Source organism: Lytechinus variegatus, chromosome 1, assembly GCF_018143015.1.
Source record: "Lytechinus variegatus isolate NC3 chromosome 1, Lvar_3.0, whole genome shotgun sequence".
Lineage (NCBI taxonomy): Eukaryota > Metazoa > Echinodermata > Echinoidea > Temnopleuroida > Toxopneustidae > Lytechinus > Lytechinus variegatus.
The window spans coordinates 48,028,515-48,098,335 of NC_054740.1; the positions used below are offsets into that span (position 1 = coordinate 48,028,515).

The window sequence follows — 69,821 nt, forward strand, 5'->3', positions numbered from 1 at the left end:
AAGAAAAAAAATTAAACAAGCATAACAATGAAAATTTCATCAAAATCGGATGTAAAATAAGAAAGTTATGACATTTCAAAATTTCGCTTCATTTCACAAAAACAGTTACATGAACGAGCCAGCTACATCCAAATGAGAGAGTCGATGATGTCATTCACTCACTATTTCTTTTGTTTTTTATTGTTTGAAATATGAAATATTTTGATTTTCTCGCCATTGTCATGTGAAATGAAGTTTCATTCCTCCCTGAACACGTGGAATTCCATTATTTTAATATTTTGTGATTTAGGCAAGGAGGTCCTTATCGTCAAATTCGTAAAAATTGAAATATTGTATAATTCAAACAATAAAAAAGAAAAGAAATAGTGATTGAGTAACATCATCAACTCTCTCATTTGGATGTAACAGGCTGGTTCATATAACTATTTTGTTAAAAATAAGCGAAACTTTGAAATGTCATAACTTTCTTATTTTGCATCCGATTTGATGAAATCTTCAGCATTGTGCTTGTCTGATTTTTCTCTATTGATTCAAATCAACATTTTTCTTAGGTAGACTTGACCTTTAATGTACAGCGAACTGAAATGCCTAAAGAGCTGTTCTACACAATGATCACCTTCATCTTCTAAATATTATTGATATAAAATGTTGCTTTAAGTCTTTAAACATCTTATGCCTATTAAACAGATTCGATCACATTTTGTTGAACGTTTGTGTAGAATAGCTTTACATTCTTTCATGGGATTGGAGCTGGTGCACAATAGGTTTCTACAGGGCCTTTTTAATGGCTGAACGTCGAGTGAACAGCCTGCCGTGATGATGGAAAACAATTTTAATGTACAGCAAAATGAAATGCCTAATGAGCTGTTCACAATGGTCATCTTCTAAATATTATTGATCATAAAAATGCTGCTCTAAGGAGAGATGAGATGGGCTTCTCTCTCGTCTTGATTTTTCTTTTCGCAAACTTGAGTTCCTTCATTGTTTCAGCAAGCCTTTTCCGAGTCTCTTGCAGCTTTTTTTTTTCATCAACTCCTCATTCAAATTAATGATTGGTCATTGTGAATCCTTTTGGGTGAAGGCCCAGATAGCTTGATGGGAGGCTTCCTCTTTTGGATGACAGGCTGCTTGAGGGGTGGATGACACAGAAACAAAGACGGGACTGCCTGTGCTGTCAGGGTATGCCTGTATTTTTCTCTGTCATTCCATGGATGAACACCTGCAGTGAAAAATAACATCAGAGGAAACATATCATATGAAACAAAGTAAGGAATATTTTCTTTTCAGCTGTCTATTTCTTAGCTTCAATTTGCAAGAAGATTAACTAATTTTTCTCAAAACACAGAGGATGGTAATCTCATACATACATGCTAAACATAGGTTTAAGTCAAGAATAAAAAAGACTTCATCCACACTTCTATGGAATGTGCGGTTTCATTTTCCTTATTAAATGGGGAATCCAACCTTGGTCATAACATGTTATGTGGGAAAGGAGAAAATAAATAAAACAGATTGGTGAAAGTTTGAAAGAAATCCGACAAGCAATAAAAAAGTTATGGTTGCTTTAAAATTAAGATCTTGCCAATTTATGCAAATTTCAAATTGGCAACTGTGTAAGTAAATTATGACAAGGCGCAAGGATAACTTCCTCATAGGCCATGCACTAATTATCAGGGATTTGTGGTTTTCTCTTAAGTAGCTATTCCCTTGGGGCAGTAATCAAAATATATCCCAGGTGGCATATTGTTTTATGTCCACATGAAAGAAAAACATAATTTGAAATAAAACTTGAAAAAGAAATAGATTTTAGTCATTTTAAGTATTGGGGCACATGGAAGAGTAGTAGTCTATGCCTGACATGACTATAACATCACATGTGCGGCCAATTTGAAGTCTCCATAGGTATAGTGATTACCGATTTTCACAAGTTCGTTTGACCGATATTGTTCAAACTATCACCTATCAACTTGTCTGATTCTTCTTTTTCCTCTAAAAACAACTTTTCATTTGGGTTGGATTCCACTTTGATATTCATGAAAAAGTTAAGTTTACACCCCCCCCCCAAAAAAAGAATCTTACACTCATATACATGTAGTCTCTTTGACATTTCACTGCTAAAATATATTTGGGACACTTACTATTGCAGGATTATTGCAGGCTTAAAAGAATATGTACTTGGTAAATTAGTTGCAAATGCACTTCATAAAAGTGTGTTCAAGTTCTATAAGGGTCACCCTCCACTGCACTACATGTACTCTACCCTAAGGGAGTGGACCGAACACACACCCTCACCTGAGGTAATGAGTAGAGTACTTCTGTATGTTTTGCAGCTCATTATGGTCTAAACTAAATCATGATCAAAATTCAACTAATTCAGGCTAATTTCTATGTTTGATAAATGTCAAAACCATTTGCGCCAAGTCAGGTGATTACCTGCTGAAACAGGCAAACAAATATTCAAACAAACAATGAGCGTTAAGTTTATTGCGTAGATCTAGACCTCACGTTAGGATCTATGTTTATTATCAAAGTTTGTGTGAATGCTTTTTGTCTCTGATTCAGCAGGTAATCACCTGACTTGGCGCAAATGGGTTTCGACACTTTTACAAACAATCATGACAATGGTTGTCATGGGCATGGCTGTTATGCACGTCTCAACCACAACAATGTCATTGTCAACAACACACACAGAAACAAATTTTACCAAGTGACACTGACAGGAATATTTACTCTTGACTCTAGATCTATCTATCCCTATATGCTAGAAATTCTCTATGAATCCTACATTTTCTTTAAAAAAAAAGAATACTTAAGTGCAACATTTTTTCTGACTCGCAATGTAGTGCACAGCTTCGTCTTCAGAAGTTCAGGCCCACAAAACACGGCAATTGGAATTGTTCAGTCCCACATACAGAAATTGTAGCAGTTGAGTAAGAGTAGGCCTACGTCAACTTCCCAACCCAGCCAAGGGAGTTTTTACATTCATAAAAACAACGGGAGTTTTGTTACTGGTGGAAACAAATAGACGTTCCACTCTTCCAACGATTGGAGCAACCATAGCAGGCACAAGAGCTTGGCATTGTCGCCGTCTTCTCGTCGTCGTCGCGTCGATCAGCTGACTGCAGCAGTTCTATTTTCCACTGCACTACTGTACGTACGTGTGTGCATGTAGCGTGCTCCGTTGCCCTGATGTAAAATGGCCGCCGTAAATCAAACGGAACATGATTTTTTCTCAAGTGAGCCCTCTAGTGTTTAGGTTTATATAACTCTATGGTACTGGCCGCGCGCGTATTTTTTTTTACACCACTGCTCCGCCAAAATATTGAAAAACCCCACAGAAACGGCTCGCGCTAGAGTCTAACACGTTGACCACACACGTTTCGTCGTGCACATCTTGATTTCGTTCAATAGTCATACAAAACAAACCTTATGATTTCAATATAGATATATATAGCTTTTTAAAAGCGTTTAGTTTGTAGGGACCTAATCGCAGTTATGGCACCTCCAGACATTCAGAAGCATGAAACAAAGAACTAGCGAGGGTTCTCAGCTGCAGATAGACTAGATTTCTTTTCTTCGTCGACTAAAATTTTCACCTCTCTGATCTTCAGCACTCACCCTCTCTCTCTCCAGTATTCTCCGTTCTGTATTTGGGCGACAGTGGTCTCTGCATTGCCCTCTTGCTTTTTGCCCAAAAAACCTTTATTTTGTTGTCATTGAATATAGGCAATCGGACAATCATTTTGTCGATGAATTTGGTCTGTATTTATTGATAAGTACACCTTGATACCTTTGCTTTTCTCTAGTTAATTACAAAGCACATAGGGACTGCTTCTGCAGTGATATGCGCTCTAGAAATATGATTTTATATTATTCATATTAATCATTATCATTATTATTATTGTTTGGCAGATAAGATCTTCTCTCTACCTCTATATTAATTATTTCTTTCTTTCTCAATTTTTTTTAAAGGAAAGAGACCTACGCCAAAATAACCTTTTTTTTCAATCGGACAATTAAGAAAAATCAGATTGACAGAAGAGGCTAAAAAGTCGGAGGGAAATCGGACAACTAATAAGAATGTTATGAATTTTTAATGAAATGAATATCACTAGGCGCTTACCAACTTGCTGACATCATAGGTGCACGACTAACCATAGTTCATTATTTAATTTTTTTCCGAAGTTTGATTTCCTCAAAACTTTTTCCAGGATATTTGCTTTTCATGTTTCCATTATTACAAACTTTATAGTTCTATTTAACAACCTTGAAAATATGATTTTATGATTCAATATTTATAATAATAAGTGATTAAAGGTATAAAAATATATAGTCAAGCTCAATATTTTGAGTATTTTAAGAAGGCCTACATAACAATTTATGAAAGGCTTGATTCGAGTTCTGAAAAAAAAAATCATGTGATTGGTCAAATAATGATTTTTTGCAGTATCAATACATTTGTAAACAAAATGAATGGTTAGTGGTGCATCCATGACTTCATGAAATCGGCAATTTGTCATGTGATTTCCCCATATTTTCATAAAATTTCATAAATTATTTAATGAACGTTTTTGTTCATCTGATTTTTCTGCTTGGGTAGTTGCTTAAGGCCCATTTCCGTTTTGATTTTTTTTCACAATATGTTTTTTCCAAATCAATCTCCTTGTATCTCCTAGCTCTCACCCTTTTTCCTTCGCTCCCCCACCCCTATAGTTTCTCTTCTCTTTTCGGGCTCTTTTCATCTTTCTCAGATCACAGTTACTACTGAACTTTGTCCAACAGGTACACTACGTACAATTGCTGCAAATGTATACTCTGTACGTGATTCTGAAAAGTATTTAAGGTTGGGAAAACCTTAGAACAAGTCAATACTAGAAGGCCTATATCAGTTGCGTACCTAGGATTTTTCACGGGGGGGGGGCAAATTCGTCCGCCCTAAAATTTGACAAGCAAAAAAAAAAAATAAAAAGGTCTTCAACCACAAATATAGAATTTCGTACCAGAAAAAAAAATGACAAGCAAAAAAAGGGCTTAAAGCTCGTCGGGGGGGGGGGGGGGGGGGCACGGATACGTCCCTTGCATGGGTTGTGATTCGTCAGGGGGGCAGATTGCCCCCCTGCCCCCCCCCCGTAGGGACGCTAGTGAGGCCTATACTGTAGGAAAAATACTATAAAGTGCCCTCAAGCACACTTTCTTTCAGCAAATTCAATTCGCCACTAGACTTTAAATAGACAATATCTTTTTATACATCTTCATTTTCAATACAAAATCAGCTCAGTTACAAACTAAAATCGTTTTTAGAACCCTTTTCCGTAATATCAACAATAACCCTAAGAAAATAATGTGGCATCGGGATGATTTCAGGTGGTTATGGATAATTCATTCAACTTAATACACCGGGTTCACATCTCACGCCCAGCTTGCTTTCAAGAGCGCACAGATTAGACTTGCCCGCGAGTCGTTTCTGTCGTATTTCTGGGAATTTTGGCGGAGCAGTGGTGTAAAAAAAAAATACGCTGGCCGCGCGCGCACGTACAGACGTCGAGTCATGAAAATCTCACGCATAACATTTTTTTGAACTTGGCATCTCTTCTAATGTTTTTACTAAAGACTCTATTACCGTACTCTAGTTCGATCCTTCCGATGAATATTTTATTTTGCCTTTGATTCTTGATATAATTGAGCTGTAATTCCATCATATTTGGAGTTGAAGATATTTTTCATTTGATCTAGGGCAAATTCGTTTGCCCACCTTTTCCAAAATCAGAACTTGAACTTGAAGTTCAGTGAAAACAATTTTTTGTGAAGTTGTGACAGTGACATTGCATGGTGTATGAGATTCATATTTTCCAAACAAAGTGTGGAGTATGAGTGAATAACTTTTTCTTGTCAAATCTTTCAAACCAGCACCCCCTATAAAAAAAAATTGTTGCTACTTGCTAGTTATTGCCTAGGCCATATATCTAGGCCTATTATGATATTATAAATCGGTAACATTCTCAATTCCATTCCTGTCATTTTAAAATTCTGATTGCCAGTTTGTTTGTTTTTTTTTTTACTTTTGACTTTGGAGGAAACTTGACCTGAGTCTGAGATTAGGCCTTTGTTTGACCTTGATCCATGATCAGGCACGATGAAAGGGGGTTTTTCAGCTGAATTTTTTTAAAAATATCCTGCCTGGCATAGGCAGCGGGGGGGGGGGACATGTCCCCCCTAAATTTGAGTAGTGGGGGACGTACCCCCTAATTTTTGTGTTTACAACCTTTTTTATGCTCAGCAAAAAAGAATACAAAAAAACTTTTCATCTTTTTTTCAACATTTCAAAATGGAAATGTTAACACCTATACCAAAAAAAAAAATACTTCCCAATATTTTTTTTCTATTATTTTATGTTTGATAATACAGTGCGTATCAAAAAAAAGTTTACACTTTGAAAAAATCGTGTAAAAATTTACATTTGTAATATCCTTAACATTTTTCCACATTTTGACATTGGTACAGATCCATTTAAGCAAATGACGATATAACTGTCGAAAAATATTTCCGCTTGAGTGAGCACCACTTACTTTTGAAAAGTTAGTGAAAAATGATTTGCGCAAAACTTTTAAATAGTTAAGCAAATAAAAGTAGACCTTAATCATGAAAAACACGTTGGATTTAGCTTGTAAAATTCATTTGAAGACATCTTTTACCTTTTTAAACTTGTTAACTTGCCCAAAACACTTCGAAGAGTGCATTGCGCCCCACCCCACTCTCCCACACATCGAGGCCATCGTAACGATATTTGCTTTACATTACATGAAATGGCTTAGGCTTCGCTTTCATTTTGGTAATCATTGTAAAGCTTGGGAAAGGTGTGGTGAAAGTATTAATGAAAGATGAAATGTAAACCCACTTTGAATGATAAGAACTTAGTGAAAAAAAATGCTGGAGATGTCTGATATAAACTGAAATAAACTTATGTCCTCAGATCCAGCTGGCACAAAAAGGGTAAATGTTGTGCTTACTAAGTGTTGAAATTTCAATTTGGGTGGCAAAATTGTAACAATATGCTTGAATGTATCTGTTTTATTTCAATTGACCAAAAGTGCAAGGGAAATGTATGAGAAATATTTCGCAGGTTCAGTTTAATTTCGCCCTTTCCCCTTGACACAGTGTGAAAATGAAAATTTCTCCGCAAACAGATTTCTGCGAGCTTTACAAAATGGACAGTGCTCACTCAAGTGTAACATTCTGTCAAAAATTTTACTTTCATTGGATGGATGAGACCCAAACCAAAGATCATATGTGAAAAAATTACCGTGTTGTACATGTATATTTTTGAATTCACAGGGCTTTTTCAAAGTGTAAACTTTTTTTGATACGCACTCTAGAGTAATGTTCATAGTGCAAGAGCATCCACACCAAATTAGAGTGACTTTAAAAACAATAAAACTAGAGGGAATTTAATTTGAGTAGAAATGTCCGTCCGTGATGAGAGGTAGCAGCACCCCCATGAATATAACGGACTATTCCGGTACTTTCGGAATCATCAATCTTCATGAAACTAAGTTTTTTTAAACCTGAGATATCAAAGATTATTTTAAAAGCAAATTTGATAGAAGTTCCTTAAAAATAATTTCACCTCAATGCTAACCCTTAACCGATCATGCTCAAATTGAAATTGAAGAAGAAAAAACATTTTTTTGTGATTTATCAGTAAATTTTGCATAAATTAGCATTAATAATTTTCTAGACAAAATTTTCAATTTTTTAAAAACAAGTTGGGTGAACCTCATGCAGCTCTACCAGATGGAAGAAAAGCAATTCAAAATCGGTCAACAAAAAAAGAAGAGGAATTGTCTGTGATTTCTGAATAAATTTTGCATAAATTAGCATGAATAATTCTCTACTAAAAATTTCTAAATTTTGTGTAGAATTTGGGTGAACCTCATGAAGCTCTACCAGATGGAAGCAAAAAATTCAAAATCGGTCAACAAATAAAGCATTTTTTGTTGTGAATTTTGAAAAATGCGCATTAAATTAGCATATCTAATGAGTTTCAAAATTCTGTGTAGATGTTTTGAGTCGCCCACCTAGTGCTATCATATAAAGCAAACAGAATTGAAATCGGACTTGAAATGGCGAAGAAGCATTTTGAAATAAGCCATTTCGTAGTTCCTTTCTGCGCATGATCAAAAGATTCTACGCATGATCAGAAGAAGGTAATTTGTACTAAAGTGACATGGTGCTTTAAAATCTAATGAGATAAGCACCAACTTTGATGTTTTGATTATTCATATATTCTTTTGAATTGTTGTTTTCATTTACATCCACTAAAAACAACAATGCTTCCACGAACGACTGGTATTTCATAGTTTGTCAAGTACATTGTGCAACATGCTAAGATATGCATTCAAAGTAGGAATGCAACAAATACCTTCATTAAGCGTTCATTGGTGTGCTATTCTAGTCACCTGGTCTATTCAATTTCTTCATCCTGCTATGTAAGGCAAGCTTACGTAATATCTTGCTTTGAAATCTGCCTATCATGATGAAAGAAATGAAAGGTCATTTGACCAAAATTGCCCATGAAGTAACTACGAACTGGTCTATTGTGAACGGACGACAGACGCCACGCAACAGCATTTCATCTGGCTCTTCGGGCCGGATGCATACCTGCCAACCTTTGGTAATAAAAAATCAGTATCAAAGCCACGAGGGCGCCGAGCGGGTCGCGCGCGAGCGGGTTTTCCCCTCCAACGGTAGGGACTCAGCATTTTCTTCATGTAAAAGTAGCATTTCCCTACACTTTTTAAAGCAAATTTACCCTCTTTACTTACATGTAACGTTAGTCTACTTTAGTTTCATGTAATTTAATATCATTTATCAATTAAAAATTAAAACAAAGGTCTTTAAGATGTCACGTTTGTGACAAAAAACACCCAGTTTCATTCAGGTGTGATTTGTTTTCATTTAAATCTATATAGACTTAGGAATAATAAAGTTTTGAGCATATTTTTGTGAGGCCATCTATTGTTGGAAAGTGAGATTGATCTTTATCTCAACAGGTTCTCTTTTTAATTAGAAAAAAAAAACGAATTTCAAGAATTCAATTGAGTTTTGGGCCAAGGTAGATATTTTGTATCATTAATTTAGATCTAAGTTGGCCTACTGTATAATTAAAAAAAAGACGTGCAAAAAATCAAACATTATTTATCAAGTCTATCTTCTTCTTCTGGAAACAGTACAATCCACCGTCTGGTGTATTGTCGTACTTGTTAAGTGCAGCGTGCAAATGTATGTACATTATCCGATAAAAAAAATTGCTTACAGCGTGCAAGTAAAAACAACCACCGTTATTAACGGAGCTGGGTCTTTTGTACCTCTTGTTTAAAGATGTGTAGAGAGGTACAATAAAAACTGTGCTTTGGGGGAGGGAGTTCCAAAGTCTTATCAAATCTGGGAAAAAGCTCCTCTGGTAGACAAGTGTTCTGGCAAAGGGAACAAGGATCTTCTGAGAATGACCTCTATGCAGAGATGTGGATGGAGTGAGGAAAGTAGGTGGGATGTCAATGAGTGAGTTGGTAATACAGTAGATCATCACCACCTTGGCTTGTGCCCTACGCTCTTGTAAAGTTGGCCATTTGAGCTGGTTCAACATGGCTGCAACACTGCTTGTCCTACGGTGATCATTACAGACAAAGCGTGCATAGCGTCGCTGCACCATTTCAAGCATTTTTTTTTATTTGCTTGCGTGTGAGGGTCCCTGGCATACTCCATGATTGGTTGCAGGAGAGCTTTGTAGAAGAATTCTTTGACCTTTCTTGGACATGGCCGGATTTTCCTCTGGAGGAAGGCGGGATAAGCCAGTCAGTCATAAGGACCATAAGTCATAATACTGACTGGTCATAAGGACCGCTAGTCATAACGTGTAAAATCCTATACCCAAAAGCTCGCTAGTCATAATAGGCAAAAGGGGTCGCTAGTCATAAGGACCATGGGTCATAAGGTCCGATTTTCATATTGCAAGATAAGGGTCGCTATTCATAATGGACCATAAAGGTAATTGATCATAAGGATCGCTAGTCATAATCAACAATGAGGGTCGGTATTCATAATACTAAATAAGGGTCGCTAGTCATAAAAAGGAAGAGGCTACAGTACATTAATCATAAGGGTCGCCAGTCATAATAGGGGATGAGGGTCGCCAGTCATAATAGTAGAAGGGGTTCGTCAGTCATAATAATACATGAGGGTCGCCAGTCATAATACTAAAAGGGGTTCGCCAGTCATAATAGTAGAAGGGGTTCGCAAGTCATAATGGTAGATGAGGGTCGCTATTCATAAAAGTAGAAAGGGTTCGCCAGTCATAATAATGGATAAGGGTCGCCAGTCATAATAATGGATGAGGGTCACCGGTCATAATAGTAGAAGGGGTTCGCCAGTCATAATGGTCGATGAGGGTCGCTATTCATAATAGTAGAAAGGGTTCGCCAGTCATAATAATGAATGAGGGTCGCCAGTCATAATAGAAGAAAGGGTTCGCCAGTCATAATAATGGATGAGGGTCGCCGGTCATAATACTAAAAGGGGTTCGCCAGTCATAAAAGTAGAAGGGGTTCGCCAGTCATAATGGTAGATGAGGATCGCTATTCATAAAAGTAGAAGGGGTTCGCCAGTCATAATGGTAGATGAGGGTCGCTATTCATAATAGTAGAAAGGGTTCGCCAGTCATAATAATAGATGAAGGTCGCCAGCCATAATAGAAGGGGTTCGCCAGTCATAATGGTAGATGAGGGTCGCTATTCATAATAGGAGAAAGGGTTCGCCAGTCATAATAATTGATGAGGGTCGCCAGTCATAATAGGAGAAAGGGGTTCGCCAGTCATAAAAGTAGAAGGGGTTCGCCAGTCATAATGGTAGATGAGAGTCGCTATTCATAATAGTAGAATGGGTTCGCCAGTCATAATGGTAGATGAGGGTCGCTATTCATAATAGTAGAAAGGGTTCGCCGGCTGATTCATAATAGTAGAGGTTCGCCAGTCATAATGGCAGATGAGGGTCGCCGCCAGTCATAATAATGGATGAGGGTCGCCAGTCATAATAATGGATGAGGGTCGCCAGTCACAATAGGAGAAAGGGTTCGCCAGTCATAATAATGGATGAGGGTCGCTATTCATAATAGTAGAAAGGGTTCGCCAGTCATAATAATTGATGAGGGTCGCGAGTCATAATAGGAGAAAGGGTTTGCCAGTCATAATAACGGATGAGGGTCGCCATGCAGTCATAATACTTAAAGGAGTTCGCCAGTCATAAAAGTAGAAGGGGTTCGCCAGTCATAATGGTAGATGAGAGTCGCTATTCATAATAGTAGAAAGGGTTCGCCAGTCATAATAATGGATGAGGGTCGCCAGTCATAATAGAAGAAAGGGTTCGCCAGTCATAATAGTAGATGGGTCGATAGTCATAATAGTAGAAGGGGTTCGCAAGTCATAATGGTAGCTGAGGTAGATGGTAGATTTTGCGTATTGACCTTCAACCCACTACATTTAGCAAATGAATCCAAAATATTTTGTAGATTACAGAAACTGGCAGCTGTACCATCGAGAAATAAAACTGTCATCCGCATATTAAAGAACTTTGTATTCTTTTAAGCCAACATTAATTCATTTGACAGAGTGTGAATTTCGAATTAACAACCCAAGAATTTTAGAGCATAGCAAAAACGAATCTTAATGTCATTTTCCAATTGATTATAACACTAGAAAATGCATTCTGATAAAGTATTTTTATTCATGTCATGAAAGATTTGCCAAATTTAAAAATGGAAAGCGTTTTAAACAAAAAATCGTGAAAAATGTTTCTTCTCCGTATACACAATTAAATCATACAAAATTTTCCTATTTTCACCAATAAATCGTCCAGACAAGAATCCTGATTGATTAACATGAATAATTATATGGTAATACTTTTTAAAGTCTGTGAGCAATACAACTTTACAACAATTTATAAACAACATTTACCAATGAAATTGATCTCCAATTTTTGATGAAATGTCTTACTTTGTCACCTTAACCCTAAAAAGACTGGGCTATTTTGGAGGCTAGAAAAACTGGGGGGGGGGGCCTTTTGGGCCCCCCCCCTAAGATCTCGGCCGTTGGTCGTCCGATCGCAACCAAATTTGGCACACACATCCTTTGTCATGTCCTCTAAAAGAAAACATAGTCAAAATACTGATATTCATTGTATTTTTTAATATATGCATAATTAATTATGCGAATATGCAAATTTTTATCAAAAAATTGAATTTTTCATACTTTGGTACCTATTGCGGTCCATAAATTCCTGTTTCAAGGTTTTCAGCTGTAAGAAGAGGTTGTTTATCATGGAATTGTGTTGTTTCATGCTTGAATTATTAGATATGCTTATGCAAATTAGTAATTACTAAATATGCAAATAAGTACTTATTACTTTTCTTATGTTTTTCTTTGATTTTCATTTCTTACGTATTTCTTTATTTTGCATTTCTTATGTATTTCTTTATTTTTTTATGCAATGTTTTTCATTATTTTCATTTCCTAGAACTGCTACTTGAATTCACAAGTGACATAATATAGAAAGAAACATATAAAAATGTAGTTAGAAAACAATGTGTATAACTTTCATTCAAATACCATACACTTTACACACAAACGAATACAAATTTCAATTTCTTATGTGACATGTGATACGAAAATGTTACGTAACTCCGCAACCGCGGCATGGGGGTATACAAATTTGGTATCAAAAGTTGCGCAAAACTCAAGAGAAAAAAGTCATAAAATGGCGGCGCGAACGCTTCATGCGCAAAAAAGTTATCGCGATTTATGTACAGGGGGGGGCCTAAAAGGCCCCCCCCCAGTCTTTTTAGGGTTAAGGAATTAATGTTATTAAGCCATTATTGTTTGTGAGATGGATAATTTTCCAGAAATATAAGCAAAATTCATACTTCGTACCAAGAATATACCCAAGTCCTGATAGAATGCTTTAAAAAAAAACAGTTGTAAATCCATCTCGTCCAGGAGGCTTATTATTTTTCATATTTTTTAATGCAAAATCAACTTCACTGTAAGATATTTCTCCTTCTTAAGAAGAATCGTCTTCCTCTGTAAGACTATGGAAACTCTCTTCTCTAATAAGATTTAAAAAAAAAAGTTCTTTAGCATCACTATTTGCATGATATTTATATAACTGTTCATTATATGAGCCAATTTCTCTTAAAATGTCTGTTTGTTCTTGCAATACTGTACCATTATCATGAATCAATTCAACAAATGTTTATTTCTGCTATTCTCTGCTTTTCAAGAAAAAAAAAATATTTAGACTGTTTTTCTCCATATTGCATTATTTGAAGTCTTATCTAAATTGTTCTAATTATTTCCTAAGTAGCCTAATTTTTTGTAAATTTTCTGTAATATTTATATTTTGGTCTAGAAGTTTTTCTAAGTTAAGTATTTCAATTTCGAGGTTTTTTCTACACTTCCTTCTTTTCTCTTCTCTCTTATTACATACAATATAGTCGCTGCTCTCAACTCCATCAACAGCAGGGGCGGATCTAGCCTTCGCCAATAGGGGGGGGGGGCAGATTTTTTTTCAGACATATTTTCCCCGACCGGCCACTCGAAGATGATTTTTGGTTTCTTTGAAGGGTAATCCTAATACTCACTTCTTAGCTTTATTCCTATGAATAAACATTTATAGACAATATCATATCTTTTTTATATAATATGAGCGCAAAGCGCGAGCTAATTTTTTGGGAAATCTTTTGTATTTTTTTCTGAAAAAGATGTGCATGCAAATGAATAACTACTACAAACGTGAAGCGCGAGCAGAAATGACTGAATGGCTGATTTTGTGGACAACTCTCCATTTGTTTTGTACACATATTTTCAGATTTTCCCCTTTATTTTACATATTTCACATTATCACCTCCTGACCTTGACATATATGGTGTGGATTATATTTTCCCATGACATATGTTGTGCTCAGAAGGAGGCAAGATGCAACTTGAAAGATAATGAGGAAAATCTGAAAATTTGTGTACAAAACAAATGGAGAGTTGTCCACAAAATCAGCCATATTGAAGCACGTTTGCCAATTTGAGGATGCCCATAGAAAGTACAAGAGTTTTCAAACTCCCATAACTTGCTTATTTCATAACCAATTTTGATGAAACTTTTTTTAAATTGATCCTTTCATTTACTCTTTCAAGTAAAATTGCCTCTTTTCTTGGGTTTTGGTTTCCTTTAATATAGCGAGCGCAAAGCTCGAGCAGAAATTTATAATATATTCGTTTTTATGTAATAAAAAATGATCTGTTAACGGCTGCTTGCAGTTAGCCTAAGAACGTTATATATTTCAATAATCAAATAATGCGAGCGCGAAGCGCGAGCTAAAAATTTTGACATTTCTACCTGAAAAACGAAATTCTGAGCACTTTTTGTAATCGTAAAAAGGATAAGTATGTAACTAAACAATTGATGCGAGCGCAAAGTGCGAGCGGAAAAATTCGAGATTTACACCAGTGGCGTAACAGGCGGGGGGGGGGGGCAGGGGGCAAGCTGCCCCCCGGCGGATTTCACCGGGAAAATAAAAAAAACGGGAAAAAATAAAAGGGATGGAGAAAGAAAGGGAAGGAAAGAGAGAAAGGAAATGAGGAAAAGGAAAGAGAAAGGGAAAAGTGGAAAGAAAACAAGGAAAAATATATTTTTGGAAAAGGAAGGAAAGCGGGAAGAAGAACGAAAGAAAAACATTTGAGAAAGAACAAATCATTCTGAAATAGACCTATAAAGTGCAATAGCATGATGGGAAATAAATTAAAAGATGGCAAACAATAGCAGGAAATGAAGGTAGAATGGAATAAGTCAAAAGCTAAATTCGAAAACAAAGAAAAGGGACAAGAAATAAAAACTTAATAACACGACCGGGCTGACGAGAATAGAAAATAAAGAGCGGGAAAAAAGAGGAACTGCATACAACATTGTGCTATTAGCTCGCTAAATTTTATGCAAAAAAGCTACCGGGCTTTGCCCCAGACCCCAAGCAGTAGGGGCTCTTCATCTATGACCTTCAAATGGCTCTATTACGCACCCCCCCTAGTCTACAAATGTAGACCCACATCTGCAGTGTGTGTGTACCTTAGCTGATTCAACGAGTCTGCATAGCAGACTAGGTCTACTGAGGCTGCAGAAGTGGGTCTACAACTTCTTTGAGCCACATCCACGAAACGTGGATGTGAGGCGGAGCTTGCTGAAACCCTCCGTTGCCAGTAGATACCATGATTGACAGCAGAGTTGTGGAAGTAGGGGCAAGAGAGGGATTAGGATCCAGCTGTTATGACCATTTCTTATCTTGTGGAATGTATACAAATAGGGCCATTCTCTCTCACATTCTGGGCCTGCTACATGTATATAGGTCCATGGCTATATATACATGGGTAGATACATATGTATACTTTGAAATATCAAGGAGTTTGAGGTGATATCTCCTTGTAAATATCTTCTATAACAGTCCATGCAGAGAGGAACGTGTATACAGAATATGTATATACATGTATATGTAGAAGATCACCCCCGTCATGTAATTGGGCCTAATAAGTAACATAAAAATAAACATTGCCCTTTCTTTCTTCTTTTTCGTTTTTCCTTTTTTTCCCTTTGATTCTTCTTGATTTTTTTCTTTTCCTCTTTCTTTCTTCTCTTCTGTTTTCTTTCTTTTTTTCTCTTCTTCTTTTCCTGTGACCCCCTTTCGTTCTTTTTCTTTCTTTCTTTCATTCACTCTTTCCTTCCTTTCTCTTTCCATTTTTTCTCTTTCTCTCTTTTACTCTTTCATTCTTTCCTTTCCTTCTTTCTTATTTTTATTTTCGTTTTTCTTTCACTTGCTCTCTCATTCTTCTTCCCTTCCTTAAATATCCTGTTTTTAAATGATGTATCTTTATCATTTCTACATTGTAATGGAACCGATTGATTAATGTACAGAACCGTTTTCTAAGATATATACACGTTCCTCTCTGCATGGACTGTTATAGAAGATATTTCCAAGGAGATATCACGATGACTTGTTCTCTTCCCCTTCCTTTCTTTCTTCTGTTTTCTTTTATTTCTTTCCCTGTCCCCTTGTCTCTTTCTCGTCTTCTCCTTCCTTCTCACATCTTAATAAATTAAGTCTTGTTTGCCCTGCCATTAACATTTAGCTTCACATTTTCTTTATACATGTAATTCTATTCTTTCGACTTCAATGTTTTCTGTCTTCATTAAGCCTATTGTGAATGTGTTGATGTTTTGTTTTATGGCTAATATCAAATAAAGATAAATTGTATACATATTTCTTGAGATGAGATTCAGACATCGCCATTGCACATGAAATACAGAGGCCGCGGAAGCAGGGGGGGGGGGGACCCAGTTCCAAAGCTGTGTACATAATCGTAAAAATGACCATATATATGATTGTGATTTTTTTTTCGTCATCAGCCCCCACTTTTAAAACCATTCCACGGCCCCTGAAATATACACTGTTCATCACATCAAAATCATAGAAACTTGTCGATATTCTATTCTGAAAAACAGACAATTTAGATATTTGGAATTCATAAAAGTGTTATTATTTTATTCCGTATCTAATATAAGAGCGTGAAACTTGTTGATATTGCGGCCTGAAAACTGGACATTTTAAAGCACATTGTATTATGAATAGGATGCACGGATATTTTTAACAATTCATGCAAACGCAAATCGCAAGCCGACTCCGTTTTTACATGTTTTATGAAATCCCATAAAAAGGGGATTTTAAGTAGTGTGTAATAGAATTAATATACAGGTATACTGGACCTACCCATCAAAAATGATAGCGCAGAGCGCTAGCTCATAGGCCTACTTTTTCACAATATTTCAATTTTTACGAATTTGATGATTAGGACCTCCTTGCCTGAAGCACAAAATGTTAGAATAATGGAATTCCATGTGTTCAGGGAGGAATGAAACTTCATTTCACATGACAATGACGAGAAAATCAAAATATTTCATATTTCAAACAATAAAAACAAAAGAAATAGTGAGTGACATCATCGACCCTCTCCTTTGGATGTAACTGGCTCGTTCATATAACTGTTTTGTTAAAAACAAGCGAAACTTTGAAATGTCAGAACTTTCTTATTTTATATCCGATTTTGATGAAATTTTTAGAGTTATGATTGTTGAATTTTTCTCTTTGTATTCAAATCAAGTTTTTGTTGGGGTGGATTTGTCCTTTAAAATCGCCCTTAACTTATGAACAGCTTTATGAAAAGGCCCTTATTTATATGGACAATTCAGTGATATGAAAATCAGAGAGTCGATGATGTCACTCACTCACTATTTCTTTTGTATTTTTACTGTTTGATCAAAATCGCATAACAAATAACAAAGTTATTGAATTCTAAAGATTTCTTTTCCATCTTTCCGGTGAAACATTTCTCGGCATGTCTTCATGAATATCCATTAGTTGGGCTGATGGTGGCATATCTCCATGAAAATCAGAGAGTCGATGATGTCACTCACTCACTATTTCTTGGTATTTTTACTGTTTGAATTATAAAACATTTCAATTTTTACGAATTAAAAAAAAGGGCCCTCTTGCTTGAGCTACAAAATGTTAAAACAATGTAATCCCACATGTTCAGGGGGGATGATTTTTTTGTTCATAAAAATATTTCATATTTCACATAATAAAATACAAAATAAATAGTGAGTGATGTCATCGGTCCCCTCATTTGCATACCGACAAGGATTTGCATATAACCACAACTGTTTTATTGAAATTAAGCAAAATTTTAAAATGTCATTACTTTCTTCTTTTAGTTTTAGATTGGATTTTGATGAAATTTTCAGCGTTATGCTTGTCTGATTTTCTCATTATTATTCAACATGTTCAAAGCAGCTTTTTGTTGGGGTGCATGACTTGTCCTTTAAATCACTTCCATTGGAACATCTACAAATTTTGGATTTTTTATTGTTTGTGGCAGTTTTACTTTTTAAATTCAAAAGAGTAAGATTTTATACCAACTTTATACCATGAGAACAGGAATAAACCCTTTATATCTGCTCATAACAATTGAAATAAAATCATTAAAATCAAGTCAATTTTGCAAAACCAAAGATGTACTTTGTTGAGAGTAAAACAAAGTTCTATTTCTTTATGTCAAACTTCAGAAGTGTTTTAGAGGACAGTTTTCAAGAAAGAAAAGTACAGGAACTTTGAATTTATTAGGCTGAATCTCAACATAAATTTTTCCAGGATGGGTTATAACCTTGGATCCTACTAGAAAAGCCTGTTCAGACATTCTGAGTGAGATTGTGCTTCATTCAGCCAATTCACTGAAAAAGATTCAGTAAAATATACATCTTTATTTCAAAAATGTATGAATATTCTTGGCAAAAGGCCTAACATGACTAAATTATATTTTAGTGCCCTTTGCCAAAAGGATTTATGTTTGTACATTTTTAAGTGAATGTTTTGAATGGAGTACAATAAAAGTAAAATTCTGCAATGTCCCTGGTGACCCGTTACACCCATAGTTTATCATTTTATTCTTTTATATGTCTTATTCAAATAAACAGGCCGACACAGTAGTATAAGGGAACCCGTTTTCTTATTTTTTTGCAAAACTTCTAACAACTGCAAAATACTGGTATTCAAGTTTATTGTGAAAAAAATCATTTAAATCAACTTGCAAGTTAGTCAAAAATTTGCAAGCAAATGCTTTGAATAGTCCAATAGTTCCAACTATGGCTCAAAGAAGAACTTAAAGGAATTGTCCAGGCTGGAGAAATTTATATCTCACTGATTAATAGAGTGAAATTTAAAATGCTGAAAATGTGATCAAAATCGCATAACAAATAACAAAGTTATTGAATTTTAAAGATTTCTTTTCCATCTTTCCTGTGAAACATTTCTAGGCATGTCTTCATCCATTAGTTGGGTTGATGGTGGCATATCTCCACTTATTCTTTTTATTATAATTATATGATATTAGGTTTATTAAAAAAGAATTTACCAAGAACTAAAAAAATTGATTTGAGAACTAATTAAGTACATTAGTTATTTATTGCCGCAACTTATTTCATCATAATGGAGACACATTATTTACACATGTATGAAAAAATTAAATAATTATGATTTCGTGTTATAAGAAAAGGAAAGATGGGATGTGACATCATCAACCCACCAAATGAATATTCATGACGATGTAAATATAACTGTTTTTCACAAAATACTGATAAAGTTTAAAATACAATAACTTCGTTATATGTCATCAAATTTTGGTGAAATTTTCATCATTTTACTCTATTTATTTAGATGTGAATATTTTCAGCCCGGTCCATTTCTTTAAGGTTGAATGCAGTCGGTCAAAGTTTTGCGAGCCAATGAATGCTTTGAAACAGTTGATCCAACTGTGGCTCAAAGAACAACTTGGGCTTGAAACAAACAAAAGATAAGTGCAGTTTTCGTTAACATTATGATCTTCAATCATTGGCTTGAAAATAAGATTTAAAAAATGTTTCTCTTTGGAGAATTTGAATCTCTGAGTCATGGAATTCTTCCAAATAAACTGATTCTCATTAAATGTTCAGAGTTTTAAAATGAACACCAACTTTGCAGCATTAGCTGTACCAAGACAGTTCCTTTGAACCAATCAGTAGAAGCTCTCTACATTCACTTTAGACACAGCAGAAAATGTCAGCCTTTTCATGGCTTTAATATTTCTGTAAATTATATTTTGACTGGATTTGATTATGAAATAGTTAAGAATATTCTTAGTGGTGAAATGTATGATCTTAAAATTGATGACAGTGTAAAGGGTTAAATTTTTGGTGTTTGCGCTTTGTTTAAAAAAAATCTGTTAGAAAAAATCATATTAAAATTTTAAAAATCTGATTTAAATAAAATCAATCTGATTTAAGTTTATATAAAAAAAATTGCCAATATTGTCATTCAGCATACTTATGAGTTTGAAAGTAGCAGATTTGTCACATACATAACTGTACGTCTTTACCACTGGTATTATGGCTGGCATAAAAGCACAAAGGTGAACGAATGTTGCTGGGCATGACAACTTAAATGATGCTGATTAAGGCTAATTAATATCAAGCCGAGCTGTAAACATAACAGTAAAACAGGTTGAATACAGTAGCATGGAGAAGTGAATATACATACAAGGTCCAATCAACAAACTATGGTTAGAAGTTAATTCCAAACAGGAACAAAATAATAAAACATAGCTATCCTGTTTGATTTAAAGTATGATAGTTTACAAACTTACAATCTTGAAATTTAAGATTTTCATTTTGTAAACTATTATTCAAGTTCTGAACTCTATGAGAATGGTGTTTTTGAGTTGGATAATATTTCGAGTTTAAGTACCAATATGATACTAAGGAATACTGGTTTAATTTACAAACTTAAGCGTAGATTGCTTCATAAAATCTGATAACTTTATACCATTCCATGATTTGCTCTTATTTAAAATATTGCAATACCAATGTAACCTCATATGAATTTGGACTCAATATTCAAAATTCAAAAGAAAGGTTTAAGAATAATTACCAATTTCCATTACCTAGCACCATCCGCGCATTTATTCAAAGGACCACCTCAAGAAAAACTTGATTTGAACAAAATGAGAAAATTTCAACAAGCATAACACTGAAAATTTCATCAAAATTAGATGTTAAATAAGAAAGTTATGGCATTTTAAAGTTTTGCTTCATTTCACAAAACAGTTATATGCACATATCGGTCGGTATGCAAATGAGGAACTGATGACATCACTCACTCACTATTTCTTTTGTATTTTATTATATGAAATACGAAATATTTTTATTTTCTTGTCATTGTCATGTGAAATGAAGTTTCACTCCTCCCTGAACACGTGGAATTCCATTATTTTAACATTTTGTGCTTCAGGCAAGGATGTCATAATTGTCAAATTCGTAAAAATTGAAATATTCTATAATTCAAACAATAACAAACAAAAGGAATAGCGAATGAGTGACATCATTGACTATCTCATTTGGATGTAACTGGCTCTTTTATATAACTATTTTGTTAAAAATAAGCGAAACTTTGAAATGTCATAACTTTCTTATTTTACATCCGATTTTGATGAAATTTTCAGCATTGTGCTTGTCTGATTTTTCTCCATTGATCCAAATCAACATTTTTCTGAGGTGGACTTGACCTTAAAAGGACAAGTCCCCCCCAACAAAAAGGTTGATTTGAATAAAAAGAGAAAAATCCAACAAGCATTACACTGAAAATTTCATCAAAATCGGATGTAAAATAAGAGAGTCATGACATTTCAAAGTTTCGCTTAATTAAAATATGTGCTGATCCTGGCTGGTATGCAAATGAGGAGACTATGACGTCATCCAATCACTATTTATTTTGTATTTTATTATATGAAATACGAAATATTTTATTTTCTTGTCATTGTCATGTGAAATGAAGTTTCATTCCTCCCTGAACACGTGGAATTCCATTATTTTAACATTTTGTGCTTCAGGCAAGGAGGTCATAATCGCCAAATTCGTAAAAATTGAAATAATGTATACTAATTCAAACAATAAAAAACAAAAGAAATAGCGAATGAGTGACATCATTGACTCTCTCATTTGGATGTAACTGGCTCGTTCATATAACTATTTTGTTAAAAATAAGCGAAACTTTGAAATGTCATAACTTTCTTATTTTACATTCGATTTTGATGAAATTTTCAGCACTATATGCTAGGTTGATTTTCAGTATTTATTCAAGTCAGCTTTTTCCCATTTTCCTGGGGTGGTCTTGAACTTTAAGAAACTGTCCTTACGATATTAATAAGCAAGAACTCACAATATTTATGTATAAGTACAAGCAGAGGTTGCTACCCATGTAGTTTTCAGATTTTTTTTCAATACAGTAATCAAGTTCATAACCATAATGCCCGTTCTTCCAATAAATTTCATTTATGGTCTAGTCACGAAGCTGGGTTATGTAGGTCCCAAACAATGGAAGAAGATTCCCCAAATAATAACTCTCAATTTTTATCTCCCTTTAGAAAACAGTACACAAATTTTCTAGGAAATGATTGTTAATTCTCACAGTTGATATCAATGCATACTTGTACTGTATAGACCCCTCAACTCGTGTTCTTTGTAATGTGTTGTTGTTTTTTCTCCTTTTTCCTGCACTAATTATTAGAATGATATGATATTTTGTTTTGTATTAATGTTGTGTTTTTACTATGTTTTGGTGATCCAGCCTCACAGGTTTCTTATTACCTTCATGGGAAGCCACGCAATTTATTTTTATTATCTAATCGCATTATTTGATGTTTCCTTGTATTTTTATCCTATTTGTGAAATAAAGATTGAATTGAATTGTATTGAATGAGTTTGATATGATGAAAAGTGTTTGATAATACCATAATACCATAGAGCTATCCACTACCATGCATACACAATAATAATATGAATGTACATGTATAGACCAATTTCACAACGTGAGAGGGCAGCAGACTGGTCGCCATGCTGCGGTGGGCGAATCAACTTTTATAGTACACAAGTCAATAGGGTATTTGGTACATTCGTTCGATTTTTTTTATTTTGGACCAATTGAGCAGATTTCTTGTAAGATTCACAATGAGCATTAATCGGAGAAGTTCAGGTCGCAGCTGTGCTGTGTTCAATTGCCACAACAATTGGAGAAAGCTTCAGGATTGGAAGCAAAGTGAATGTGAAATTCACTCGCCTTGGACTCAAGCCTGTTTGTGTGTGAAGCCGTACTCCCTGCATAGGTTTCCAGGCCGTGATGAAGGAATGCGTCGCCAGTGGATAAAAAACATCAACAGAAAGGACTTTAAAGTTAAAGATAGTGTGGAGTTGCTATCATAACAACTTTTTATGAAACAGGGCCCTGGCCCTCTCTTCCCCTTCCTCCTTCCTCTCTGTTTTATTCTCTTGCCTTGCCCCCTCCTTTTGGATACTTATAGGGCTGCATAAAATGTGGTGGTGGTGTTTTTTTTTGTGGGGGGGAGGGAGGGGGGATTTATTTGATCATGGCTTAGATGGAAATATCAGTCCCTCTCTCTCTCTCTCCCTCCCACTATCCCCTTCTCTGTATTACACTATCCCTCTCTCACACACTCTCGCCAGCCCCCCCCCCCTTTCTCACTATTCCTCTCTCCCCTCTCACTATCCCCCTCCTCTCATCCTCTCTCTCACCCTCTCTCTCTATGTCTCGTTCACTCTCCCGCTACTCTAACACAATTTACTAGCAACAAGAAGTGAGCTCCCTAGCTGATGAAAACCAACAGCGATTCTTGGTCATCATCAACTCACTTTTACTGACAAAACTAAGGGGAAAAAGTAGCCAAAGTGCAAAAATTCATCATACCTTCATCGGTCAGATATGGCCATTGTCTTACATCGTCTACCCAGGTGTCCATGCTTTATTTTATTGATTTATGATGAAGTTAATGACACAATATCGGAGCTTATCTGTAATCTTTCATTGAATTTGTACACAGAGCCAATCGCGGTCAGCGCACTTGCCCACCGCAGCAATGGCGTCGCCGATAGAGGGCCAAATACATAAACCGGCCGTGAAATTGGTCTATTGGCTTGAGCCATGGAGCCATACATGCAGCTGCTCAGTGGAATGTAAACACTGTCTGACGGCCTGAGCCAGGGTATTATACAGTGCGTCCCAGAAAAAACGAAACCAAGATTTAGCGATGATTATCATGACTTAATCATAAATAAAATAGACAAATGACCTATCAATGTAAAGCTTAGAATCTCCTCTTTCATCTGGTATTACTTAAATTATTTCTCATTCAGGCATGAGTGAGCAAAAACAATTTGAAAAGGGGGTACCAAAAAGTCACTTGGCGGGCCGTATCTGTGTTTTAAAAAGCAAATCTCATTTTGAAAAAGTTCAATATCTGCTCTTTAATTTGATACCTCAATTACAGAAAATGGTCAAGAAATGACAAAGTTCTGGTTATTTGAAATAAGGTTTGAATTTCAATAATTTCAGAAAATTAAGAGGTTTTACAGGCTAGCGTTCAAACTAACTCGACACTCCGTTTTGTTGACGATCAGCCAAGCATGAAGTCTTTTGTTACCGTGCGATAGCTTCTGTGGGAAACCGGTGAAAACAAGTTTATTTAATGAAATTAGGGAAATACAACCATTATTTCGAGGGATCATAACTTTTTTAATTCTTGTCCATTTTCTGTGATTGAGGTATCAAAGAAAAGAGCAGATATTGAACTTTTTAGTCATGTGATTTTCTTTTTGAAATTCAGATACCCCCCGCCAAGTGAGTTTTTTGTTTTTGCATCCTGTATTCGAATTGTCTTTACTCACTCATGCGTGAATGAGGAATAATCTAAGTAATACCAGATGAAAGAGAAGACTCTAAGCTTTACATTGATAGGTCATTTTTCTATTTTATTTATGATTAAGTTATGATAAATCATCGCTAAATCTCGGTTTCGTTTTTTCTGGGACGCACTGTATAATAACCCTGCTCATGGCTCTGTGGTTAAAGTAGGGGATTATCTATACTCCTCAGGGGTCCTAAAATTTGGTTGATAGACAGATGAAGTTATCCAATGAAAGCTCTCTGAAATTTTGGGTGGGTGGGACTTATTTTGACCGTGGGAACAAGATTTCCAAAGAAGAAGCAGACTCTGAAATGGCTCGCTGCTCTCGCCCTTTCAGGCTGGTTTGCTTCGCAAACCAGTAGCAGATCCCACCTCATGAGCCATTCAGAGTCTGCATAGCAGACTACCCCCCCCCCTTTAGGGACCCTTCCTACATTAAGCTTTACGTTCAATCACTGGCGTACAGGCTGGGGGGAGGGGGGTCTTGGTTCAACACCCAAGACGAAATAAAAGAATTTATGGGAGACAACGTATAATGAAATGAATGGAAACAATGAAATGTGTTATTTGCTGAATATAATGGAGAAATCTATCACATAATTAGAATTTAATTTCAATAGGCAATTTTTTTTTCCAGCTCGCTTTGCTCGCTGGCGACTCCCCCCCCCCATTGCTATGTTTTGCCCCCTCAAAATATTTGGTTCAACTGGGTTGAATAAACGTGTTGTGTAAAAGCTATATTCTCTAGATACCCGCAATTTGATTAAATAGCGGCAATCTGCGAAGTTTAAATGGCTTTGATATCAAGAAGTTCCGGGGGCTCCGCCCCAGACCCCAACCGCATAGCACTGCCGTATATGAGTATGGAAGGGTTGGGCCATGGTCCCCAAAAGTTTTACCATGTAAAAAAAGATATCTCAAAGTTAGATTCTCATGAAAAGGTGATTTTTTTCTCGCTTTACTCGCTCGGGACTTATATTAAGCAGCTTTTTCGCACATGCGCCATACTGCGCCCCTTGATTTTAGTTTTGTTTACTCTGCACGCTACTGCCGCAAATAATCCTGTTAACAGTGGCGTACAGATCACAAAAAAGGGATGAAAAGAGAGAAGAGTGAAATACATTCTCTGGATATCATGTCAAAATCTATCACAAAATTGGATTTTTGTATTAAAAATGTCAAAATTTTTGCTCGCTCGCAACTTTTTTTTTAAAAAGATACATTCTGCCTGATACACAATATCTTGCCCTTTCGAAATCGTCGCCTAATTACACCATTGCGCCTGTTTATACCATATGACCGGGAAATTTTTGGCTCTTGCCCCCCCCCCCCCTTGGCCACCGACCCCTGTTACGCCACTGTTTACACCTAAAAACGGGACACTCCATTCATGTTTTGTAAATCGTGAAAAGGATGAGTAATTGGATATCTTTCTACATTAATATAGTGAGCGCAAAGCGCGAGCACAAACTTTTATTATATTGTGGAATAAAACTGGATAATGATTTATACAGAGAACAAGCTGGGTATCTGAATAAACGCGCGCGTATTTCAGATTTAGACCTAGAATCTGAGTGGGCATTCTAAATACCTTTTTTCATCGTTAAAATCGATAAAGTGAGCGCGAAGCGCGAGCTTAAAACATTTGATATTCCGATCTGCAAAGGGTCAATTTAAGCTCTGTATTTCAAGCACTTTGTAGGAAAAATTGTGAGGTGGGTATGGATGACATTACAAACAAGTGGAATGCCTCTGGCCGTCTCACCTGCATCACGCGGTTCAATATAGCAGCAGTGCTCACTTTGAATACTACTCTAACTCGCACAAGATGTTCAGTGATACATGGTTACTCTTATTTCCCTTTTTTATGAACTAGACCAATAAACTTACAGAGATATGATGGTTATTCAACAAAATACCCCAACATGGCCAAAGTTCATTGACCTTACATGACATTTGACCTTGATCATGTGACCTGAAACTCGAACAGGATGTTCAGTGATACTTGATTACTCTTATGTACAAGTTTCATGAATCAGATCCATAAACTTTCAAAGTTATGATGGTAATTCAACAGATACACCCAATTCGGCCAAAGTTCATCGACCTTTGACCTTGGTCATGTGACCTGAAACGCGCACAGGATGTTCAGTGATACTTGATTACTCTAATGTCCAAGTTTAATGAACTAGACCAATAAACTTTCAAAGTTATGATGGTAATTCAACAGATACCCCCGATTCGGCCAAAGTTCATTGACCCAAAATGACCTTTGACCTTAATCATGAGACCTGAAACTTGCAAAAAAATTTCAGTGATGCTTGATTACTATTATGTCCAAGTTTCATGAATCAGATCCATAAACTTCCAAAGTTATGATGGGAATTCAACAGATATCCCCAATTCGGCCAAAGTTCATTGACCCTAAATGACCTTTGACCTTGGTCATGTGACGTGAAACTTATGCAGGATGTTCAGTGATACTAGATTAACCTTATGTCCAAGTTTCATGAACTAGGTCCATATATTTTCTAAGTTATGATGACATTTCAAAAACTTAACCTCAGGTTAAGATTTCGATGTTGATTCCTCCAACATGGTCTAAGTTCATTGACCCTAAATGACCTTTGACCTTGGTCATGTGACATGAAACTCTAATAGGATGTTCAGTAATACTTGATTTACCTTATGGCCAAGTTTTATTAACTAGGTCCATATACTTTCTAAGTTATGACATCATTTCAAAAACTTAACCTCAGGTTAAGATTTGATGTTGACGCCGCCGCCGCCGTCGGAAAAGCGGCGCCTATAGTCTCACTTTGTGAGACAAAAAGAGTTTCATTATTTTAATTTCATTCAAAATGTTTCATTATTATTACTTTGAGTTTTGACATACGACCAGGACATTCCAAGAGCATTATGTCATCATATGAAAATTATGACTATATCTTATTTCTCTTCCAAAGCGCAAGATAAAACTTGTCGATATTGCATTTAAAAAAGGGACAATTTGATTCTTAAATTAATATCTTATTTATTAACCTAATAAGCTTATTGTGAGAGCGTGAAATCTATTAATATTATGGCCTGAAAACTGTACATTTAAAGCACTTTTGTATTTATGATTTATGAAGAAGATGCGTGAGTTGATAGATTTTCAACAATCAATGCGAGCGCGAATCGCGAGCCGAAATTTTTAAAAATTCAGACCATAAAACAAAAAGTTTTGCAGAGCACTTTTTAAAAATCAATTTGTAAATCAAACAAAATAATGAAAGTACGATTTCTGAGCTGAAATATGTTTTCTATGTTGACTTCAAATTTTGATATTTCAATCTCCATATTGATATGTAAATCACCTAACATGCAATGCGAGCGCGAAGCATAAGCGATTTTTTTTTATAGTGACATTAAGGATTTTAAAAATCATTTTCCTAGGCTTCCCCTCATCTTATTTTATTCACTCGTCTTCCTCTTCTTGTGTTTCCCCTTCTTTTTTCTCCTCTCTTTTCCCTTCTTTTTCTTTCTTTCTTTCTTTCTTTCTTTCTTTCTTTCTTCCCCTTTTCCTGTTTTTTGCTCCGCCAATGGGGGGGGGGGGGGGGGGGGGGGGGCCGCTCGGGCCCCCTAGATCCGCCTATGAACAGTGTATAAAAAACAACTGATAATCAATAACAAATCTGAGTTTCTCTTTTCTAACAGTTTCAAAAGCTTTACCATGAAGACTATCAAGATACTGTAAAAACATTTATCTAACACAATCTCTAAACTGATCATTGTGTGATCGGTACGATATCCTAAATCAATATCACATTTTCTAACCAAAGAAATAATATCTGAAGATATCAAAAAATAATGTTTTCTACTTTGCTTCAATGGTGTGGGCTGTCTCCAAGTATAACATTTTTAATTTGGATTTAACTGACGCCATGGATCAACTAAATTAACTCACCGACTCAAAACTTTGGACCAGGTTCCAATCACCACATAGGATTTTATGAGGATCATCATAGTCCAATAAGATATTTTCTATACATCTAAAAATTTTAGGGTCATTTTGCCCATACAATGATATCAATGAAATAAGCAACATAGTTTCCATCAGTATCGCATTTTACTCTCAAGGTCAAGTCCACCTCAGAAAAATGTTGATTTGAATCAATGGAGAAAAATCAGACAAGCACAATGCTGAAGATTTCATCAAAATCGGATGTAAAATAAGAAAGTTATGACATAACATAAGAAATAAGTTTCGCTTATTTTTAACAAAATAGTTATATGAACGAGCCAGTTACATCCAATTGAGAGAGTTGATGATGTCACTCACTATTTCTTTTGTTTTGTATTGTTTGAATTATACAATATTTCAATTTTTATGAATTTGACGATTAGGACCTCCTTGCCTGAAGCACAAATTGTTAAAGTAATGGAATTCCACGTGTTCAGGGAAGAATGAAACTTCATTTCACATGACAATGACGAGAAAATCAAAATATTTCATATTTCAAGCAATAAAAAAGAAAAGAAATAGTGAGTGAATGACATCATCGACTCTATCATTTGGATGTAGCTGGCTCGTTCATATAACTGTTTTTGTGGAATGAAGCGAAACTTTGAAATGTCATAACTTTCTTATTTTACATCCGATTTTGATGAAATTTTCATTGTTATGCTTGTTGAATTTTTCTCTTTTTATTCAAATCAAGTTTTTGTTGGGGTGGACTTGTCATTTAATAACAAGTTGTATGTTTTTATCAAATAATATAGCATTGCATTAGATGATTTATAGGAGAAAAAAACCTTCCTCCCACTCCTTTAAGATGTTTTCTTCCAAATCCTTTACAAAATGAGTGTCCTGTAAACAATAAATATTTTTTTTTTTCCTTTTCAAAAAATGAAATATATAATATGAAGGAATAATTTCATGCTCATATCATATTCAACATCAACTAAAAAAAGTATAATATAGATAGAAAAGACACTTTTCTGTAAAAAAAAACAACCTCTATTGAAAAAAAAGCTTATAGAAAATACTGTGGTACAGGTTTAGGTCAACACTATCTTAAATGCATATATTCAAAGAAGATTTCCTTGTTATTGGAATTATTCACAATCTACACCTTTTCGCCTAAAGATAATTTGATTTTTTTAGGGGAGGGTGTCATTTCTAACAACTTCTGCTGGTTATGATGAAAAGAAAATAGCCGTAAGTAAAAAAAAATGCCCTTTTTCAAAAGCAAAAAGCCTTTTGGCAAAATGAAATGTGCTCTTTTTTCAAAACTAAATACTGTTCTTGAAGTCCAACAGGATGGTCACAAAACTAATGTCAGTAACATGAGATAATTTATCTTTTTAAAGGGTGTCATTTTTAATAGCTCCTGCTGGTTATTATTTTTAAAAATCCCATTTTTCAAAATAAAAATGTGCTCTTATTCGAAATTAAATACCCTTTTTGAACTACAACATAAAACATATTAGGCTTGAAAATCACCTTTCTTGTGTTCTCACGCTTTGCGCCCACCTCAGCTACATGTATTATGTAGCAAAGTTCCCTTCTACTGACAGGCGAACCACTTCCACTATCATGGCTAGCGACCCTCTTCTACTAATAAGACTAGCGACCCTCATCTACTATTATGACTAGCAAACCCCTAATACACTGTAAAAATGAATTGCTAATTCAGCACTTAGAGTGCTTGTATAGTGACTGCACTACTAGTGCTGATTTTCTAGTTCATATTTAAACTAGAAAATCAACACTCCCAGTGCAGTCACTATACAATCACTGTAAGCGCTAAATTAGCACCTCATTTTTTACAATGTACTATTATGACTGGCGACCCTCATTCATTATTATGACTGGCGAACCCCATCTACTATTATGACTAGCTACGCTCATCTACCATTATGACTGGCAAACCCCTTCTACTATTATGACTGGCGACCCTCATCCATTATTATGACTGGCGACCCTCATCCTTTACTATGACTGGCGAACCCCGTCTACTATGACTAGCGACCCTCATCTACCATTATGACTGGCGAACCGCATCTACTATCAAGACTAGCGACCCTCATCTACCATTATGACTGACGAACCCTTTCTACTATTATGAATAGCGACCCTCATCCACTATTATGACTGGCGAACCCCATCTACTATTATGACTAGCGAACCTCATCTGCCATTATAACTGGCGAACCCCTTCTAATATTATGACTGGCGACCCTCATCTACCATAATGACTGGCGAAACCCGTCTACTATTATGACTGGCGAACCCCATCTACTATTATGACTAGCGACCCTCATCTACCATTATGACTGGCGAACCCCTTCTACTATTATGACTGGCGACCCTCATCCATTATTATGACTGGCGACCCTCATCCATTATTATGACTCGCGAACCCTCTCTACTATTATGAATAGCGACCCTCATCTACCATTATGACTGGCGAACCCCTTCTACTATTATGACAGGCGACCCTCATCTATTATTATGACTGGCAAACCCTTTCTCCTATTATGACTGGCGACCCTCATCAATTATTATGACTGGCGAACCCTCTCTACTATTATGAATAGCGACCCTCATCTACCATAATGACTGGCGAACCCCTTCTACTATTATGACTGGCGAACCCCATCTATTATGACTTGCGACCCTCATCTACCATTATGACTGGCGAACCCCTTCTACTATTATGACTGGCGACCCTCATCCATTATTATGACTCGCGAACCCTCTCTACTATTATGAATAGCAACCCTCATCTACCATTATGACTGGCGAACCCCTTCTACTATTATGACTGGCGACCCTCATCCATTATTATGACTGGCGAACCCCTTCTAATATGACTGGCGACCCTCATCCATTATTATGACTGGAGAACCCCATCTACTATTATGAATAGCGCCCTCATCGACCATTATGACTGGCGAACCCCTTCTACTATTATGACTGGCGACCCTCATGAATTATTAGGACTGGCGACCCTCATCCATTATTATGACTGGCGAACCCTCTCTACTTTTATGAATAGCGACCCTCATCTACCATTATGACTGGTAAACCCCTTCTACTATTATGACTGGCGACCCTCATCCATTATTATGACTGGCGACCCTCATCCATTATTATGACTGGCGAACCCCTTCTACTATTATGACTAGCAACCCTCATCCATTATTTGACTGGCGAACCCCATCTACTATTATGACTAGCAACCCTCATCTACCATTATGAATGGCGAACCCCTTCTACTATTATGACTGGCGACCCTTATCCACTATTATGACTGGCGACCCTTATGATCACCGAACCCTTTTCCTCCTTATGACTGGCGACCCTCTTCCTTTATTATGACTAGCGACCCTCTTGTTTGATTATGAATGGCGACCCCCATCGTTGATTATGACTTGCGACCTCTATGAACAAAGCCCCTTATGAATAGCGACCCTTATGACTATTATGACTAGCGGTCCTTATAACTAGCGGGTATTATGACCAGTGGTCCTTAAAACTGGCGGGTGGACCCCAGGAAGGCATTCGTTCAGTTGGCCTTTTTGGTTACAGCATTTATATGTTGATTCCAGCTGAGGTTTCTCTGCAGCTCAACTCCAAGATACTTTGCTGTATTTTTATCAGATATAGTCTGTCCATGGATGAAATAAGGCTTGATGATAGGTTTGCGCTTATTTGTGACATGAAGTACTTGACACTTCTGTGGATTGAATTCCATCAGCCAATCTTGCTCCCATCGTTGCAAGGAGTCGAGGTCCTCTTGGAGATGAATGGCATCTTCCTCTGTCTTGATGTTGGCATAGACCATGCAATCGTCAGCAAAGAGCCTTACTCTTGAGTTGTTGAAGAGATACTCTGGCAGGTCATTGATGAAGACGAGAAAGAGCATTGGCCCGAGGACACTGCCTTGCGGAACGCCTGATGTTACTTGTTGGGTCCTATTACTCAGAAAGTCAGCTATCCAATGGTGAGTGTGATCTCGGATTCCATAAAATTGAAGCTTGTGTAACAGGCGTCCATGCGGTACTTTGTCAAATGCTTTAGAGAAGTCAAGGAGTATCATATCCAGTTGACCCTTGTCATCAATGGTTCTAGCAAGATCTTGGACGGCAAGAATCAGCTGCGAAACACAAGAACGTTTCTTGCGAAAACCATGTTGATCAATCATGCATCAAATTATCAATCATGCATCAAATAAGCCAAACATTGTCATCTTATTCATGTTATTTCACTACACGGGTAGTGACTGAGGTTCACCTATATTGGATTATTGCTTGTTGGCATAAGAAAGCAGATTTTCAGCCATGACAAAAACGGAGCCGAAACTAACGGCGGCATTCGCCCTACCCGCACCCACCACCAGGCCTACCGTACCGCGGTGCACCGGTGAGACTGGGAGGTTGAGGCGCAGCAACTCGGGCGCCGGGAGTTTAGGCAAGCGTTCGGCAGATTCACCAATGATATTACCAACACACTCTAGATATGTACCGGTACACTTCACAATCACTTACTCACTCCCACAATACAAAATCATCCGGCGACATGGGCAAAACCTCGAATAAAAAGTGAAATTTTCTTACCTAAATCACCATATTTCGCGTCAAATATATCACCATCGTTAATTCTTTACATCGTAGTTAGAAAACAAGGGGTCTAAAAAAGTAAAATTTTCACGGTTTTTCCGATGTTCGTGGATTGTGAAAACATGTCCTCACTAAAAACTGGCACTTTCGCGAGCCAATGTCAGCCGACATTTTGTTCCGGAAGTCAACGCTAATATCGGCTGTTGCGTGTGTATGCGTTAGTCGTATCTTACAGCCGTTTATGCGTTTATAGTCGCATTGTACAGCCGTTTCAATAATTTCAACACTATATTGATTGACCCAAAAATCTGAATTTTGGTTTAAAAATTAGGAATTCGGAATGGAGGTTAAAAAATCGGTATAATTCCACCAAAATCGGAATGGTTGGCAGGTATGCAGATGAGCTAAAATGGAATTCAGACAGAAAACATTCAACATCATAATAACTGCACACCATATCAACTAGTCTGACAAACTAAACATACAAAGAGAAAACTAAACATACAAAGAGAATTATATATACCTATATTTCCAAAAAAAGCATGCAATGCTTTTCTTGCATTAGCACCCCACAAAATCTAATGATATTTTTTTATTGCAACTGAAGTTTCAGATACAGAGGTAGGCTATATATCATTAAAGTGTCACGCAAACAAATTTGAATATTTGATCTCAAATGGCTTTTGACCTTCAGAGATCTTCAAAACATGAATGTATTCAAGTGTATCTACCCATGCTTAGTTGCCATAGCAGCAATGTGTGTAAGGTTTGTCTCACAGGAAAGTCATGCAAGTAGGATTTTAAAAATGAACCTTGACCTTACCATGTGATCTCCAACAGCTTAACCCTAAATAGACTGGGCTTTTTCGATGCCTAAGAAGACTGGGGGGGGGGGCTGATTCAGCCCCCCTTATGATCTCGGCCGTCGAGATGTTGCGTCATTTTGGAACCACGTACCCGGGGGTCACAATTTTGGTCTCAAAAGCTGCGTGAGACTTGAAAGTAAAAAGTCAGGGAGCGACACAGTCAAAAAATTTCGCGCGGCGGATTTATCGCGAAAAATGTTGAGGGGGTTAATACAAATGTACCCTCAATGCATCAATGACCAATGTTTATTAATTATCTATGCATAATTAATTGTCAATATGAATCTTGCAAGTAAACATTTACCCAGTGAAATGAAATGACCTTTCACCCTTTTTGATACAGAGTGACCCAACAACTGTTCAATGATATCAAAATAAATAAATAAAATACTTTTTATGATAACATTGTGTCTAGGATTGTTTTTGAGGGATGTAAATATTACCAGAATAATTTATCGTCTACCACTGAACATTTCTGTCAGAACATTTTTTTTTTGCTCTTTCTTTATTTCCACAGAATCAAAATATAGCAAGAAATGAAATTAGTGAAATTACCAGTTCCTTGGGTCAATAATGCACTGGACTGGATAAGAGGGAAATATTGGCCTTTTTAAAGGCCCTTTAACCAGTGGAACATTTCCAGCATTCCATGAAACAAGAGCATCCAATATCATCTACACTTCAAGGCTCAAGCAAAAATTAATAAAATAAAAAAAATATTGAGGGTTATATTTTCAGATCATTTGCCAAAACTTTTTTTTTATTTCATAGGACACTATGGGAATTTCATTGGGTCTTTCTTGGTTTTCAAGGGCTAGGTGCATTTCAGGGGTGTATTTGCTCAAGCACACAGGAATACTTTTTTCCGATATCTCCTTCCCCAAATATCACAAGGGCCTTGATCATATAAATGTGACCTATAATGTAGCTCATAATGACATCATTTAGTATCACTGCACATTGCACTACTGCATTGATCTAATCAGTCTATGAAAACCAACAGTATCTAAATTGAATCCATAAGTCTGTTCCAAGGGCTGTCTAAATATAAAGACATTGATTTTTAGCAAGTATTAATGAAAAATAACTCATGGACAAATGTTACAGCTTAATGGCAGTTCTGAGCTTAGCTGATCTTGCTCTGGGGTTCAAACTGATTTCTTCATCGCCTGCAGTCAGTTCTTTTCTCTTGACTATTTCCCACTTCTGTATACCACTATCTGCAGAAGACACCATCATCCTCTTTTGACGCAATGAGTTCCCTCTCTCAGATACATGTCTCCCCTGAAGCGATCTCTTAACAACTCTGTCTTCCAATGAGTGAAAGGTCAGAACAGCTAATTTTCCACCAGGTTTTAAGAGATCCCATGCTGACTCCATTGCCATAGCGAGTTCATTAAGCTCATTGTTCACAAATATCCTCAATGCTTGAAAGGTCTTGGTAGCGGTATGTGCGTGCCGTCCAAGCTTGTCTCGATTGCTCTTTGCATCCCTATGGGTGTGACAACATGCAACCACCGTTGCAAGTTCCGAAGTAGAAGAAAAAATTCTGAAGTTTGCTCGGTAGTCTATGATTGCCTCAGCAATTCTTTTGGCTTTTGATTCTTCTCCGTATGTGCGCAATATCTGAGTGAGAGTGGCATGGTCTAATGAGTTTACAACATCAGCTGCAGTAGGTTGTGAAGGGATTCTAAAAAATAAAAAACAGAGAACCAACAGATGTATTCCAATGTGCAAGAGTTTCTGGTGAGGTAAAATAATAAATATCATGACTCCAGTTTGATTCCCCAGCCTTCTCACAGCCAGAAGGGTTGATTCTGCCCTTTATCAAGTCATCCATCCATCACTTCTTGCAACCCCTTGAAAGATACTTTCCGGTAAATTAGTCAACTCTGACCTTTGACATTGCGACCCAAAACACTAACCATATCAGAGTCACACCTACAATATGCATACTTGAACCAAGTTTTGAAATTTGAAGTGGATCCATTGAATGGCTCTTAATTTATTGTGAGAATGAAAATAGGACAGCCAAGAGACTCTCAAATAGATGGACATAAAATATAATGCCTCTAGAAGTGAGGGGCATAGTGCCACCAACAACTACTTCTTTAATGTGAGTGGCATTTGAATCGAAATGAAAGGGGTATCTTGGAAATATAGAACATATTTACCTGTTTGCATCCATTCTCATATCAAGAGGTCCATCCTGACTGATAGAGAATCCTCTCTCTGGAGTGTCAAACTGAAGGGATGAACATCCTGCATCAATCAGTATTCCATCCACATCAGAGATGTCCTTCTCAGAAAGAAGATCCTTAACCTCACTAAACTTTCCAAGCAACGGACACAGCTGACCCCTGTAAAGATTCAATAAGGGTGGGAAAGGCATCAAAAGGATGCGATGATCTGTAGGGTACATCAAAGTTCTTTGACTAGGAAGGGCTTGGGTTGAAATCCAAGCTAATGGCTGGGGTGCATTTCACAAAGCTGTTTTTGAACTATTCAGGACTGGGGGCAATTTCTTATGCTATACACCACATATTTCTCCTTCTAGTATTTGACAATATTATGGGAGTGTTATTTCCAAAACCCTTATCAAATTTTCAAACATTTTGAATTTTCCATTCAGAAGCTTGTTAATGTGAACAATGGACACAGCTGACCCCTGTAAAGAGTCAATAAGGGTGGGAAAGGCATGAAAAAAAAATGTGATGATCTGTGGGGAACAGCCAAGGCCCTTGAATGGGAAGGTTTTGGGTTCAAATCCAATCAAATGTCTGGGATGCATTTCACAATCTCTCTTTTTTTTAGCAATTCAGGACAGGAGACAATCACTTATCCTTATCTAGGCCAGGAGGGGGGACCCTCGGAGGCCCCCCTCAACGATTCGCGCAATATTTTCACCGCACGAATTTTTCTTAACCGCGCCACTCGCTGACTTTTTACTTTAAAGTCTTGCGCAACTTTTGGGACCAAATTTGAGTCACCCGGGTACCTGGTTCCGAAATTATGCAATATTATGTGCATGTCAGACAAAACATTGATCAACAACATTATTTTGTGTACAAAGTCAATGCACATTGTGTTTTCAACCAAAAATCATAAATGATTATTTTTAACTTGACTAGTCTAAATGTGTTTATTTTATGCTTTTTATTATCTCAGATAAATCCCCAGCAAATTTCATTGAAAAAACAATGAAAAACAAAAGGTTAAAAAAAAGGAAATACATAAGAAACTGCAAAAAGCAATAATATGATTTGTTATCGCAATTTTGTTCAAGTACACTTGCTAAGAATACCACAAAAAGTTTCCATACAAAAAATGAGAACATTTGGAGCTTTATTTAGGGAGTTAGAGGAAAAAGTATGATTTTGCATACTTATACGCATAAGTTAGCATAATCACTTAATAGCGATTTGCATGAAATAAATTACTATACAATTGTGTAGATTATGTCCCAGGCAACTCGAGTGACAATTTTTGGCGCGATCACGCGGTCGAAATCTCAAGGGGGGGGGGTATGCCTGGGCGCCCCCCCCCCCGGCCATATGACTCCCCAAAATACCGCGGCCTACATAGAGTTATGCTACAGCATGTACCACATATTGGGAGTTAAAATCAGTTTTCAAACATTTTGAATTTACCATTAAGATGTTTGTCCCTCGTTGTCTCTCATAACAAGAATAGTGTCAGAATAATAACAGATTTTGTTTAGCGCATTACACCTTACAAAGGTCTCAATATGTGGCTTTCAACAAACATGGTAAAGTCTGATTGGGTGTGTGTAATGATGACATCTGGCCTTAAGATGGGGGGGGGGGGTCTTACACGGATACTGGATCCCCTAAAAATTTTCAAGACCTCCCCAAAAATAGTCTTCCAAAAAAAAGTGGAATGCCTCTGGCCGTCTCACCTGCATCACGTGATTCAACATAACAGCAGTGCTGACTTTGAAATAGTGCTGCAGCCGAACCGGCGAACCGAACGGAAGTTCGCCGAACTTGGCATTTCCGAACCGAACGCAAAGGCCTGGTTCGGAAGTTCGGTAAAAAAAAAATGTTAATATGCAATGCGTAAGTCCGATGACTGCATAGATTTAAGTATAAAATAAAAAAAAATATATTGGTTAGTGATTGTGCACAAAGAGAATCCCACTCAATATATTTTCAAAATCCACTATGATAGCTCCCATCTCGTCTTTGATTGAACTGCTATCAACTTAAGAATATTTTATTAACATGAATATATTTTTTCTTGATAAAATGAGGGGACATTTTGAAGCTAAACTCGGTATAAAAGTGTGGTGTAATTACGTTTTGCCGTTATCGATCGTGATTGTAATCGGACCTTATCATTTTGTATTTAATAAAGAAAAAGAACCAGACATAAATTCATTCCTCGTAAATGACAAAGTATGACAGTTTCGGTCTCGTGTTTGATTAAATTTTTATCATTTTTTTTTTATAAACACGAATTTATTTTTTTCCTTATAAAATGTGGGGACATTTAAGCTTAACTCAGTTAAAAAGTGCAGTTGATTCATGTATTGCTGTAATCGGACGTACATTTAATTGTTTTGTATTTAAAAAAAGAAAGACATAAATTAATTCCTTGTGACTAACAAAGTAATGGTAAAGTATATATATTCCACCTTCTGAAATTTCCATATTAATATAAAAGATAAATAAATAAGAGATGAAGGAATGAGGGTGAAAAAACAGAAAAGATAAAAATTCAAACCAAATCAACGCATGTTCCCTGATCGATGTTCCGGAAATGGTTGGTAAGGAAAGTTGAAACAGGAAGTCCAAACAACCTGCTCTCGGTTGCTATTATACAGGTAAAATTTGTATTCCGAACTTGAAATGTTTTTCCATTGTCAATATTTTCTTAAAGGTATAGTGTATGATTGGTTCATCTCAGACAAGGGCAGTGAATCAATTGTAAAGATATTATTTTCATTAAGTATCTGAGCATGATCGGTTAAGGGTTCGCATTGAGGTGAAAATTTTTTTTTAAGGTACTTTCATCAAATTTGCTTTTAAAATAATCTTTGATATCTCAGGTTTCAAAAACCTAAGTTTCATGAAGATTGATGATTCCAAAAGTACCGGAATAGTACATTTTATTCATGGGGGTGCTGCTACCTCTCATCACGGACGGACATTTCTACTCAAATTAAATTCACTCTAGTTTTATTGTTTTTAAAGTTACTCTAATTTGGTTTGGATGTTCTTGCACTCTGAACATTACTCTATTATCAGACATAATATAGTAGAAAAAAAATATTGGGAAGTAATTTTTTTGGTAGGTGTTAACATTTCCATTTTGACATTTCCGTCCGTGATGGAAAAAAAGATGAAAAGTTTTTTTATTCTTTATCAGAATAGAAATAAAAAATAAAAAGGTTTAGAGATATCTCTCTAAACACTGTACATCATTTTATTTGAACATAGCTGAAATCCATACATTTTATCCATATCATAAACTCAATCAAAAATGATCACGGACGGACATCAATTTCATCACGGACGGACAAAGTTAATTCACTCAAATTCATTTCACTCTAGTTTCATTGTTTTCAAAGTTACTCTAATTTTTTTTAATGGTCTTGCACTCTGAACATTAATCTATCATCAAACATAAATTAGTAGGAAAAAAATATGGAAAGTAAACTTTCCTTGTAGATGTTAACATTTCCGTCCGTGATGAAATTAATGTCCGTCTGTGATCATTTTTATTAGATGTCTATGGATTCAGCTTTTTATTCTTTATCAGAATAGAAACAGAAATAAAAGTGTGTAGAAGTATTTTCACTGGACACTGTACATCATTTCATTTTAACATAGCTAAAATCCATACATTTTATGCATATACATGTAATAAATCAATCAAAAATGATCACGGACGGACATTAATTTCATCACGGACGGACGAGTGAAATACTTGTGGAAAGATTCATATATGCAAATGAGAAACTTTGCTGAGCAGATTATGAATTTAATTTTAGCTTCTATTGCAGTGAAAAATGGCTCTGAGAATTATTCAGAACTCAAATGGAATAAACCTACAACTCTTCACAATTTTTTGTGATATCTTTGTTTGGCCATTATTGGGGTTATATTGTTGTCAGGAAAAATTGTTAAACATCATTGGAATGCAGATAGAGTTGAAAAGCTACATGTACATGTGTATGCCAAAAAAGCGGGAAACAAAGTATGGCAAGAACAAGTCCAAAGCTGTAGATTTCATCAATTCAAGCTTGCAGAAAGTGATGGAGAAGAAGTAGAATGCAATGCATAATCTGATAAGCAGAAAAATCATTTTTTTTCCATATGTACAAACCTATGGATTCACAATGCTTCTAACAGAACATGACATCACAGTCTTGAGGTTTGTGAAAATTACATGAATACCTTTTTTCAAAGTCCATTTTGGAGCTAATTTTAAGCAAATTGCTTATCTGGTAAACTGTGAAAATGCATAAAGCTTGCACTGCAGTGTTTAGAAGTTTTAATAAGCTTTGGATTGGAATATCAATTTCAATTTTGGATTCGGTCAGGGCCTAAATACATGAGGGCTGTTGATGTTATGGGGTGTCTCCGCTTTGATATGTGCAAAAGATGGATTTAAAGAGAGCCCCTGACAAGTGTTGTTCCAACAAACAAGCATAAGGATCAGCCGATCAGCGACCTGTTGATCTTTTAGATTTAGTTTTTGGACCTTAAAAAAAACATCTTTGCTCTTGGAAAATTAATGCCTAAAAATCATCATGATCATAAAAATACTTGTATCAACATGATCATTATTCAACTAGCTGTTGATTTTGAACCTACTAGTATTCTACAATTTAAAAAGACAATATTCTTTACATTCGATTTTGACAAGAACTGTGTTTAGAGCAATCGTATGTCTAGATTATACTGTGCGTCTAGCATAGAAATCAAGTTGCTACATCTTAATCAAGTTGCAGCAACTTGATTGTGCAACTAATACTGTTTAATATTATCAAAATATGTACAAATCATCAATACAATAGCATTTGTTTACCAAAAAAAGTATTAAGAACTTCTTACAGAGTACTTCCATTGTATTTTGATTGTGTCCGTCCGTGATGTCCGTCTGAGATGTCCGTCCGTGATGGAAAATATTTGCAATTCTCTCAGAAGTTTGATATTGGTTACGAATTCAATATGCTGAACATAGAAGCTAACATACCCCAGTGTTAGTTGCATTAACAATTATTGGTAAATGTACAGCTGTTTAGATAGAAGCAATAAAAATGTACAAAAATTCTAAAAACCACATTTCTATCATGTCCGTCCGTGATATGGCACATTTAGTGGATACCTATGTTTGTAGGTAACCATGGCAACAAACTTTTTTCATCATTCAACATACTTTGTCCTACCCTTCACTATAAAACACAAAGGAACCTTGTTCATCTTATTACTAATTTGTTACAAGCCTTCAAATCTTTCAAAATCTATCATATGTCCGTCCGTGATGAACCGATCATGCTCATCTATATCAGTGCTCTACTTAAGCACTCAACAGAAATTGGTATAACTCTTCTGTTTTGGTGATATTGAGGGGTGAAATATATATTACAGGAACTCGGTTTACCGATGGAGTTTGTTTCCGCCCTCTCGAGTTAGAAAATAAATTGATATTAGAACGCCGTTTGATTCATGCATATTCATTATAACATCGTGGATATTCATGAATACGTCATGGCGCATGCGCATTATCGACAAATGCTACACGCACAGCGAGAGCAGGGTAGAAGTCATGCACCGGACGCTGCATGTCGAATGCGCTGATGGTTAGGCGGCCATTGGCTGCTGATACTGAAGTCCACCCCCTGGACTGTTGTACGATAAGACTATCAAACACATAACACACTACATCCCCATAACATGCACACACTCCTGAATAGCCGGGGAAAGTGAATCACTGGGGGTAAGTGAATCAGTGGAGGGCGTGTGTGTATTGGTTGTGTATGCGGGCGGGGGTCGGATATGGTTTGCCCCTTTGGTTTGCCCAATCAATAAAAATCGTCCTGCAGCACATACACACTGTATGTATACCAAAGACATACATGCGCTATATGAAACTTCAAACACGTTGATTAGCGGACGTGAATGACTAAGCAATATGGCTTACTGCAGGCATGGAGCTGTATGAATTATATGTCATGAATCTGAATATACTCCAAGACTAAAGAGAAGAGATACGAGGAATGCCAGAGAAGGGCAAGGGCCGAGTTTGACTTTTTGTTTCATGTCAGCTCTTTATGCACCCTTTCAGTTCCCTCCAACTTTATCTTTCCTGAAATCATGATATCATTGTATAGCGTTTCAGTCAGTTTCAGATTATTTGGCTCCACACACCAATTACAGAAGAAAAGTTTGATAAAAAGTTAAAACAAAAATGGTTTAAAACTCTAAATAGACGGCCACCCCCATTCTGTCTAGGGCCGAGTATGAAGAAAGGGAAGGGCGAAGAGAAAAACAATTTTCAGGGCGGGAAACAGAATAGTAAAACATAAAAGGAAGATAAATCAAGTTGATAGGACCATGAAGACACACATTATTGACATGAAAGTAGGTGTGAAGCTCTTTGGTGCAAGGCAACGCAACTTGATTATTATACGTTTGTTTAGGCTGAACTTGCGAGGTCAAAAGGTGAGCGGAGAAACCTGTTGATGCAAAGTATGTACGTAGCGTAGTCTACATCATGTAGACCTTGGTAGTGTGTGTGTGTGCGACCAATGCATCAAGTTGCAAATTTCGAATAAAGTGTTATTTGGTCAATCTTTACAGGCGTCATGAGCAAAAGCAATAAATAAAAAAAAATCGGGGAGTGCAGACGTAATTGGCAAGATTTCTCGGAAAACTCTTATTCTTGCAGCCACCCATTATACCTAGATATGGAATAAGGAGAAGTTGCACGGCGCTATGATCTACGGTAGAACCGCTCTTTGTATGCAGAGGGGTGAATTTCAGTGCAGAGCTGACCACGGGGCGACCAGCGTGTTTTACAACAGAACTTTTACAAGTCACACAGTGGGAAACAGGGCAACGAAGTACGTGAAAGAAGACTATTAAGCAAACTTGGAGAAGCAACGTCCGACGGGATTGCACACGTCTGCTTTGAAACGTGTATCAATAGGATTTCCACCGAATTGGTCGTCGAGCATTTCTCCAGTGTGGGGAGGGTGAGGTAGCCTATAATCACTCCATCGGTGGGTGGATGGATGACTGAATGAAAAGATGAATAGAACCGATGGCCCAAGAATGGATAGACATGGATGCCAATGACAAGTAGAGGTGCCTCATGGGTGCTTTTGTTGAATTAGCTACCCCTTATTAAATAAACGATAAAAAAATGGAAAGATGAACTTTTATTGCAAGAAATGAGAGGCAGATAGGCCTACGCATACAGTGTGTGCACGAGCAGTTCAACTGTTGAAAAAAAATGTGAATGACTGTGATGCGTGGCGACACGATCAAGACAAAAACATCACTTATTTAGCAATGAAAGTGGAACTCTCATTTCCCCCATTTCCCTGTTATATATAAAGGGAATGATAACTGTTGTTTTATAGCAGAGGAAGTGTATTTTTCATATTGAGATTGGGACCAAGGAGATTCTGGCGTGTCGACATTTCACAACTCATTGGGAAAATAATATAATTATTTTTGATGATTGAGAAAAGAAATGTGCTCAGTTGAGTTCACACTCACGATTTATTTTTGCATGCCTGTGGAAAATAATACACGCCGCAACTCCAGCACCCCGCTTCCAAGGGGCATACAATCGTTTTCGTATCAGAAAGTATCAAATCATATCAGTCAAGGCGATCGTATTGATCGTAGAAAGTGTTGAAATATGGTTCAACTATTTTGGCTATCAGTTGGTATGAAAGGCCAATCGTGCATGGTGTTCGTGACGAATTGCACTATTGTTTTTTTTTTGGGGGGGGGCAAGCCCCTTCTGGCAAGGTTCAATGGTTATCTGCTTATTCTGATGTATTTACTTTATGGTGATGTGATGCAAATATGTTGCCGATAAAAATATAATATTTTGCCTTTATGGGTGTTTTACAACTCCAGGGGGGGGGGGTCAATAGTCTGCTATGCAGACTCTAAATGGCTCGTGAGGTGGGATCTGCTGGTTTGCGGAGCAAAACAGCCTGAAAGGGTGAGCGAAGCGTGCCATTTCTGCAGCCTCAGTAGACCTAGTCTGCTATGCCGACTTGTTGAATCAACTGAGGTACACACACTGCAGATGTGGGTCTACATTATTGTAGACTAGGGGATCAAGGAGAATGCAGATATATTTCAGAATACTCACTGAGAGACAAGCCGATCTGCAAAAGTAATGGTAAAGCGGTCACGGGGAAAGCAAACAAGTAATACTTTCTTGAATAGGCATACCATAGTAAAGTTATTTGGAGAGAATAACATTGAACTAAAGAGAAAAATAACATTGAGCATGCGAACATAAGGAATACACAAAACCTAAGTTTAGGAATTGTACAGTGCGTATAAAAAAAAAGTTTACACTTTGAATAAGACCTGGGAATAAAAAAATATATACATAACAATGTGGGTATTTTTTTCACACATAATCTTAGGTTTGGGTCACATCTATCCAATGAAAGTAAAAGTTTTGACAGAATGTTACACTTGAATGAGCACTGTCCATTTTTGTAAAGCTCGCAGAAATCTGTTTGCGCAGAAATGCTTGTTTTCACGCTGTGTCAAGTGGAAAGGGCAAAATCAAACTTACCCTGCGAAACATTTCTCATACATTTCCCTTGCACTTTTAGTCAACTGAAATAAAATGGATACATTCACGCATCTTGTAACAATTTTGCCGCCCAAATTGACATTTCAACACTTAGTAAGCATAACCTTTACCCTTTTTTTGCCAGCTGGATCTTAGGACATAACTGAATATGAACAAAAGTTTATTTCAGACATCTCTAGCATTTTTCACTAAGTTTTTATCATTTAAAGTGGGTTTACATTTCATTTCTAATTTAATACTTGTTTCTCCATACTTATCCCAAGCTTGACAATGATTATTAAAATGAAAATCAAGCCTTAGCCATTTCATGTAAATTACAGCTCAGTGTAAAGCAAATATCGTAACGATGGCCTCGGTGTGTTGGGAAGTGGGGTGGGGCGCAATGCACTCTTCAAAGTGGTTTTGGCAAGGAAACAAGTTTTAAAAGGTAAAAGATATCTTCAAATCAAATTTCCTAGCTAAATTTCACATGTTCTTCATGATTAAGGTCTACTTTTATCCGCATAACTATTTCAAAGTTCTGCGCAAATCATTTTTCACAAAATTTTCAAAAGTGAGTGGTGCTCACTCAAGCGGAAATATTTTTTGACAGTTATAACGTCATTTGCTTAAATGGATCTGTACCAATGTTAAAGTGTGGAAAAATCTTCAGGAAATTACAAATGTATAATTTTACAGGATTTTTCCAAAGCGTAAACTTTTTTATGATACGCACTGTATAAACAGCGATAAATACAAAAAGATGTTACGAACATGCTTTCACTATTCATGATGTATAATGCAATGATATTAAAAGGGAAAAAAATTTCAGTTGTATTTAATTTCAACCAGTGGCGTAAATAATGAATATAAAAAAATATGAAGGTCATATAGGGCACAAATCTTGATTTTTTTTGTAAGCTATGAAAGATTTTGACATGATATTCAGACTCGGTATTCAGATAATAGTTTCCCTTCTCTCTTTCCTTTTTTTTTTGGGGGGGGGGACCGTGACAAATTTTGGAATCCATACAGCCCTAAGCTTTATTTTGAACGCCACTGATTTCATCTGAATATCATTGGAAAAATATTTACAAGATAGTAAAGTGGTCAGCGTGTAAAACAATATAAATTTCATTGCATGATAATAATAAAATTATATTAAATAATATCTTGTGCAGTGAGCAGAAACGAGGATAGGACATTTTGTAATTCGCTATGCAGTAAAATAATGAGAAAGGCTGAAACGATATATATTCAACTGGATCAACTGGTTATTAGAAGGAATGGCATGTACGTACATAGGCCAAGTGGATAATGAACGAACTGATGGTAGACCAAATGATAGGCGAGTTGGCAATTGGACAATTTGGCATCAGACGAAATAGAAGTAAACCGATCCGATCCATGGACTTAGCGCCTATTATCACGCCGGTATATAAGGAGATACAATGTTGGAAACGATGCCCAACGGACATGCGCGTATGGATTGAGCCTATTTTGGTGCCCCTCTGAACTTTTTGTAAAATGGCACCCTGACCCGCCAAGCCAGGGAATCATAGGTGCCGTAAATGCAATTTGAATTATCATATTTCATAATCACGTGAAAAGGGCATTGAAGACCACTTGTTTAATGTTTTTATGAGAAAAAAGATCCATGAATATGTTGTAACCACTTTTTGAAAAAAAAATGTGACCAGAAAGCATAGAATTTTAAGCATTTTGGGGTTTCAATCTAGTTCAACTTCTCATCAGAGTGGTAGACCATATTAAATTATGGGTGGGAGCTGTAATTTCTTAACCGGGGGCGGATCCAGCTTTTGCCAATAGGGGAGGGGATATTTCATCTCTTCAATATTCTGAGCCTTTTTTGCAACCGTGAACATGATGGGTATAATATATTATCTCAACAATTATTATTGATGTGAGCGCGAAACGTGAGCTGAAAACATTTGATATTCTGACCTAAAATGTGGAAAAATCTATGAGCACTATTGGGGAATCATGAACAGGATGGGTATCTAACAAATCATTTAATGCGAGCAGGATAGTCACCTTACTAAACTACAATGCGAGCGCGAAGAGTTTGATGATTTTTTTTTTGTATTCTGATCTAAAATTAGGACTTTCTATGCACTTTTGGTAATCATGAACAGAATGTGTATTTGATGCGAGCAATGTCGAACATCTATACGGCGCCCTGACATTGCCCGAGGTAAAAAATCAATTCACCCCCTCTCCACCTAGGTTGAACACTAATTTGGCACCACCTAGGTCGAACATCAATTCGGCCCCTCCCTAGGTCGGACATAAAGTCGATGCGCCTATAGGTCGATTATCAATCCGGCGCCTTCCCTCCCTAGTCTGCTTGGCAAACCCTTCACTCGAAATAAGGGTCTGAATGTGCAGCCTACTCATGCCTTGTGTACTGAAGGCTCTCTCGCTCAGTATTGGAACAGCAAGTTTTGTATGTGCTAGTCTTTGCGTGGAGGCACACTTGTTGATCAAAGTTCTGAGGGTCTGTGCCTGCAGACTACCCCCTCCCTAGGGCGAACATCAATTCGGCGCTCCCCTTTCCTTTTTTTGTTTTCCTCCTCTTTTTCTTTCCCCCTTTTCCTTCTTTTCTTCCTATTTATAGCGCCCCTTATTAGCCTACGGGGGGGGGGGCGTGCCCTGAGGACCCCGAATATGCGCATGTAAAGCTTCAGATATAGAGAAATAAAGACAAAGATTTAATGAAAATATAAGAAGTCTTGAAATATTTTACATCTTCTAGGCAAACAAGAATCCAAAGTGTATAAATAGTGACCTCCATTTGCATCCTGTTTGATATGCTCGCGTTTTGAATAAAATTTCCTGCTATTTCCATTGCAGGCTAAATAAACGGCAAAGGTTAGTTTTTCTTTGAGAGGGGGAATGACGATAAATAAAAATACAAGCGAGTGCGCTGGGTGCTAGTCAGGGGCAGTGGAACGTATTTTCTTGGGGGGGCAAAAAAGGGCACTTATAGTTATATGTATTTTTTATATTAAGTGAAATTTTCACCATGTGATTATCATTTGCGTTATAGTAGTTGCACGTTTACAGTAATTAAGTTCAGCATTAAAGCCTTTTTGAAGTCTTTTCTGATTCATAAAATATGTAATCAGGCCTTTTAAATTTTATTAATTTCTCCGGGAGCGAGCATAGCAAGCGAATGGTTTGGAAACATTTTCCGCGCAAATTATTGTCAAACGAGCATTCTTGCGAAATGTGAGTGCGAATCGCGAGCTCAAAATTTTGCACAATGCATGCACTAAAAATGATGTTGGTTTGACTGCATTTGATAACAATGTCTTTTTTAAAATAATTTTTACCATTTCGATCCATGACACGTTTGCATTTATTTTGTTTTTGTCCGTTGACATGCCAAGCGCAGAGAAGTCGTGCCAAAATGTGATTTTGCATAGAGCACATTCGCTGCACCATCATCGGAACTTCGGAATAACAAAGAAATAGAAGACCCCTCCCCCCAAATAATTCCTCGAATATATATATCTCTCTCCATGATGCGTTCGTAATTTTATTCTCCAAGCCCAGAGGACCAAGGAGGAGTGGGGTGAAGGGGACGTCATTATCAATTTCTCTGAGAAAACCGTAATAAAATTTTGGTCACAAAGTTGGACAAAGTCAAACGTAATAACTGTTTAGTATATACATGTACTCAGGGGCGGAAATCTCTCCCAAAAGGTAGGGGGGACAAGGGTCTGGAAAATTTGACAAGCACAAAAAATGCTATTACATGTACCTAAAATTCAAGGTCATTTCGACAAAAATATATCTGACAAGCAAAAAATAAATAAATGTCATCTCGTCCGAAAACGCACGTTTTATTCACATTTAAGCATCACGAAAGACCCAAAATAGTAGGACATTTGATATTATGTCCCCCTACTATTTTTAGTAGGGGGGACACGTCCCCCTGTGATTTCCGCCCATGCATGTACTACCATAACAAGTTGAAAAGAAAAATACAAAGCGAAACTTTCGGGGGGGGGGGGGAATTGATGTTACATAAACATCAACTGCTTAAAACATACAGGCCTGACGTACCGGTATCATAAGCGGACCCAGGAGGCTAACGGGACGCCCCCCCCCTCCCCCTATTCGTAATAGGGGGACATAATAGGGGGAAAGAAAGGGAAGGGAAACATGTAATAGAATGGAAAGCAGAGGGTAGGGGAGAAGACAAAAATATAAGAGGAACAATGAATCAAATAAGGTGAGGGGAAATCAGAATGGGGGGTGGGGGAACCATATGTTATAATCCCGCGTTTCATGTTCGTATTGCCTGTTCAATGGAATATTTATTATTAATTTATTCATTCAATCATATTTAAACAGGTTGACAAGATCAGAGTTGTAATTACTGTTTTTAATCTTATAGTCCTTGTAAAATAAAACATAGTTAAATGGCAATTACAATAACAAGGTATTGTATCAAATTAAAGAAATATCAGCTGATCAATGTAAAAAAAAAAGGCTTTAGTAACACGAACAAGGGAACTGAATATAGGTCTGTACTAATTCAAATGCTCGAGCAATATAGGATTTCCCGTCCAATTTGATAAAAGTTTCATTTGAATTAATGAAAGGACGTTCAAATTCGAAATATTTTGTCAACCCTCTGCACGAATGGTTCATTTTCACGTATCCATCATTCAATTCTGTTCTATATCATTTCTTTGAAGTTTTGTATGAATCCAATTTAGAGGAAAATTCGTTGAAATTAATGGCCCAAAGTTGTCATTTAATTTCACGACGACAAACTGATCGTTTAATTTCGCCTAAAATACCATTTTCAATTTCATTTATCGGCACACATAATTATTTGCACTCTATGCGTCCAAATTCAGGTAACATGTTCCTGTGTTTATTTGTGTAAGTTATACATTTTATTTTAAACCTTACCAGGTGCGGATCCAGGAGGGGGCCGAGCCGGCCCCGCCTTTCCCCCCTATTTTTTGACAACCTGCAGAAAAAGTGTACTTTATCTTGATAGAAACTATGAAAAACTTCAGAAAGAAAACTAAGAAAGAGGCATTATACCCATGATGTGTAATTTACAGCCTCGTAACGGCCGGTCCGACCCTGAAAGGTAACAATTAGAGAAAGGCGAGGGGAAAGAATATTGGAAAATAGACTTTATATAAGAATTTTCGCTCGCACATCGCGCTCGCATTGCCTGTGTAATGAATTCCATGCAAGATGATTAACTGACACTTCATATATCCAGTTCTGAAATCAATTTGCACACAATATTTTAGCTCGCACATCAAGCTTTCATTATTTTGTTTGATTTGCACAAATTGTGATATCAAAATTTTCAGCTCGCGCTGCGCGCTCCCATTGTTTGACTTGTGAGATACCTATTCTCTTTAGAAATTCTTTCCCAAATTTGTCAAAATGCTCTTTATGTCAGTATACAAAAAAAATAAGCTCGTGCTTCGCGCTTGCATTTAATGGTTTGAGACACACAGCTTGTTCTTTATTTAAATGAAAACGCGCTTAGACTGTTTAGTTTTCAGGTCCGAATATCAAAAATTTTGAGCTCGCGCTTCGCACTCTCATTATTTAATTGGTGATACTTGTATCTTCTTCATTAATCACAAAAAACAGTCCTAATTGAGTCCCTTTTCACGTTACTGTAATAAAATTTCGGCTAGCGCTTCGTGCTCGCATTGTACTTATCTTTGTTCATGATTATAAAAACTGCTCAGAATCTTCAGTTCTAAGGACATAAAATATCAAAGAATTTCAGCTTGCGCTTCGCGCTCGTATTATATATTACGACCACATGAGATACCTTATCTTGTTTATAACAATAAAAAACTAACATACTTAAAATTTCAGTCTCTAGTTAGGACTACCCCTTGAAAAACCCACAAAAAAATCAGATTATAGCGGCCAATCAAGAAAAAAAATTGATGAAAATATTTTTCGGCCCCCTCTATTGGCGAAAGCTGGATCCGCCCCTGCTTACACTATCTTTTTCTGACCTTTTCAGTTAGAATTATTTTATTCCATTATGTTTGATAAAGACGTAATTCATGTAACATTTATAGGATATGATTGTAAACGGTTATTCTTTTAGTGATTAATGAGTGGGTGCAGGGGCGGACCCATGGATTTCCCGAAAGGGAAAGGCACATTTTCCCTAGGAATTTGACGAGCAAAAAAAAAATTGTGGCTCTCAAAGGAGGGGGGGGGGGGGCACGAGCCGGCTGTCCCCCCTGGATCCGCCAGTGAGTGGGACCTATACCAATGGTAGGTATTTTTTATTCATCATCTTGTTCTTTTTTTATTTTTTTTGTATCAGCTTGGAAGGGATGGGAAACATGGTATTGACCACAGTCTATAGTCATGATAGTTATGAAAGTGGAACAAAACCGAATTGTTCCGATGATGGTTTGTCCGATGGATGGAACATTTTAGTAAAATTGTAAACATCCAATTTAGAAGTAAAATCCATTTCCATAATTATTCAAAAGAAGTAAACAAGAAAGCGACGAAAACACTGTCCGTATCCTATAAATGATTTTGAATTCCTAAACGTTCGTAAGGAGGGTGTCCGGGCGAATTTGAAAACACTTCTTCAGCAATTTAATTTAACCGTTCTTTATACTTGTTTAAATGAGATAACCGTGAGATCGCGTGCCAAGTGAATTAAATTGAACCATTACATCATTATATCGGTTGAAATTTTGATGAAATTGGACGGGAAAAACTATATAGCATGGCCCGCTGGGAAAACAGTTTACTGAACTGAAGTGGCTACCCAGTGCACTATAGGCCCTACGTATCGTTGTGATTATTTTGTTTTATTATAATTATCTTCAGAGGCAGATCTAGGATTTTCAAATGGGGGGGGGGCACATATTTCCAAGGAAAATTTAACAAGCAAAAAAAAAATAATTATAACGGTAGATTGATTGTATATCTGGTGGGGGGTGGGGCACAGCCGGCCCGTGTTGGTTCCGTCAGTGCTCACCTTGTTAACGATAATAATTGGTCAGGTCAATTTTCAGTACACAATACACAATTTATGAAAATTTTATCTCGCACTCGCTTTTTTTATACCCTTTTAATAAACCTATCCTCCAATTAGCCGCCCAAGAGTAATGCGGATAATTCAATAAAAATTGCGTTCACAAACTGCGAAAATAAGCCGCATTATTTTTACGAACGCCCGTCCTGAAAAAGGCGGATAATCGTCATGACAACTGGACACGCCCCCTCCGATGCGGTTGTGTTGGAAAAGGGTGACCTTGTGACCGCACCATGGCAATTATCCGCATTATTTGGAAATGCGTTCATAAACTCAAAATCTTGTCCCGATGCTGCTATAATGCGGATAATAGCAGCATCAAAATAATGCGGATAACTCTGGTCCTCCTCCAATTTTACGACCAAATTATGCTACTATTAGCCGCATAATTGGGTTTATGAAAGGGGTATAAGAGGGCTTATGAGCAACTGTTACGACTATATATAGATTTTTTTTTAAATAGCTTTGAGCTGTCGATTGACCAAGCAAATTTTTTTTCATTCCCTCCCCACCCCCTCTGCGGCCTCCCTCCTTATCATTGAAACCTGGATCCGCCCCTGGGTATTAAAAACACACACACACACACTAGGCCAGGCGGTATTTGTCCAATTTAATTGACAAATACGTTGAGGCAGTATATTGACGAATTCAGTGGTGGAGAGAGATCGTATACATGTGTAATAGGCCTATAGGTCACACAAAGCAACCTATAGGTCACACAAAGCAAAATAACGAATTTGGCGGCCAAACTAGTTCAATAAAAATTGATTTCTATTTTTTCCTTTAAAAAATGTAGCATAGACCTATTATTTAAACAATAATGAACAAATAAAAATAAAGAACCTGAAGAAAATGATAACAATTCAGTGAATCGAAAACAAATAAAAAAATACAGATGAAAGCCAGGTAAAAACCTTCAGACCTTGTTTTCATCTTCCCTTCTCATCGGAGATCACCCCCCCCCCCCCTCTTTCTTTCTCTCTCCCTCTCGGCCTGATTCTATGCCCAGATATCCAGATGTAAAATAACACTGCATTACATCACAATTATTACGATGGTCATTTCAAATAGCTCCTTAGTCCAGGATAGGCCCCATAGGAACTTGACCAAACCTTGTTTTTTTATATATACAATATTTTTTGATGGTTTCTTGTCAATTCGAGGGTGCTGATTACGAATCTGGATGATGCCACTCGTGTTACTTTGAGCATTTTCCGCAAATTGGCAAAATCCAATATGGCCGCCAAAATATGCAAATTACCCATGAAAATCCTTAAATTGTCCACACATTGGCTATGAAATGCATAAAATCGTGTGGCAGGAGTGAAATACTCTCTGAAAAAATAATTTTTGACAAAACGTTTATTTTCCTGATATTCAAAATGGCCGCCAGTCCATTGTATACTCTATTATATACAATATGAATAGGGAAAACAAATTTTCACAAAAACTAGCATAAACCGCAAAAATCGCGATGTATGAAGGAAGTAATATATGCAAATCATCATTACTAACGAGATATATCATTTATTATGTCATATATGGGGACATTGCTGTATTTTGATATTTAAAATAGCCGCCACTGGCCCAAGAGTATTATGTATAATGCAATGGCCGGGGCCAAAAAATGACAAGAGTGAGCACTAAAATGCATATTATTAAGATAAACGAGTGGAATACTGACTAAAAACATCATTGCCATCATTGCCATTAATATGCCATTTATGTCATTGTGATAAATGCTGTATTTTGACATTCAAAATGGCCGCCATAAGCCCTATATTGACCATGTACAATGCGAATGGAGAAACTAATTTTCACAAGAGTGAGAATCAAAATGCATATAACTGTGATATACGAGTAAAAATATTGTCTTATACATGATTTCTAACTAAATACATCACATATTGCTCGTGAGGTAATATATGCTGTACTTTGAAATAAAAAATGGCTGCCATAGGTCCTAACGTATTGTGTACATTGTAACATGGGACATATAATTTTGTCAGAATTAGGCTTTGCTTGATTCTAAATATTGCATGTGATTGTGAATTGTGAAAGGGTGAAATATTGCCTAAACCATGGTTTCTTATACGAGATATATACATGTGTAATTAAGTTGATAAATGCTGCATTTTTAAATTGAAAATGGCCACCATAAGCCCTTATCGTATAATATACAATTTGAGTGGAGACAAATAATGTTCACAAAAGGGGCATATGGCAGCCATTTTGAATGTTGAAATACAGTATTTATCACCTAAATTACATAAGGTATGATATATTTTGTTATAAATCGTGTTTTCAGACAATATTTCACTCATACATCACCATTTTTCCAAGCAAAACCAAATTCTGTTGAAATAATTTGTTCCCATTCACATTGTGCATAATACCATAAGGGTCTGTAGCGGCCATTTTGACTTTCCAAAAACAGCATTTATCACCTAACTGGTAGAATAAATGATACATCGTAATATAAATTATGCTTTCAGACAATATTTTACCCATATATCACTATTATGGTGCTCACTCTTGTGAATATTGGTTTCCCACTTTTCATTGTACATAATACTGTTAATGTCTATGGCGGCCATTTTGAAAGTCAAAATACAGTATTTAATACAAACTTGAAACCTGAATGATATATTTCGTTAGAAAATATGTTTTTACAAAGTATCCCATTAATTTATCACATATAATATGCATTTTAGTGCTCTCTCTTGTGATTTCTTTGCTTCTCTTTCTCATTGTGCATAATACATTTAGGGCCTTTGGCAGCCATTTTGAATATCAAAATAAAACATTCATCACATACATGGCATATTAGTAATATATTTCGTTAACAATTATGTTTTTAGTCAGTCTCCCACTCGTTTAATCTTAATAATATGCATTTTAGTGATCACTCTTTGAATTTTTTGGCCCCCATTGCCATTGTACGCAACACTGTTTGGGCGAGTGGCGGCTATTTTAGATTCAAAATACAGAAATGTTCCCATATATGACATAATAAATGATATATCTCGTTAGTAATGATGATTTGCATATATTACTTCGTTCGTACATCTCGATATTTTGCAGTTTAGTGCTCTTTTCTGTGAAAATTAGTTTACTCTATTCATATTGTACATAATACAATATACAAGGGCCTTTGGCGGCCATTTTGAATATCAGGAAAATAAATATTTTGTCAAAAATTATTTTTTCAGAGAGTATTTCACTCCTGCCACACAATTTCATGCATTTCGTAGCCAATGTGTGAACAATTTTAGGATTTTCATGGGTAATTTGCATATTTTGGCGGCCATATTGGATTTTGCCAATTTGCAGAAAATGCTCAAGGTTACACGAGTGGCATCGTTCAGATTCGTAATCAGCACCCTCGAATTGACAAGAAACCATCATCAAATATTGTATATATGAAAAAACAAGGTTATGCCTCTTCTATCCTGGACTACCTTGGTTGTTTCCAAGGAGCTTCAAACGACTTATTTGCATGTATATATCCACGAGGGACTGCACGAATGTCATGAATGTACACGCTCTCTACTGTGGAAATGCAAGAAAAAGTCGCAGGAGAAACCCGGGAACAAGAAATCCACTCGACTCCACGGTATGCGCTCGTACCGTGCATTGGCACTTGCGATCGGCACTCGCGCAGAGGCGAGAGACATGAATATTCATGAGCAAATATTGATGTCATTTGGTCTCAAGGTGGCGCTCTTCAGTTTTATGTCAGTTCTAAAAAAACATCCTAAGAAAGCACACTCTGCAAAACTTCTCATCTTAATATATTTTTTAAAGAATAAAAACAGTTTTTGACCAATACAATACATTGTATGGACTCAGAACTTGTTTATGAATATTGTGGAAAGCAAAGAGTTAAATTAAAAAGAAAGTTTTGAAATAAACCAACGACACACTATACCTTTAAAAGTGGTTTAATATGGTCAATTACTGAAAATGAAATGATAGATCATCAGTTCCGTCTTAGTTCTGACGATCAACGCCAAGTGATTTCACAACACTAAAATACACAGTACAGTCCCATGTACTCATTTTCGTGTTGGAAATATGTATAATGTTTGAAGTCACGTAGCGTCGATCTTTCTGGACCAAGAATGGACTGACATTTTATCTTTTTAAAGTAATTCATTGACCAGATCTTACCACTTTTCAGAAAATAGGGACTTTCTAAAACACTCATATTCTTTGGAATGTGAATTTTACCGGTATAATAACAGTTGAGTGGAGGTTGTTTGTCTACTTTTTCGACATTCCCGATCAACACTTTCCAATTTGAGAAGCTGCGTTGGCAATGACATCGTAATCGATCATGATCATAGCTACATGAAATAATAATGAAAAATATTCTGATCTTTGTAATTCTGTTTCTGTCCTGATTCTCTCATAAACAATATCTTTTCTTTTGTTTTTGTATTTTCATTTTAAAAATGACTGTTATTTTTTGTTTAACGATTAAAACAAAAGAAAGTTCAACAACTTTCATAACTATTCTTTTTAGAAACAAAATTTATTATAAATATATGACAGATCCTCCTGGAGATTATTTGTTTGTGGGTCGGCGATGTTTTTTTCTATATGTTAAATTTAATTTGACATTTATTGCCGACAGGGTTGGGCGGTAAATACCGGTAGCGGTAATTACCGGTGGTAAATACTGGTAAATACCGTCCGGTAAATAAGATGGGCGTCCGGTAAATATGTAAAAAACGGGAAATATGATTTATAATTATTTTTTTCAATAATTTTAGTTGTTTTTAACCTCAGCAAGTGAAAATAAGTGTTCTGAAATAATTAGAATCACAAAACTCATAGTAGAAACACACAAACAGATAAAATCCATACTGCATACATGTACATACATGTACCCAAACACACATACATGTAGGATCTAAGTCCACACATATGTACACAAACTCAAATTATGTTCCTGGAAATTGAATAATCATATTAAAACATATTTCTCCCAGGGTTTAACTTTTTCCTTTAACCCTAAATCTCCCAGGGTATTTTGATTCTTGTCATTCCGGGGGGGGGGGGGGGGGGATAAGATCTCAGCCGCGAATTGTGCCATCTTGCATGATGGTAGAGAATGACGTAATCTACGCAGTTGCATTGGTAAATTTCACTGAATTCATATACATGTATTCTTATTTTAATTTATTCATGAAATCATACTTTTTGCTCTGATTCACTAAACTAGTCTAGAATGCAATTTTTTGCTGAAAATATTCTTTATAGCATTCCTAACAATTTTGAATGAAGAAAATTCTGGTACCAAGACCGATTTCTTATGTATTTTATTGTTTTTTAAATTTCTCTTGTATTTCTTTGTTTTTTATTGTTTTTTCAATGGAAATCGTTCCAGACTTGATTCTGATCATAAACAAGCAAAGTTAATTAAGTTTAATCAGTAAACAAGTGGAATGCCTCTGGCCGTCTCACCTGCACCACGCGGTTCAATATAGCAGCAGTGCTGACTTTGAATACTACTCTAACTCGCAGAAGATGTTCAGTGATACATGGTTACTCTTATGTCCACTTTTTATGAACTAGACCAATAAACGTACAGAGATATGATGGTTATTCAACAAAAAACCCCAACATGGCCAAAGTTCATTGACCTTACATGACCTGTGACCTTGATCATGTGACCTGAAACTCGCACAGGATGTTCAGTGATACTTGATTACTCTTATGTACAAGTTTCATGAATCAGATCCATAAACTTTCAAAGTTATGATGGTAATTCAACAGATACACCCAGTTCGGCCAAAGTTCATTGACCTTTGACCTTGGTCATGTGACCTGAAATGCGCACAGGATGTTCAGAGATACTTGATTACTATAATATCCAAGTTTAATGAACTAGACCAATAAACTTTCAAAGTTATGATGGTAATTCAACAGATACCCCAATTCGGCCAAAGTTCATTGACCCTAAATGACCTTTGACCTTAATCATGAGACCTGAAACTTGCACAAAATGTTCAGTGATGCTTGATTACTATTATGTCCAAGTTTCATGAATCAGATCCATAAACTTTCAAAGTTATGATGGGAATTCAACAGATATCCGCAATTCGGCCAAAGTTCATTGACCCTAAATGACCTTTGACCTTGGACATGTGACGTGAAACTCATGCAGGATGTTCAGCTATACTTGATTAACCTTATGTCCAAGTTTCATGAACTAGGTCCATATATTTTCTAAGTTATGATGACATTTCAAAAACTTAACCTCAGGTTAAGATTTCGATGTTGATCCCTCCAGCATGGTCTAAGTTCATTGACCCTAAATGACCTTTGACCTTGGTCATGTGACATGAAACTCTAATAGGATGTTCATTAATACTTGAATAACCTTATGGCCAAGTTTTATTAACTAGGTCCTTATACTTTCTAAGTTATGACGTCATTTCAAAAACTTAACCTCAGGTTAAGATTTGATGTTGACGCCGTCGCCGCCGCCGTCGCCGCCGCCGTCGGAAAAGCGGCGCCTATAGTCTCACTCTGCTTCGCAGGTGAGACAAAAAGAAATAATGATACATTTATGAATTTTGGCTAAATACACAATTTGCATTGGATTTGTACATGAAATCACGTTTATGAGCAATTTTGGGTCTGACATGCACTTACATAATTTTGCGTAATGTCGTCACCGTGTACCCGGGCGTCACAAATTTGGTATCAAAATATGCGTGAGACTTGAAAGTAAAAGTCAGTGAGCAGCGAGGTCAAAAAATTTTGCGCAGCAGATATACAGCGAAAATTGTCGAGGGGGGGCATTATGCCCCCCCCCCCCCCGAAGGAATTAGGGTTAAGAAATATAAAATGAATTCAATAACAACATAATTGGCATACTTTTAGCTACTGCATGTTTCATGGGAAATGTAAAATAAATAACTTGTACAGTTTGTCATATTCATATTGATTGAAAGCTATTGTAAACAAATCAATCTTGGAGCATGCTCCATTGTTTCCCTTTACAATAGCTTCTTCTCTTTTTAATCAGTCACAGTGAGATCAACAAAATTTCAAAAGAACGTCTGGTGCACATTGAGACAAGGATATCCTCGATGTACATGTATGACCAAGGACATGGTATGATGAAGAAAGATATAGCAGAGATACAATGTAGTGACATCAATGAGCATGACAGAGAAATTAAAGAATCTAAATTAGATGTATATTTGGGATCTTTTTAGTATTTTATTTTTTCCAGCTTTTCATGATAACAGACATAGATAACACCCAAACACAAACATAAACACACACACAAACAAACACACACACTCACACAAATGGTACACACCAGAGCAACCATACTGGCCACCTTTCTTTTTATATTCAAAATTTGACAATCCCTATAGAAAACTGAGTGGAAAATTATATTTCCCAGTATTTCCCGGTGAAAAGTGGTAAATACCAGAAAAAAGCGGTAAATACCGGTAAATACCGCTTATTTCCCGGCGTCCGGGAAATAAGCCTCCGAAGCGGGAAATATGCCAACCCTGATTGCCGAACCCCGAACCGAACCAAAGTTCGGAAAAAAATTGCTGAACCGAACCCGAACATGCCGCCTGACTTGCAGCACTACTTTGAAAGCTACCATAACTCACACAACATGTTCAGTGATACTTGGTTACTCTTATTTCCAAGTTTTATGAATTAGACCAATACACTTACAGAGACAGGATGGTAATTCAACAAATACTCCCAATGCGGCCAAAGTTTAATGAACTAAGTCCATATATTTTCTAAGTTATGATGACATTTCAAAAACTTAACCTCAGGTTCAGATTTTGATGTTGATTCCCCAACATGTTCTAAGTTCATTGACCCTAAATGACCTTTGACCTTGGTCATGTGACATGAAACTCTAATAGGATGTTCAGTAATACTTGATTAACCTTATGGCTATAAGTTTCATGAACTAGGTCCATATACTTTCTAAGTTATGATGTCATTTCAAAAACTTAACCTTAGGTTAAGATTTGATGTTGATGCCGCCGCCGTCGGAAAACCGGCGCCTATAGTCTCACTCTGCTATGCAGGTGAGACAAAAAAATGAACAAAAAAATGGTGAAATAAGATTTTTTTTGACAATCAGATTAAAATCTATCACTAATAGCTCACTCAAGACTTACAAATTTCACTCCACTCGCAATGCTTCGTCCCATCAAAACTTGTAGCTTGCTCCGCTACTGCACGGGAACATAGAATGGTATATATGCTATCTGGTTCTAGCTTGGCCATTGAATGACAATACGAGCACCTTGATTTACCTGTAATGCAGACTAAGTTTCTCTGCAAGCTCATAAGCAAAAGGATCTCTATCAAGACCATAAACTTTGATTCCTGGAGCAGATTTAATCAGTTCTTGCGTATGTCCACCTCCACCAAATGTCATGTCTACAAAAACCTGTAGGGGGAAAAAAATCAAAATTAACTAGAATTTTATGCATGATTACCAACCCTCATGAACCTTACGATCCTCATCATCTAAGCTCTTACAAATTCCAGTTGCTAAGAAATCATGCAGGAAATGGGCATTTGCTCATGCAGTGCCTAACCTGTGGAATTCTCTTCCACAGAGTTTGAAAACCCAGACTTTAGTGACCACCTGTAAGGGCAACCTGAAAACATACCTGTTTGAGTGCGTTTTGATAGACATATTTTTCGGACATGTATTAAATGTAAATAGGTACTGTTGTTGTTCTGCTCTGAAGTATTTTGAGCTTCTACTAATCAAGATGGAAAGTGTGCATTTACAAATCTCATGTATTTTTATTATTATAACTACAGGAAGGCCGACTTGAAGAATTGATACAGAAAATAAAATATGCCATCGGTTGAACATGTCACTGAGCGAAACTTGAGTATACAACTGTTACGTGAATGGAAGCATAACTGTAAAATTTTATAACTTTCTATTTTTTTTTAAAATCTTGATGATTTCCTAGTGTTATGCTTGTTGAAATTGTCCTTTTTTGTTCCCTCATTGTTGGGATTAACTTGACCTTAATAGCAATGACAATAATCATTCTTGTGAACATACTTTAATTGAATTGTATGATATCCTGTTACATAATATTCATAATAATTGCCATTCATTCGGTATCTGTCTTGATTTGTCAAAAGCATTCGACTTGACTGACTATAACATTTTTTATATAAATTGCCATATTTTGGAATTCGTGGTGTAACTTTTCATAGTTATTTATCAAATAGGAAACAATACACAACCTTCAATAATAATGACTTTATCATCTTTTTCCAATGTTGAATGCGAAATTCCACAGGGGTCCATACTCAACCCCTTGCTTTTTCTGTTCTATATATGTCAATGATTACTGTAAATGTTTCTTCATTTTTCCATTTCATTTTGTTTGCTGATGATACCAACACTGTCTCTTCACACAAAGATTTTGATATACTCCAGCGTATTAAAATGAAGAACTCTGCAAACTTATCGACTGGTTTGATTCAAATACATTGTAAGTTAGCAATGAAGTATGATAAAGCATATATTTTTAATCTTTGCATTTATGCATTAATATACAGTGCGTATCAAAAAAAGTTTACACTTAGAAAAAAATCCTGTAAAATTATACATTTGTAATATCCTGAAGATTTTTCCACATTTTACAAAGGTACAGGTCCATAGCAAATGACGATAAAACTGTCGAAAAATATTTCCGCTTGAGTGAGCACCACATACTTTTGAAAAGTTAGTGAAAAATGATTTGCGCAGAACTTTGAAATAGTTATGCGAATAAAAGTAGACCTTAATCATGAATAACACATGGAATTTATCTAGTAAAATTGATTTGAAGATTTCTTTTACCTATTTAACTTGTTTCTTTTCCCAAACCACTTTGAGGAGTGCATTGCGCCACACCCCACTCCCCCAAACACCGAGGCCATTGGGACGATATTTGCTTTACACTGGGCTATGATTTACATGAAATGGCTTAGGCTTGATTTTCATTTTGTTAATCATTGTCAAGCTTGGAAAAAGAGTGGAGAAACAAGTATTAAATAAAAAATGAAATGTAAACCAACTTTAAATGTTAAAAACTTAGTGAAAAAGTGCTAGAGATGTCTGATAAAAACTTTGGTTCAGATTTAGTTATTTCCTCAGATCCAGCAGGCACAAAAAGGGTAAAAGTTGTGTATACTAAGTGATAAATTCCAATTTGGGTGGCAAAATTGTTAGAAAATGCTTGAATGTATCCGTTTTATTTCAATTGACTAAAATTGCAAGGGAAATGTATGAGAAATGTTTCGCAGGGTAAGTTTGATTTCACCCTTTCCCCTTGATACAGCGTACAAACGGGCATTTCTGCGCAAACAGATTTCTGCGAGCTTTACACAAATGGACAGTGCTCACTCAAGTGTAACATTCTGTCAAAACTTTTACTTTCATTGGATAGATGAGACCCAAACCCAGGATTGTATGTGAAAAAAAATTACCCACATGTTGTATATTTTTGAATTCCCAGGGCTTTTTCAAAGTGTAAACTTTTTTTGATACGCACTGTAGATTATTTTACATTGTATTTGAATATTTTATATGGTTAATAAATTAATTGGATTGAACATGGATGGAAAGTGGATGTCTATAGATGTTAATGTCATGCCATGTCATAGGCTATGGATTCTATGGTGGTGTTCTAACCAATTATTGTTATTACACTCTACCAACTTACCTTCAATATCCACATATAGTCCAGTCAATATAGGGTTTGACCCACCACTAATTGCAACACCAGATATTCCACTGCAATGCTTTCCAGGAAGGTCCCCTAAACAACATACTAATAGTCCCCAAAAATCCGAGCAGTGAAAATTCATGAAATATGCATATTTTGCAAATTAGCCATAAAAAGGTAGAACAAGTGGAATGCCTCTGGTGGTCTCACCTGCATCACGCGATTCAATATAGCAGCAGTGCTGACTTTGAAAACTCCTATAACTCGCACAAGATGTTCAGTGATACTGTTATTTCTACATGTTATGAACCAGACATGGTAATTCAACAAATACCACCGTGGCCAAAGTTCATTGACCTCACATGACCTTTGACCTTGATCATGTGACCTGAAACTCGCACAGGATGTTCAGTGATACTTATTACTATTATGTCCAAGTTTCATGAGTCAGATCCATAAACTTTCAAAGTTTTGATGGTAATTTAACAGATACCCTCCCCCCAAAATTCGGCCAAAGTTCATTGACCTTTGACCTTGGTCATGTGACCTAAAATGCGCACAGGATGTTCAGTGGTACTTGATTACTCTTATGTCCAAGTTTTATGAACTAGACCAACATACTTTTAAAGTTATGATGGTAATTCAAGAAATACCCCCAATATTGCCAAAGTTCATTGACCCTAAATGACCTTTGACCTTGATCATGTGACCTGAAACTTGCAAAGGATGTTCAGTGATACTTGATTACTATTATGTCCAAGTTTCATGAATCAGATCCATGAACTTTCAAAGTTATTATGGTAATTCAACAGATACCCCCAATTCGGCCAAAGTTCATTGACCCTAAATGACCTTTGTCATGTCATGTGAAACTCATGCAGGATGTTCAGTGATACTTGATTAAAGATAAAATTCCAGCATTGGTAACGATCTCAAAATGACTTTTACAGAATCTAATATAATGACCACCCAAGTGTCTGTTTGTATAAATATGTGCCAAAGGATTCTGGAAGAAATTGTGTAATTGCTGAGAAATAAGCAAAATAAGCGCGGATTCGGTCACTTCCGTCGGGTCTTTATTCCAGCAATAATAATACACTGTCCCACGTGTGCCTATCTGTGTTGGTGATCATCAGTGTGAACATTTTTCAGCGTAGAATTCAAGATTTCACAAAGTTCAGTTTATGTAACTTTACCAGATCTAGATCCTCAATGATATACTGACAATTAAGCCTGGTTTTACAGACTTTCTCATGAAATCAGTGTTTACTGCGACTACTGGCATTTCTCTTTAACCTTATGTACATGTACATGTAGTAGACCGGCAGAACGTCAAAAAGTGCTCTATATATGGATTCGACGGAAAACTTTGTTAATGCTTGGCATCCGAGCTAAAAGTCTTGCAAAACTACCCAGGAATAGCGTACAGCCAAGTGCAATTGTGCGTGAAAGTGTCATTTTTAGCGTAAAATCTGAAAGAATGTCGAAAATCACGCATTTTTATATTTTGACGGATTATTTTAATAATTTTGATTATCTTTGATATGAAATTATTTTTATTTGGAGTTTCAAATTATAAGTCTCATAAATATGCATTTCATATTTGAATATTACACACACATATATGGCACAGTGAAACATAAAACCGTGATTTCCTCAAAATGAGTATTTGTGAAAACTATCAATAGTTTGAAGTTTTTTTTACGTAACTAAAATTCTTCGATTTCAATTCTTTTATCCATCGAATGTATAGTAAATGTCCTAATGCCACAAATATTAAAAGAATTTTCAAGTAACCTGGAAGATATCTCATTTTATGTTATCCAAAAGTAGACAATTTAGTCTGGCAGCCCAGGAGGTTTTTCAACCGAAAGCCGGACAAGCAAATGACCCCATAGCTGGATAGCATGGACCCTGAAGTTTACAAAAATGCATTGCTGCCGGGTTCTATGCGTGGTCTTCCCTCCGAAATGACGTAATATATGGCGTCACTACAAAATGGCCCTATTTCACCATTTTTCAGACATTGTACACATAGCATGAAGTCAAGGGAGAATATCTCAGCCAAATCATGCTTGTTTTGTATGAAACTTTCAAAATATATTGTTCAAGTAGTGCACAAGAGATATATGCAAAAATTCACGAACAGAAATTATTGTTAACATATGCAAATTACGTAATGAAATTTGCATACCATTAGTTTTTTAGATTTCTCGCATAAAAAATTGTCGAAAATCGATTCAGAAATTTATTTTCTTTTTTAGTGTACTTTATTTGATATATTTCCTCTCAAGCATAACATCATTCTCTTCATCTATATCTCTACTTTAAGAAAATATATAACAGTAATTGAAAATGACATTATAGACTGGGATTTCAGCCCCCTTTTCAATATGGTGCGAACATAGAAATGGTCGCATGTCATATGGTGGTCCAATTTCGCGAACAGGGTAAAAATGGTCAAAAATTTTATTTTTTGATATGTTATAGCTATTACCATTCTCTAAATAACGAAAAAGTTTTAAGTCTCGAATACCTTTATTTTTCCTTAAAATGTGTTTCAGTGATCGATCTTTTTTGACAATTATTTGGATTGGTTTAAATTTAGTTATGTAGCGCCATCTTCAGGCTACTAAATTTGCTATCTGGAAATGGCACCATTTTCGAATTCCAGTTGATGAAATCTGTCTAATTTGGAGACATCGACGTGTATTATGAAAATATACACATAAGAAGGCAGAAAGGAGGTATGTAACGATCCAAGGTAGTGATTATTAAGAGTAATTAAAGTTCAATGATAAGATTATCTCTGTAAAAGTGCATTCAATAAGCACAGATCCATGATAGATAACTCAATGTGTGTACATTACATTAGGCCGATGTACATTACTTTCCGGCGGCCGACCCAATGTTGATTCGCAAATTCCAATTGTCATTATGTAATGTAGATTACGGCACGCGAACGAAATGCACATGAATGAAAGAATGTAAACAAACGTTAGCCACTGTTAGGTTGATGTACTATTATGAGTAAAGTAAGTACATGACATTGAGAAATTGAGAAGGTTAATGCAAGTTTGATACAGTGAAAGGTTGATTCATTCTGATAGAAGTATAGTTAGGAATGAAGAGTTATACAGGTTTAAGACATGTTATCGTTATGAACAGAGTTGAGATACAAAGAATGCAAATGGTCAGAAATCTTGACTTTCGTTGAATGATGAAGGATAACAAATATGAGAAAGGTTACATTATGAAGAATACAGATGATATTATGGTTTCAGATAGATTATATGTGTGCATAATGTATGAAAGCACAGAACAATGAAATCATGGTATTATAATGGAAATATGTTAAGTTGAAGTTAAGACAAAGGGTTATAATTAGACAATGTAAGATGCATATTTCTTTAGGTCATTGTTTTCTGTACATGCCTATTCGTGAACGGTTGATTTACTATTCGTTCGATTTGTTTCATTTGTATACAGTTTTTACGGAGCATAAGGAGCATACGGAGTATATGGATCATTTGAGATAATTAAAGAATGATTGGAACCCCAAAGAAATGACCAATTGTCCTTTATAGAGATGCTTCAGCTACAAAATGACTAATTAACAGCTAATTATTACATAGACGTCAATGTAAATGTGAATTTTGAAATGTGTTTTTCTCAAATTGGACCTGCTGCACATAAAATGGTGTCAAAAGTTAATGCAACATTGGATCACCCTAGTATTTTGCAGTTATAATCTTGAAACTTCAATAATTAAATCTGTACCCAAAATCAAATGATTATTTATTATTGTATGAATATTAATTATACTAATTAATTACCAGTATTCAATTTCACATTTTTGCCCCCAAAATACCTGTCACTGTATTTATATGCTTGGCAAAATGACAATATCATGGGTAGAAATGTTTGTTGCAATGATACACAACATTTGTACTAAAAATTAAGATTACAAGTTAGATAATTAACCAAATCTCTCCGGTTTACTAATTGATTAAGTTGCAGATCAGAGCTGACATACACATGCATTCCATTGCTGTATATTTTCAAAATTGTCACATTTTTATGACATTTAGTTCTTCCCTGCTTTAAAACACCCAGAAACATGATGATAACAGTCATATTACACATTATAGAAAGTTGTTAATTAGGTTTAATTAATATTTTATCATTTACCGCATCCACCGGCTCCGCCACCCCTGTTACTTCAAACTTAATGTCCTATAGATTTTGTTCCTGATATTGTATTGATCTAATTCATAGTAATATATTTAGCCTATAGTTCTAGCTTCAAAATGAGATATTACTCAATAAATTTGGTCAAGATGCTGTGATGTAGCAACAATTTATCCATGGCATCGTGTGGAAAATTGTTCATACGCCACCCTTTTTGCATACCCAACTTATGAAATGCGACCAAATCGTGTGTTTTTGGCCTATTTTCAGCTGAGGTGTGTGAACGATATGCCTACTTTATTGATGTTTCCTGCATTTTGCATGATATTAAATCTTCCAAACAACATTTTCCTCTTCATTATGTCTCTGCTGATAAATCAATGATTTCAGCAAAGATTGATTGCCCACTGGGCAGTCTATAGGCTACGTTTTCAGCCTAACAACGAACCTATACCATGTATGCCTGCATCGTTGTAGTCGAGTCGGAGAAGGGGTTCCTGTGTACCATCAAAATATTTTCACTCAACGTTTTGGTATTTGCCTAAAGTGTCTAGTTAATGAATCTTGATGTTCCCTTCCCCAAATCGTGTCCAACGGGGTTCAAAATTGATATCTTTGTCGGCCCTCTTGGACTTTTTTAAAATGAATATCAATTATTTCCATATGTTATTGCACAAAGTCTGACAATGGGACAATCTTAAATCAATACGCATTTCACTATGATTTGGATATTAGAAATCGGTTGAAATTTTTTTCTGAATATAGTCCGGTTAATGTATTTTGAAAAAAAAATCATCAAAAATTTTGAACCAAAATGTTCATGTGCATTGAAATCTTGCATCCGATCGCCTTTGTTGATGTGCCTAACATGCAGAAAATAACGTACTTCGCGATCGATAGAAAGGTATGTATTACTTGTATCATGTGTATGAGGGTTAAAGGCGTTTTCTACACAAAGCAATTTTTATAATTAAATCTCTTGAAAAAGAAAGAAGTTCGAGGCATTGCTCTGCATTTTCATTTTGCATGCAATACTCTCTGGCACCTTAAAGCATAGTCCCACAAGAACCAGTAAAATGTTACATACAGTACCACACCATTATCCATAGCTTGACTATGATATTGTGCTTTTCGGAGCCCCCAATGTGGTAAAATTTTGTTTTGAGTATGTAATTTTTCCTTTAAATCACTTAGAAACAAAAAAGTAGGCTATTCTCTATCAGCTATTATAAAGAAGTTGGGGCATAGTTAAGCCTACCCTTCAGGCATGTCAGGGGGCTGCCAAAGTCACCCAATCTTTTTTTCGTATCTTGCCAATTTCTCAGAAAATTCGTCATTTTGGAGAACCACTGAGGCAAACAGTGTTTCTGCCTTGCGGTAAAGCCCTTGTTTTTGTTTTGTAACCACATAAAGATGACAAAGTAGGATCTTCTTTATCAATTACATATAAAGATTTGGTAGCACACTGAAGCCTTCCCCCTTCATGGGCTGCCGAACTTTTTCAACTTTCATGTCTATTTTCATTCTTTATTGTAAAAAATGCAGTGCTTGAGCCCCCATTCAGACAAAAGGGTATTTCTGCTATACATAGTAAAGCTAGCTTTGATTTTGGAAACCACTAGGAAATAAAAGAAGAGGCATTTTTTTCCATCAGCTACATGTAAAAAAGTGCTGGCACATCGACTGCTACCTTCTTCAGAGGCTCCAAGATTGACAGATTTTCCCCATATTGGAAAAAATATGGTAAAGGGGTGGGTGACTTTCGGAACCCCCGGAGGGGATAGACTTTGCTGCGCAACCACTTATCAGCAGCAGATTAAAGAAAGTCTACTCCTTTAATTCCACGTAGTTTCAAAAGAATGAAACTGGCCTCACTATATAGCAGAAACTTTTTTTGTCTCAATGGGGGCTCAAAAATAGCATATTTTCCCATAAATAGTTAAAATATGAAATAGGGTAGGTGATTTTGGTGACCCCTAAGGTGGGTATGTTCCAATATGCCAACACCTATTTTTATGTAGCAGATAGAGGAAACTACTCCTTTTGTCTCCATGTAGTTTAAAAGCAATAAGAGTGGTTTTACTACAAAGCAAAAACACCTTTTGCCTCCATGGGGGCTCAAAAATAGCACATTTTCCCATGAATTCGCAAATTACAGAGGGGGTAGGCTTTACTGTACCGGCACTTCTTTATATGTAGCAGATAGAGGAAACTCTACTCTTTCGTCTCCATATAGTTTGAAAATAATAAAGGTGGCCTTACTACATAATAGAAACACTTTTGCCTCAATGTGGGGCTCGAAAATAGCATATTTTCCCATAAATAGGTAAAATATGAAAAAAGGGGAGGTGATTTTGGCGACCCCCTAAGGGGGGTATGTTCCAATATGCCAACACATCCTTATATGTAGCAGACGGAAGAAGTTCTACTCTTTCGTCTCCATATAGTTTAAAAGCAATAAGAGTGGTTTTATTACATAGCAGAAACACTTTTTGCCTCAATGGGGGCTTGGAAATAGCATATTTTCCCATAAATAGGTAAAATATGAAATAGAGTAGGTGATTTCGGCGACCCCTTAAGGGGGGTATATTCCAATATTCCAACACCTCTTTATATGTAGCAGACAGAGGAAGTTCTACTCTTTTGTCTCCATATAGTTTAAAAGCAATAAAAGTGGTTTTACTACATAGCAGAAACACCTTTTGCATCAATAGGGGCTCGAAAATAGCACATTTTCCTATAAATAGGTAAAATATGGAAAAGGGTAGGTGATTTCGGCGCCCCTAAGGGGGATATGTTCCAATATGCCAACACCTCTTTATATGTAGCAGATAGAAGAAACTCTACCCTTTTGTCTCCATATAGTTTAAAAGCAATAAAAGTGTTTTTACTACATAGCAGAAACACTTTTTGCATCAATAGGGGCTCGAAAATAGCACATTTTCCAATGAATTCACAAATTACGTAAAAGGGGCTGGTAACTTCGGCAGTTCCCATAGGGGGTAGGCTTTGCTGTACCATCACTTCTTTATATGTAGCAGATAAAGGAAACTCTACTGTTTCGTCTCCATATAGTTTGAAAATAATAGAGG

At 36.3% G+C, this 69,821-nt stretch overlaps 1 protein-coding gene across 1 annotated transcript; it reads right to left on the bottom strand.

Moving 5' to 3' along the window:
- Positions 1 to 34,248: 34,248 nt before the first annotated feature.
- On the bottom strand, positions 34,249 to 60,280 carry LOC121415414 (12S rRNA N4-methylcytidine methyltransferase-like). Its single transcript, XM_041608616.1, has 3 exons — positions 60,109 to 60,280; positions 36,078 to 36,263; positions 34,249 to 35,593 (listed from the first exon to the last, which is right to left on the bottom strand). The coding sequence occupies exons 1-3, from the start codon at positions 60,231 to 60,233 to the stop codon at positions 35,005 to 35,007; spliced, it is 900 nt and encodes a 299-aa protein (XP_041464550.1). The 5' UTR covers positions 60,234 to 60,280; the 3' UTR covers positions 34,249 to 35,004.
- Between the last annotated feature and the right edge of the window lie 9,541 nt (positions 60,281 to 69,821).

What these genes read in the sequence shown, in the direction of transcription:
- LOC121415414 (XM_041608616.1), bottom strand. Translation starts at nt 60,233, where the DNA reads ATGACATTTGGTGGAGGTGGACATACGCAAGAACTGATTAAATCTGCT. An exon ending in AAACTTAGTCTGCATTACAG is followed by an intron (nt 36,264 to 60,108) that starts GTAAATCAAGGT and finishes GAATCTTTACAG; the next exon opens with GGGTCAGCTGTGTCCGTTGC. An exon ending in ATGAGAATGGATGCAAACAG is followed by an intron (nt 35,594 to 36,077) that starts GTAAATATGTTC and finishes TTTATTTTTTAG; the next exon opens with AATCCCTTCACAACCTACTG.